Here is a 71,059-nt window from a genome sequence, read left to right on the forward strand (position 1 = left end):
GGAGATCTCTAGCTGGGGCTTAATCCTAGCAGGTTATAATGTCATCTAGCAATCGAGAAAAGATCCATTTTCTCCATGCCTCTGTTGCCTGGACATCCTATAACATACTTCAGTAAGCATGCTTCCAATGACTCACCTTAATTCCATTGTGCGGGTGCGCTCTCGCTTGCCCCTAGTGGAAAAGAGGCAAAATCTTGGGGAGGACTGAGAACCAGGTGGGGTGTGTAGCGGAAAGGCAGGTAGGACTGAGAGCCAGGTGGGGTGTGTAGAGGAAAGGCAGGTAGGGAGGCAATGGGGTTGGGGGGGGGGCGTGAGCCAGTTGGGGTGTAGAGAGGAAAGGCAGGTACAGAGGCAATGGGCTTTGGGGGAGGGCTGAGAGCCAGGTGGGGTGTGGAGTGGAAAGGCAGGGAGGGAGGCAATGGGGTTTTGGGACGGGGTCAGAGGCAGGTGGGTGTGAGGAGAGTAATGGCAGTTAGGGCGGCAATGGGGTTTTGGGGAGGGCTGAGAGCCAGGTGGGGTGTCGAGAGGAAAGACAGGTAGGGAGGCAATGGGGTTTGGGGGAGGGCTGGGAGCCAGGTGGGGTGTGGAATGGAAAGGTAGTTAGAGAGGTAATGGGGTTCGGGGGAAGGCTGAGAAGCAGGTGGGTGTGGAAAGGATAGGCAGAGAGGGAGGCAATGGGGGTTTGGGGAGGGCAGAGAGCCAGGTGCAGTGTGGAGATGAAAGGCAGATAGGAAGGCAATGGGCTTTGGAGGAGGGCTGAGAGCTAGGTGGAGTATGGAGAGGAAAGGCAGGTAGGGAGGCAATGGGGGTTTGGGGAGGGCAGAGAGCCAGGTGGGGTGTGGAATGGAAAGGCAATGATGGAGGCAATGGGGTTTTGGGGAAGGCTGAGAGCCAGGTGGGGTGTGGAATGGATAGGCAGGGAGGGAGGAAATGAGGGTTTGGGGAGAGTACAGAGCCAGGTGCAGTGTGGAGAGGAAAGGCAATTAGGGAGGCAATGGGTTTTTAGGGAGGGATGAGAGCCAGGTGGGGTGTGGAATGGAAAGGCAGGGGGGAGGCAATGGGGATTTGGGAAGGGGTCAGAGGCAGGTGAATGTGTGAGGTGAGTAATGGCAGTTAGGGAGGCAATGGGCTCACATCCAGAGAGAAACTGGCTGCTCTGGAGGGTGGACAGTACCGCAGATTAACCTGCTGATCTCTACCCCTCAAACGCCACTCCCTTCAGGCTTCACCCCAAATCCGCAGGCATTTCCTAACCTGAAACAGACCACCCTATTGCCAGCTCTCGGTTGGAACTGCCTGGAGATTTGGGGGTGGGGCTGGGGCCTGGGGAGGTCAGGGTTTAAGGAGGGGCTTCATTGCAGCAGGTTATAATGCCATCTAGTCTACCCACAAAAAGAGCCATTTTCTTAAGCGGAGGTGACTTCTGTGGCTTGGAGATCATATATATAAATTCCAGGAGATCTCTAGCTGGGGCTTAATCCTAGCAGGTTATAATGTCATCTAGCAATCGAGAAAAGAGCCATTTTCTCCATGCCTCTGTTGCCTGGACATCCTATAACATACTTCAGTAAGCATGCTTCCGATGACTCACCTTAATTTCATTGTGCGGGTGCGCTCTTGCTTGCCCCTAGTGGGAAAGAGGCAAAATCTTGGGGAGGACTGAGAACCAGGTGGGGTGTGTAGCGGAAAGGCAGGTAGGACTGAGAGCCAGGTGGGGTGTGTAGAGGAAAGGCAGTTAGGGAGGCAATGGGCTTTGGGGGAGGGCTGAGAGCTAGGTGGAGTATGGAGAGGAAAGGCAGGTAGGGAGGCAATGGGGGTTTGGGGAGGGCAGAGAGCCAGGTGGGGTGTGGAATGGAAAGGCAATGAGGGAGGCAATGGGGGTTTGGGGAAGGCTGAGAAGCAGGTGGGTTGTGGAAAGGATAGACAGGGAGGGAGGCAATTGGGGTTTGGGGAGGGCTGAGAGCCAGGTGGGGTGTCGAGAGGAAAGGCAGGTAGGGAGGCAATGGGGTTTGGGGGAGGGCTGAGAGCCAGGTGGGGTGTAGAGAGGAAAGGCAGGTAGGGAGGCAATGGGGTTTTGGGGAAGGCTGAGAGCCAGGTGGGGTGTGGAATGGATAGGCAGGGAGGGAGGAAATGAGGGTTTGGGGAGAGTACAGAGCCAGGTGCAGTGTGGAGAGGAAAGGCAATTAGGGAGGCAATGGGTTTTTAGGGAGGGATGAGAGCCAGGTGGGGTTTGGAATGGAAAGGCAGGGGGGAGGCAATGGGGATTTGGGAAGGGGTCAGAGGCAGGTGAATGTGTGAGGTGAGTAATAGCAGTTAGGGAGGCAATGGGCTCACATCCAGAGAGAAAATGGCTGCTCTGGAGGGTGGACAGTACCGCAGATTAACCTGCTGATCTCTACCCCTCAAACGCCACTCCCTTCAGGCTTCACCCCAAATCCGCAGGCATTTCCTAACCTGAAACAGACCACCCTATTGCCAGCTCTCGGTTGGAACTGCCTGGAGATTTGGGGGTGGGGCTGGGGCCTGGGGAGGTCAGGGTTTAAGGAGGGGCTTCATTGCAGCAGGTTATAATGACATCTAGTCTACCCACAAAAAGAGCCATTTTCTTCAGCGGAGGTGACTTCTGTGGCCTGGAGATCATATATATAAATTCCAGGAGATCTCTAGCTGGGGCTTAATCCTAGCAGGTTATAATGTCATCTAGCAATCGAGAAAAGAGCCATTTTCTCCATGCCTCTGTTGCCTGGACATCCTATAACATACTTCAGTAAGCATGCTTCCGATGACTCACCTTAATTCCATTGTGCGGGTGCGCTCTCGCTTGCCCCTAGTGGGAAAGAGGCAAAATCTTGGGGAGGACTGAGAACCAGGTGGGGTGTGTAGCAGAAAGGCAGGTAGGACTGAGAGCCAGGTGGGGTGTGTAGAGGAAAGGCAGGTAGGGAGGCAATTGGGTTGGGGGGGGGGCGTGAGCCAGTAGGGGTGTAGAGAGGAAAGGCAGGTACAGAGGCAATGGGCTTTGGGGGAGGGCTGAGAGCCAGGTGGGGTGTGGAGTGGAAAGGCAGGGAGGGAGGCAATGGGATTTGGGGGAGGGCTGAGAGCCAGGTGGGGTGTTGAGAGGAAAGGCAGGTAGGGAGGCAATGGGGGTTTGGGGAGGGCAGAGAGCCAGGTGGGGTGTGGAATGGAAAGGCAATGAGGGAGGCAATGGGGTTTTGGGGAAGGCTGAGAAGCAGGTGGGGTGTGGAAAGGATAGACAGGGAGGGAGGCAATTGGGGTTTGAGGAGGGCTGAGAGCCAGGTGGGGTGTCGAGAGGAAAGGCAGGTAGGGAGGCAATGGGGTTTGGGGGAGGGCTGAGAGCCAGGTGGGGTGTAGAGAGGAAAGGCAGGTAGGGAGCCAATGGGGTTTGGGGGACGGCTGAGAGCCAGGTGGGGTGTAGAGAGGCAAGGCATTTAAGGAGGGATTGGGGATTTTGGGAGGGCTGAGAGCCAGGTAGGGCGTGCATTGGAAAGGCAGGGACGGAGGCAATGGGGGTGTGGGGAGGGCAGAGAGCCAGGTGCAGTATGGAGATGAAAGGCAGGGAGGGAGGCAATGGGGCTTTGGGGGAGGGCTGAAAGCAAGGTTGAGTATGGAGAGGAAAGGCAGGTAGGGAGGCAATGGGGTTTGGGGGAACGCTGAGAGCCAGGTGGGGTGTGGAATGGATAGGCAGGGAGGGAGGAAATGAGGGTTTGGGGAGAGTACAGAGCCAGGTGCAGTGTGGAGAGGAAAGGCAATTAGGGAGGCAATGGGTTTTTAGGGAGGGATGAGAGCCAGGTGGGCTGTGGAATGGAAAGGCAGGGGGGAGGCAATGGGGATTTGGGAAGGGGTCAGAGGCAGGTGAATGTGTGAGGTGAGTAATGGCAGTAAGGGAGGCAATGGGGTCACATACAGAGAGAAAATGGCTGCTCTGGAGGGTGGACAGTACCGCAGATTAACCTGCTGATCTCTACCCCTCAAACGCCACTCCCTTCAGGCTTCACCCCAAATCCGCAGGCATTTCCTAACCTGAAACAGACCACCCTATTGCCAGCTCTCGGTTGGAACTGCCTGGAGATTTGGGGGTGGGGCTGGGGCCTGGGGAGGTCAGGGTTTAAGGAGGGGCTTCATTGCAGCAGGTTATAATGCCATCTAGTCTACCCACAAAAAGAGCCATTTTCTTCAGCGGAGGTGACTTCTGTAGCCTGGAGATCATATATATAAATTCCAGGAGATCTCTAGCTGGGGCTTAATCCTAGCAGGTTATAATGTCATCTAGCAATCAAGAAAAGATCCATTTTCTCCATGCCTCTGTTGCCTGGACATCCTATAACATACTTCAGTAAGCATGCTTCCGATGACTCACCTTAATTCCATTGTGCGGGTGCGCTCTTGCTTGCCCCTAGTGGGAAAGAGGCAAAATCTTGGGGAGGACTGAGAACCAGGTGGGGTGTGTAGCGGAAAGGCAGGTAGGACTGAGAGCCAGGTGGGGTGTGTAGAGGAAAGGCAGGTAGGGAGGCAATGGGGTTTGGGGGGGGGGGGCGTGAGCCAGTTGGGGTGTAGAGAGGAAAGGCAGGTACAGAAGCAATGGGCTTTGGGGGAGGGCTGAGAGCCAGGTGGGGTGTGGAGTGGAAAGGCAGGGAGGGAGGCAATGGGGTTTTGGGACGGGGTCAGAGGCAGGTGGGTGTGAGGAGAGTAATGGCAGTTAGGGAGGCAATGGGGTTTTGGGGAGGGCTGAGAGCCAGGTGGGGTGTCGAGAGGAAAGACAGGTAGGGAGGCAATGGGATTTGGGGGAGGGCTGAGAGCCAGGTGGGGTGTTGAGAGGAAAGGCAGTTAGGGAGGCAATGGGCTTTGGGGGAGGGCTGAGAGCTAGGTGGAGTATGGAGAGGAAAGGCAGGTAGGGAGGCAATGGGGGTTTGGGGAGGGCAGAGAGCCAGGTGGGGTGTGGAATGGAAAGGCAATGAGGGAGGCAATGGGGTTTTGGGGAAGGCTGAGAAGCAGGTGGGTTGTGGAAAGGATAGACAGGGAGGGAGGCAATTGGGGTTTGGGGAGGGCTGAGAGCCAGGTGGGGTGTCGAGAGGAAAGGCAGGTAGGGAGGCAATGGGGTTTGGGGGAGGGCTGAGAGCCAGGTGGGGTGTAGAGAGGAAAGGCAGGTAGGGAGGCAAAGCGGTTTTGGGGAAGGCTGAGAGCCAGGTGGGGTGTGGAATGGATAGGCAGGGAGGGAGGAAATGAGGGTTTGGGGAGAGTACAGAGCCAGGTGCAGTGTGGAGAGGAAAGGCAATTAGGGAGGCAATGGGTTTTTAGGGAGGGATGAGAGCCAGGTGGGGTTTGGAATGGAAAGGCAGGGGGGAGGCAATGGGGATTTGGGAAGGGGTCAGAGGCAGGTGAATGTGTGAGGTGAGTAATGGCAGTTAGGGAGGCAATGGGGTCACATCCAGAGAGAAAATGGCTGCTCTGGAGGGTGGACAGTACCGCAGATTAACCTGCTGATCTCTACCCCTCAAACGCCACTCCCTTCAGGCTTCACCCCAAATCCGCAGGCATTTCCTAACCTGAAACAGACCACCCTATTGCCAGCTCTCGGTTGGAACTGCCTGGAGATTTGGGGGTGGGGCTGGGGCCTGGGGAGGTCAGGGTTTAAGGAGGGGCTTCATTGCAGCAGGTTATAATGCCATCTAGTCTACCCACAAAAAGAGCCATTTTCTTCAGCGGAGGTGACTTCTGTAGCCTGGAGATCATATATATAAATTCCAGGAGATCTCTAGCTGGGGCTTAATCCTAGCAGGTTATAATGTCATCTAGCAATCGAGAAAAGATCCATTTTCTCCATGCCTCTGTTGCCTGGACATCCTATAACATACTTCAGTAAGCATGCTTCCGATGACTCACCTTAATTCCATTGTGCGGGTGCGCTCTTGCTTGCCCCTAGTGGGAAAGAGGCAAAATCTTGGGGAGGACTGAGAACCAGGTGGGGTGTGTAGCGGAAAGGCAGGTAGGACTGAGAGCCAGGTGGGGTGTGTAGAGGAAAGGCAGGTAGGGAGGCAATGGGGTTTGGGGGGGGCGTGAGCCAGTTGGGGTGTAGAGAGGAAAGGCAGGTACAGAAGCAATGGGCTTTGGGGGAGGGCTGAGAGCCAGGTGGGGTGTGGAGTGGAAAGGCAGGGAGGGAGGCAATGGGGTTTTGGGACGGGGTCAGAGGCAGGTGGGTGTGAGGAGAGTAATGGCAGTTAGGGAGGCAATGGGGTTTTGGGGAGGGCTGAGAGCCAGGTGGGGTGTCGAGAGGAAAGACAGGTAGGGAGGCAATGGGATTTGGGGGAGGGCTGAGAGCCAGGTGGGGTGTTGAGAGGAAAGGCAGTTAGGGAGGCAATGGGCTTTGGGGGAGGGCTGAGAGCTAGGTGGAGTATGGAGAGGAAAGGCAGGTAGGGAGGCAATGGGGGTTTGGGGAGGGCAGAGAGCCAGGTGGGGTGTGGAATGGAAAGGCAATGAGGGAGGCAATGGGGTTTTGGGGAAGGCTGAGAAGCAGGTGGGTTGTGGAAAGGATAGACAGGGAGGGAGGCAATTGGGGTTTGGGGAGGGCTGAGAGCCAGGTGGGGTGTCGAGAGGAAAGGCAGGTAGGGAGGCAATGGGGTTTGGGGGAGGGCTGAGAGCCAGGTGGGGTGTAGAGAGGAAAGGCAGGTAGGGAGGCAAAGCGGTTTTGGGGAAGGCTGAGAGCCAGGTGGGGTGTGGAATGGATAGGCAGGGAGGGAGGAAATGAGGGTTTGGGGAGAGTACAGAGCCAGGTGCAGTGTGGAGAGGAAAGGCAATTAGGGAGGCAATGGGTTTTTAGGGAGGGATGAGAGCCAGGTGGGGTTTGGAATGGAAAGGCAGGGGGGAGGCAATGGGGATTTGGGAAGGGGTCAGAGGCAGGTGAATGTGTGAGGTGAGTAATAGCAGTTAGGGAGGCAATGGGCTCACATCCAGAGAGAAACTGGCTGCTCTGGAGGGTGGACAGTACCGCAGATTAACCTGCTGATCTCTACCCCTCAAACGCCACTCCCTTCAGGCTTCACCCCAAATCCGCAGGCATTTCCTAACCTGAAACAGACCACCCTATTGCCAGCTCTCGGTTGGAACTGCCTGGAGATTTGGGGGTGGGGCTGGGGCCTGGGGAGGTCAGGGTTTAAGGAGGGGCTTCATTGCAGCAGGTTATAATGCCATCTAGTATACCCACAAAAAGAGCCATTTTCTTCAGCGGAGGTGACTTCTGTGGCCTGGAGATCATATATATAAATTCCAGGAGATCTCTAGCTGGGGCTTAATCCTAGCAGGTTATAATGTCATCTAGCAATCGAGAAAAGAGCCATTTTCTCCATGCCTCTGTTGCCTGGACATCCTATAACATACTTCAGTAAGCATGCTTCCGATGACTCACCTTAATTCCATTGTGCGGGTGCGCTCTCGCTTGCCCCTAGTGGGAAAGAGGCAAAATCTTGGGGAGGACTGAGAACCAGGTGGGGTGTGTAGCAGAAAGGCAGGTAGGACTGAGAGCCAGGTGGGGTGTGTAGAGGAAAGGCAGGTAGGGAGGCAATGGGGTTGGGGGGGGGCGTGAGCCAGTTGGGGTGTAGAGAGGAAAGGCAGGTACAGAGGCAATGGGCTTTGGGGGAGGGCTGAGAGCCAGGTGGGGTGTGGAGTGGAAAGGCAGGGAGGGAGGCAATGGGATTTGGGGGAGGGCTGAGAGCCAGGTGGGGTGTTGAGAGGAAAGGCAGTTAGGGAGGCAATGGGCTTTGGGGGAGGGCTGAGAGCTAGGTGGAGTATGGAGAGGAAAGGCAGGTAGGGAGGCAATGGGGGTTTGGGGAGGGCAGAGAGCCAGGTGGGGTGTGGAATGGAAAGGCAATGAGGGAGGCAATGGGGTTTTGGGGAAGGCTGAGAAGCAGGTGGGGTGTGGAAAGGATAGACAGGGAGGGAGGCAATTGGGGTTTGAGGAGGGCTGAGAGCCAGGTGGGGTGTCGAGAGGAAAGGCAGGTAGGGAGGCAATGGGGTTTGGGGGAGGGCTGAGAGCCAGGTGGGGTGTAGAGAGGAAAGGCAGGTAGGGAGGCAATGGGGTTTGGGGGACGGCTGAGAGCCAGGTGGGGTGTAGAGAGGCAAGGCATTTAAGGAGGGATTGGGGATTTTGGGAGGGCTGAGAGCCAGGTAGGGCGTGCATTGGAAAGGCAGGGACGGAGGCAATGGGGGTGTGGGGAGGGCAGAGAGCCAGGTGCAGTATGGAGATGAAAGGCAGGGAGGGAGGCAATGGGGCTTTGGGGGAGGGCTGAAAGCAAGGTTGAGTATGGAGAGGAAAGGCAGGTAGGGAGGCAATGGGGTTTGGGGGAACGCTGAGAGCCAGGTGGGGTGTGGAATGGATAGGCAGGGAGGGAGGAAATGAGGGTTTGGGGAGAGTACAGAGCCAGGTGCAGTGTGGAGAGGTAAGGCAATTAGGGAGGCAATGGGTTTTTAGGGAGGGATGAGAGCCAGGTGGGCTTTGGAATGGAAAGGCAGGGGGGAGGCAATGGGGATTTGGGAAGGGGTCAGAGGCAGGTGAATGTGTGAGGTGAGTAATGGCAGTTAGGGAGGCAATGGGGTCACATCCAGAGAGAAAATGGCTGCTCTGGAGGGTGGACAGTACCGCAGATTAACCTGCTGATCTCTACCCCTCAAACGCCACTCCCTTCAGGCTTCACCCCAAATCCGCAGGCATTTCCTAACCTGAAACAGACCACCCTATTGCCAGCTCTCGGTTGGAACTGCCTGGAGATTTGGGGGTGGGGCTGGGGCCTGGGGAGGTCAGGGTTTAAGGAGGGGCTTCATTGCAGCAGGTTATAATGCCATCTAGTCTACCCACAAAAAGAGCCATTTTCTTCAGCGGAGGTGACTTCTGTAGCCTGGAGATCATATATATAAATTCCAGGAGATCTCTAGCTGGGGCTTAATCCTAGCAGGTTATAATGTCATCTAGCAATCGAGAAAAGATCCATTTTCTCCATGCCTCTGTTGCCTGGACATCCTATAACATACTTCAGTAAGCATGCTTCCGATGACTCACCTTAATTCCATTGTGCGGGTGCGCTCTCGCTTGCCCCTAGTGGAAAAGAGGCAAAATCTTGGGGAGGACTGAGAACCAGGTGGGGTGTGTAGCGGAAAGGCAGGTAGGACTGAGAGCCAGGTGGGGTGTGTAGAGGAAAGGCAGGTAGGGAGGCAATGGGGTTGGGGGGGGGGGCGTGAGCCAGTTGGGGTGTAGAGAGGAAAGGCAGGTACAGAGGCAATGGGCTTTGGGGGAGGGCTGAGAGCCAGGTGGGGTGTGGAGTGGAAAGGCAGGGAGGGAGGCAATGGGGTTTTGGGACGGGGTCAGAGGCAGGTGGGTGTGAGGAGAGTAATGGCAGTTAGGGCGGCAATGGGGTTTTGGGGAGGGCTGAGAGCCAGGTGGGGTGTCGAGAGGAAAGACAGGTAGGGAGGCAATGGGGTTTGGGGGAGGGCTGGGAGCCAGGTGGGGTGTGGAATGGAAAGGTAGTTAGAGAGGTAATGGGGTTCGGGGGAAGGCTGAGAAGCAGGTGGGTGTGGAAAGGATAGGCAGAGAGGGAGGCAATGGGGGTTTGGGGAGGGCAGAGAGCCAGGTGCAGTGTGGAGATGAAAGGCAGATAGGAAGGCAATGGGCTTTGGAGGAGGGCTGAGAGCTAGGTGGAGTATGGAGAGGAAAGGCAGGTAGGGAGGCAATGGGGGTTTGGGGAGGGCAGAGAGCCAGGTGGGGTGTGGAATGGAAAGGCAATGATGGAGGCAATGGGGTTTTGGGGAAGGCTGAGAAGCAGGTGGGGTGTGGAAAGGATAGACAGGGAGGGAGGCAATTGGGGTTTGGGGAGGGCTGAGAGCCAGGTGGGGTGTTGAGAGGAATGGCAGGTAGGGAGGCAATGGGGTTTGGGGGAGGGCTGAGAGCCAGGTGGGGTGTAGAGAGGAAAGGCAGGTAGGGAGGCAATGGGGTTTGGGGGAGGGCCGAGAGCCAGGTGGGGTGTAGAGAGGAAAGGCAGGTAGGGAGGCCATGGGGTTTGGGGGAGGGCTGAGAGCCAGGTGGGGTGTGGAATGGAAAGGTAGTTAGAGAGGCAATGGGGTTTTGGGGAAGGCTGAGAAGCAGGTGGGGTTTGGAAAGCATAGGCAGGGTGGGAGGAAATGGGGATTTGGGAAGGGCAGAGAGCCAGGTGCAGTGTGGAGATGAAAGGCAGATAGGAAGGCAATGGGCTTTGGGGGAGGACTGAGAGCTAGGTGGAGTATGGAGAGGAAAGGCAGTTAGTGAGGCAATGGGGTTTGGGGGAGGGCTGAGAGCCAGGTGGGGTGTGGAGAGGATAAACAGGGAGAGAGGAAATGGGGTTTGGGGGAGGGCTGAGAGCCAGGTGGGGTGTGGAACGGAAAGGTAGTTAGAGAGGCAATGGGGTTTGGGGGAAGGCTGAGAAGCAGGTGGGTTGTGGAAAGGATAGACAGGGAGGGAGGTAACGGGATTTTGGGGAGGGCTGACAGCCAGGTGGGGTGTGGAGTGGAAAGGTAGTTAGAGAGGCAATGGGGTTTGGGGGAACGCTGAGAAGCAGGTGGGGTGTGGAAAGGATAGGCAGGGAGGGAGGCAATGGGGGTTGTGGGAGGGCAGAGAGCCAGGTGCAGTGTGGAGATGAAAGGCAGGTACGGAGGCCATGGGGTTTGGGGGAGGGCTGAGAGATAGGTGTAGTATGGAGAGGAAAGGCAGGTAGGGAGGCAATGGGATTTTGGGGAGGCCAGAGAGCCAGGTGGGGTGTGGAATGCAAAGTCAGGGAGGGAGGCAATGGGGTTTTGGGGAAGGCTGAGAAGCAGGTGGGGTGTGGAAAGGATGGACAGGGAGGGAGGCAATGGGGGTTTGGGGACGTCAGAGAGCGAGGTGCAGTGTGGAGAGGAAAGGTAGTTAGGGAGGCAAAGGGGTTTTGGGGGAGGGCTGAGAGCCAGGTGGGTGTAGAGAGGAAAGGCATTTAGGGAGGGAATGGGAATTTTAGGAGGGCTGAGAGGCAGGTGGGGTGTGGAATGGAAAGGTATTTAGAGAGGCAATGGGGTTTGGGCGAACGCTGAGAAGCAGGTGGGGTGTGGAAAAGGTAGGCAGGGAGGGAGGCAATGGGGGTTTGGCGAGGGCAGAGAGCCAGGTGCAGTGTGGAGATGAAAGGCAGATAGGGAGGTAATGGGGTTTGGGGGAGGGCTGAGAGCTAGGTGGAGTATGGAGAGGAAAGGCAGGTAGGGAGGCAACGGGGGTTTGGGGAGGGCAGAGAGCCAGGTGGGGTGTGGAATGCAAAGGCAGGGAGGGAGTCAATGGGTTTTTGGGGAGGGCTTAGAGCCAGGTGGGGTGTGGAATGGAAAGGCAGGGAGGGAGGCAATGGGGTTTTGGGGAAGGCTGAGAAGCATGTGGGGTGTGGAAAGGATAGACAGGGAGGGAGGCAATGGGGGTTTGAGGATGGCAGAGAGTGAGGTGCATTGTGGAGAGGAAAGGCAGTTAGGGAGGCAATCGGCTTTAGGGGAGGGTTGAGACCCAGGTGGGGTGTAGAGAGGAAAGGCATTTAGGGAGGGAATGGGGATTTTGGGAGGGCTGAGAGCCAGGTGGGGTGTGGAATGGAAAGGCAGGGAGGGAGGCAATGGGGCTTTAGGAAGGGGTCAGAAGCAGGTGGGTGTGAAGAGAGTAATGGCAGTTAGGGAGGCAATGGGGTCACATCCAGAGAGAAAATGGCTGCTCTGGAGGGTGGACAGTACCGCAGATTAACCTGCTGATCTCTACCCCTCAAACGCCACCCCCTTCAGGCTTCACCCCAAATCCGCAGGCATTTCCTAACCTGAAACAGACCACCCTCTTGCCAGCTCTCGGTTGGAACTGCCTGGAGATTTGGGGGTGGGGCTGGGGCCTGGGGAGGTCAGGGTTTAAGGAGGGGCTTCATTGCAGCAGGTTATAATGCCATCTAGTCTACCCACAAAAAGAGCCATTTTCTTCAGCGGAGGTGACTTCTGTGGCCTGGAGATCATATATATAATTTCCAGGAGATCTCTAGCTGGGGCTTAATCCTAGCAGGTTATAATGTCATCTAGCAATCGAGAAAAGAGCCATTTTCTAACTCTCGAAGAAGGACGAGCTAACATCTCTGCAGCACTCTCTGAGTCGTTGTTCGGCATATGCCCTCCAGGATCCAAGTTTCATAACCAGATTTGGCTGATTGGTAACGAATGAGGCAGCACGAAAGACCCAAACAGAACAAATCGAACTAAAAGATCTTTATCTGGCTTTCGGATTTTAAAAGAGCAGGAAAATTTCTACTAAAAATGAAAATTGTCCACTGAGATGATAGAATAGGACAAGAGCAAGGCATCTTGAACGAAGAATTGAAATTTGATAGACTATAAAGTGGAAAAGAAAATAACTTTTGTTTATGTATACTTTCGATTTTGAGAAAGATAGCTGGGGGGAGGAGGGGGGATGTATGTTGTTAAGATTAAAAGTTAATTGAAGAAATTAGTAAATTAAGATAAATTGAATAAGGGAAATGTAATGTTAATTAGGTAAACTGGTATTAAATAAATTTATATATAAAATGGTAGAAGGAATTAAGAGGAAGGTTAAATTGTTAAAAGTCTTTTTTAGATAAATGGAAAAATTGAGAAATGTAAGGCAAAGTAATTATGCAAATTGATATTAATTAAATTTATATACAAAATTGTAGAAGGAATTAAGAGAAAGGTTAAATTGTGAATCTTAATTTAAAGTGTTATAGTAGAGAATAAATTAAATTAAAGGATTGGGAAAATATTAAGCTAAATGTATGTTAAAAAAAATGGGAATTACAAATGAATGGCTTGAAGAAATTTATATGTGCAAAAGAAATATGTTTTCATGGCTTTTTGATAGTTTATTAATAGCTATAGAATTGTATTAAGAAAAAGTAAGTTAGGATTTTACCTCTAGTTAGTAGGGACGAATGAGAAGCAATATAGAACAAATGATAAGAAAATATGGGACCGTAGTGTTGTCGGGAGTCTACACAGAAAAGGGGGGAGGGGGAGGGGTTGGGATGCATCTATGGATATAGGGGGGAATGTACTTGTAAGATATGAATGAATTGTATGTCAACCCATCCAATAAAAATGTTTTTTTTAAAAAGGAGAAAAGAGCCATTTTCTCCATGCCTCTGTGGCCTGGACATCCTATAACATACTTCAGTAAGCATGTTTCCGATGACTCGCCTCAATTCCATTGTGCGGGTGCGCTCTCGCTTGCCCCTAGTGGGAAAGAGGCAAATTCTTGGAGAGGACTGAGAGCCAGGTGGGGTGTATAGAGGAAAGGCAGGTAGGGAGGCAATGGGGTTTTGGGGAGGGCTGAGAGCAAGTTGGGATGTAGAGAGGAAAGGCAGGTAGGGAGGCAATGGGGTTTGGGGGCGGGCTGAGAGCCAGGTGGGGTGTCGAGAGGAAAGGCAGGTAGGGAGGCAATGGGGTTTGGGGGAGGGCCGGGAGCCAGGTGAGGTGTCGAGAGGAAAAGCAGGTAGGGAGGCAATGGGGTTTGGGGGAGGGCTGAGAGCCAGGTGGGGTGTGGAATGGAAAGGTAGTTAAAGAGGCAGTGGGGTTTGGGGGAAGGCTGAGAAGCAGGTTTGGTGTGGAAAGGATAGGCAGGGAGGGAGGCAATGGGGGTTTGGAGAGGACAGAGAGCCAGGTGCAGTGTGGAGATGAAAGGCAGATAGGGAGGCAATGGGCTTTGGGGGAGGGCTGAGAGCTAGGTGGAGTATGGAGAGGAAAGGCAGTTAGGGAGGCAATGGGGTTTGGGGGAGGGCCGGGAGCCAGGTGAGGTGTCGAGAGGAAAAGCAGGTAGGGAGGCAATGGGGTTTGGGGGAGGGCTGAGAGCCAGGTGGGGTGTGGAATGGAAAGGTAGTTAAAGAGGCAGTGGGGTTTGGGGGAAGGCTGAGAAGCAGGTTTGGTGTGGAAAGGATAGGCAGGGAGGGAGGCAATGGGGGTTTGGAGAGGACAGAGAGCCAGGTGCAGTGTGGAGATGAAAGGCAGATAGGGAGGCAATGGGCTTTGGGGGAGGGCTGAGAGCTAGGTGGAGTATGGAGAGGAAAGGCAGTTAGGGAGGCAATGGGGTTTGGGGGAGGGCCGGGAGCCAGGTGGGGTGTCGAGAGGAAAGGCAGGTAGGGAGGCAATGGGGTTTGGGGGAGGGCCGAGAGCCACATGGGGTGTGGAATGCAAAGGCAGGGAGGGAGGCAATGGGCTTTGGGGGAGGGCTGAGAGCCAGGTGGGGTCTGGAATTGAAAGGCAGGGAGGGAGGCAATGGGGTTTTGGGGAGGACTGAGAGCCAGGTGGGGTGTGGAATGGGCAGTTAGAGAAGTAATGGGGTTTTGGGGAAGGCTGAGAAGCAGGTGGGGTGTGGAAAGGATACGCAGTTAGAGAGGCAATGGGGGTTTGGGGAGGGTAGAGATCCAGGTGGGGTGTGGAATGGAAAGGCAGTTAGAGAGGCAATGGGGTTTTGGGGAAGGCTGAGAAGCAGGTGGGGTGTGGAAAGGATAGGCAGTTAGGGAGGCAATAGGCTTTGGGGGAGGGCTGAGAGCTAGGTGGGGTGTGGAATGCAAAGGCAGGGAACGAGGCAATGGGGATTTGGGAAGGGATCAGAGGCAGGTGGGTGTGAAGAGAGTAGTGGCAGTTAGGGAGGCAATGGGGTCGCATCCAGAGAGAAAATGGCTGCTCTGGAGGATGGACAGTACCGCAGATTAACCTGCTGACATCAAACGCCACCCCCTTTAGGCTTCACCCCAAGTCCGCAGGCATTTCCTAACCTGAAACAGACCACCCTATTGCCAGCTCTCGGTTGGAACTTCCTGGAGATTTGGGGGTGGGGCTGGGGCCTGGGGAGGTCAGGGTTTAAGGAGGGGCTTCATTGCAGCAGGTTATAATTCTATCTAGTCAACCCACAAATAGGGCCATTTTCCTCAGGGGAGGTGACTTCTGTGGCCTGGAGATCATATATATAAATTCCAGGAGATCTGTAGCTGGGGCTTAATCCTTGCAGGTTATAATGTCATCTAGCAATCGAGAAAAGAGCCATTTTCTTCAGGGGAGCTGACTTCTGTGGCCTGGAGATCATATATATAATTTCAGGAGATCTCCAGCTGCCACCTGGAGTTTCAGAACTGAAGTGGAGCGAGATCTCTTCCACGGTTGAGATACCAGCTAATGGTGGAAGTGATTTGGAGGATTACTTAAGGTGTCAACAGATCCTAGTTCAGTGATCCAAGGGTCGCTGGGACAGGAAGTATTTCGTGGGAAAACCAGGAGGAACCAAGGGTTTCCAGCTTGACTTTTGAACATCCCCTGGTGGCTGGAGAATTCCAGGAATGAAGGGGGTCATAGAGTTCACAGAGTGTCTGCCCTAACGTATCGTAGTGGTAGCTATGAAGTCCTTACTGCAAGAGATCAATTGTCCGTTTTCAGGAAAATACTTGCTTACCTTGACCTCATTCCCTAATAAAAGAAAAGGCTTTCCTTGGTCCTCCAGGGGGAATCACTGTGGCTCTGCCAACGGCCAATTAATACAGCAGGTCATCTTTCCGATGGCACTGCCAGAGCCAGACCTCTTCCGGTTGTCATCAGGTGCCATTCTTGTCTCACGCCTACAGCCCTAGCTCCCAGTCGTCTCAGTTCTTCTTGCTTCCACCCCCCATAAAAAAGTCCAAAGATGATAAAGTCATGGGACCAACTTATCATTGACCAAATAACAGAACATTTAGCCAGCATCCACGTCCAAGTTCTATGGAAAATGGTGGCACTTTTTAGACTTTATAGATAAGACAGAAGCCCCCCCCCCAAACCATTTATATCAAAAACATTTGGATAGTTAGTTCCTCAAGCAAAATTACTTTGAAAGTATATTGTATATTACTTCTAGTTGTAAAGGTTAAAAGCTACAGTATTTTGTTGTGAAAGCATATTTGTAAGCAACCTTATTGTTATTCAGCAGCATTACCTTCTGTGTTCACGGTTTAATATTTAATGTTTACTGGTGTTTTTTAGTATTATTTTAAATAAATAAATAAAAAGTTTTTTTAAAAAGATGATAAAGTCACTGCCATGTCCTTGGGGTATAAACAATGCAGTTTACACCCCCTTGTGGCCCATAAACACTGGACATGTGGCCTTTTTCAAAAAAGAAGGGAAGAGCCCCCCTCCCATCCCACTTTCTCCCAGTGGCGCTTTCTTGGTTCACAGCAAGGATCTGACTTTACGCCCTTGATCCTTTCCTCCAAGGGAGGGCGCGCTCAATTCAATTCACCTCCCTGCCTTTTAGTAATCAAGCAACATTCATGTGAGCAAGCCCCAGGATAATGTACAACAGGTGGGCAGTTTTGCGACTAATTAGATTCCGGACAGCTTGTTTGCTTGTAGTAAAAGCATGTATATTTGCCGATTTCACACTTAGTACAGTGACAACAGATTAGTCAAAGGCCAGGAGAGAATACTACATTACTTTCTATTAAGCCTTGATGTGGAAGACTGAAGCAAACTCCTTGACTTCCTTTTTTTTTAATAAAGACCAATCACTATGCTGTAAATAAGTTACAACGTATATAGTTGATGCAAACAAGGGCTTCTAGTTAGGTGATTCTTATTGGGTGTTAACAAAGCTGGGGGCGTGGTCTGGGGGGGGTTGAAGTTGTGTATAAATATTTGCGGCTTGCCCCCTGTGTTTCAGCGATGTTCCTGCTGAATAAAGAACTTGTTGAAATCACTTTAGAGTCTGAACCCACTACTTAGCACTCAGGCATGTTGATTTCAAACATAAAACACTTACACACCAATGATGACGGGGCACACCCATTGTGGAAATGGCCTGTGACATTCTTAACACTCAGTGAAATGGAAGCCTGTCCCAGGCATGCTTGGGCCCGACCCCTCTTCTTCGGTCCGCTAGTTGTTTGCACCGAAGAGGGTGTGTGGTCCCTTTGGTCCATAAGCCTGGTGCCTCTGAGCATGTGCAGAGTCTCCCCTTTTATATACAGACACACAAACACACATACAGGAAGTTTCCTGAAAAAGTAATTTATGGTTCAAATTCCTTTATGCATTTGCAGAGGGCTCCTCCCAAACTCCCACACAAGTTAAACTTTTTTTCCCATTCTGTAAACTGCCCCAGCGCAGTTCACAATGTCTCTGAGAAAATGCAGACTGACTTTATCCTAACTTTTCTTCCCCCTGGGAAAAACTGGATTCTTATTTATACTCACAAAAATCTTCTGGGATTTGGAGGCCTAAATTCCAATTCCTTCTTATCCCAGAAGCTTCCTTGGCCAGTCATTTAACACCTACTTCAGAGGGTTGTTGTACAGACAGACTGGGAATGGGTGCAAGGACGGCCTTCTAGGATGCTTTGAGGTCTGGGAGAAAAGGGTGGGGGGAGTGGATAGATAGGTAAATGGCTGGAACCCAAATATCGACAAGAGCATTATCTCCATATCTCTTTAGAGTTCAGATTAAAATCTAACCAACCAAAAGATTAGGCGGGGGCATTTTTCTGGCCCTGTATTTATTAAGTATCAGGTTCCAGATTGTAGAATGAAAGCTGCTGCTTTTTTCACTTCTGATTGCTTTTGTCAATCTGAGCCTTGCATTCCCCTCGGAGTCTCCCTAAACAAGACATTTTACATGGGGACGCTCAAGGGTAGGGAGATGCAATGTTAGCCAGGAAGAGTAGTTTAAAAAGACAGAGCTGGCAGAGATTGCTCCTCAATGGGTTTGTTAATTTCATCTTCCCCTCTCTGAAAGGGAGGTGAAATTGATAGAGCATTCCCAGAGCTAAAGATGAAATTTACAAGCCCTCTGAGGAGCTCTCCCCGCTGGCTCTGTCTTTTTGAACTATACTTCCTGGATAACATTGCATCTCCCTAAACCTGAACATCTCCCAGGGCCAGATCAACGTGGGCGGGGCGGGGGTAGTCTGCCCCCGGCTCCGCCAAAGAGGGGGCACCGGGCACAGCTTCCAGCCCTGGGAGTGCGCCTGACTGTGGGGCAGTGAGACCCCTCTGGCTGAATTTCCATACTAGAAAATGAATTACCCAATTTTTGGTTGGGCCCTGAAGAATTGGCAACCCACCAAGGTCTAGCCTTATCAGTTTCTCCCGGGCCCCCTCCCTTCTTGTAGCGTGCCAAGTGGGGGAGGTTATGTAGTCAGAGCACCACAAGGTTCTTTATATTCAAAAAGTGTAATTTAATAACTATATACAGAGCACTTGCACACAAAGCAGGTAAAGGCAACACACATAGGGGTAGACCCCCCCCCCCCCCGCTTTTCAGAACCCCTAGGGCAGAAAATCAAACTGAGGAGAACCGCCGTCTGCTTTCCCTACCCCACTGTTCCCTACTCTACCTTAAGGGGTGGGGGTCTCAGGGAAGAAGGTTCCCCCTTCCGTTCCTTTCTGCTGCCTCCCAGGCCCCCCAAATTTAGGGCCCAGGCACCCGGGTCTCACCCAGCAGCAGGAGCCTCTCCTTCTTCAACCAAGAGGGCGACTAACTCCCTCTCAGGATGGGCTGGGTATTTCTATTCAGGCTCCACCCCTTGTTTTCCCCGCACTTCCTTGGCCCCGGGGCAGCTGGGAGTTGTAGTCAAGGAAGAAGGGCGTCCCACACCCAAACCCCTGCAGGCCCCTCCCTGGCCCTACAGCCCACAAAACCTCATGGGGAACAGTCCCTTTTTCTTAAGACAGATCAACTGCAACCAGCGCTCATCTCACCCTTGGTAACCATTTCGTTACATGCTTAATGGAGGATTTCTCCCTATGAAGGGGAGGGATTACTTCTCTCCCTGCCTTAAACTACAGGGAAGTTCAAGTCTCAGGAGTGGCCCTTCCCATTTTGGAAGGGAAATGGTAGCCAATCCTGCAAAAGAAGGCAGGAATCTGGAGAGAGACCTCTGCTAAATCTGGTAGCTGTAAGAAACGAGGCTTTGACCAATTTGAATCCAGAACAAACTGTATTGTCTTAGAACATACCAATGTAACCCTGAAGTCTGCCCCTTTCGATCCCTTCTCAACCACAGAAGCTAAAGAGGTCCACTCCAAACCAGCTTCCTTAAAGGCAACGCGCCATCATCGAGACACAATGCCCTCTTCAAAGCTCTGTGTGCCTTTCCTTGGGATTAGTTATCAGGGGGGCTGCTGCCAGTAAGGGGAAGCCCTCCAGGTGGGGTAGCACGGGACAGGCTGGCAATGCTCTGGAGAAGGACTAAGAAGGGGTGTGTAAATTTTTTCAGCGAAGAAGTTTGGTTCAGTTGCTTAAAGGAAGCTTGACTGGTTTCCATTAGCACAGCAACCTTAACCTCCGTCAACATGCTTATCACTTTTTGCCCAAGAACCTCCCATTTGGGATTCCATTCTTTTCACGAAGAGAGTTATGACCTGTTCTTTGCTACTCCATTTGCCCTATTTTGAGGGCCACCATTCATATAAAACCTTTAAAATGTTTGCTGGTGTTCTTCGTACATCTCAGACTCAGAGCCAAGCTACAAGTGACGGATGACACTTGCCTGGCAAGTGAACAGACTCACGTGTATTCCTCCCTGTTCACTTGCGCTCCACTTGCCCTCCACTTGATTTGAGAGCTCCCATGGCAGATTGGAGGACTTGAAGAGAGCATCGTTGGCAGAGTGGAGGGCCTGACCCTGGATCTCCCAAATCCTAGTTTGACACTTTAAACTGCTTTCTTTATTGTTTGGACATGGTCAAACTGAGGGAAGGAAGTGATTTTTTTTTTAAAGTTAAATTGTGTTGCTGCTTAACAGGCTGGCTGTTTGTGAGAGGCTGTGGGCATGAGAAGGAAGTTGTGTAACACCCTCAGGTCACATGCAGTCCTATCCATGTAGGGGGGGCGGGTAGAAAAGCTGACCAGATAGGGCCTGAAGGTCACTAAGGGAGAAAAAACAAAGCAGAAAAGTTCCACTCTCAACCAGGTTTATCTATTTTCAGCCTGGACGGCTACTTGGGGTCCCCTCCCCCTTTCCTTGTAGAGGGTGGGAGCAAAAACTGCTTACAATTTCTTTCTTCTCCAGCTGCTCCCTTCTAGACTTGCTCTTTGCAATATTAAGCTCATAGCACTCACACAAGGAGCATGTTCTTAATGCAAGTAGTTAAACTGTAGCATTCGCTGCCACGGGATGTAGTGAGGGCAATATGCACAGAAGGCCTAGAAGAAGATTAGACGCATTCGTGGAGGAGAAATACAAAAATGGCTTCTAGACATGGTAACTTTGTCCAGAGGTAGTCAAGCTCTGAATACCGGAGCTAGGAAGTGCCTTCAGGGCAAGTTGGGCTCGGCTTCTAGGCCTTGTTCATCGACCCTGCGAGGGAAATGGATGCTCAACAAAAGGGATCTTCTCTGGACTGAGCCAACAGGGCTTTTCTGACTCCTTAGAGGTCTACATGGCTGCATCCAAAATTCTCTTCCAGATTAAACAAGAATTGAAAAAAGGCTAATGACAAAAACTGCAAGGGGTTCAAGTAGCAGAGGATTTAAACTTTGGTTCCTGTGGAATTGGTATAATGCAACACCGGAGGATAATGAGAAGTAGCAGGAGCCGGTCAGCAGCAGAACAAATTCCAAGAACAATAGACATTTTGTTCAGTGAAATTTTGGCTGCTCATCATAAAATGCAGTTGTTTCGGGAACTGATCTGAGGAGGCAAGCCAGCTCCTCCTGGATTTGCATCTGTTCTGAGCTTCCCACCTCCTTCACCTTTGTGCACTATCAAAATCTGATACACAGGATTGTTTGTTGGGCAAAACAGGAGAAGTTGTGGGTGGGGCAGAGGGGTCCTACTCCCTCTGCCCTAAACAAGGTGGGTTATCACTTTGAGGGTGGAGACCTGGGTCGTTTCTAGACGGCTTACCTGCAGCCGCTCCATGCCGCAACGTCGCGGATCGTGCCGGGGAAAACGCGAAATATCGCGTTTTCTCGCGCGAGTTTTGCGGCATGGAGCGGCTGCAGGTAAGCCGTCTGGAAACGGCCCTGATCCCATCAAAATCTCCTGCCAGGCTCAGTTGGAAAGCTGCATGCGCTCAGTCTGTAGCCCCACACAATGGTTTTGCCTTCTGCAAGAGTGGAACCCCCTAAAATGGAGAACGCACTTGCAACGGCTGCAGCCTGCGACCTGACTGGTAACTGGCACTGCCAATTCCGCATCATCCTGTTGGGTGATGCCACCGTGGGTAAAACATCTCTGGTGAGGAGCTACACAGAAAGGTGCTTCCTGCCGGATCCCCCACCGGTGCCCCACCGTGGGTGTGGAGTTCTACAGCAAAATGATGGAGCTACCACCGGGCATCAAGGTGAAGCTACAACTGTGGGACACAGCTGGTGAAGAAAGGTTCAGGTAAGAGGGGACAAAACCACCACCCCTCCATGGCACCAGACTGCGACAACAGCAGTTCTGGGTTCCTTGACTTTGCTATGCCCTTTTCTTTTTTTAAGATATAGACTGTTGGTGTATTTTTTTTATTGTCATGTTGTTTTATCTATAAGATGCAATATACAAAGATATCGTTACAATTTCTGACTTTTTCTAACATATCCAAATTGTACTTAATACAAATAAACTATTTACATCATTTCTATTCTTATTATCCTCATTGTGTATATATATATTATTTACTATAAAACTTAGAAGAAAAAATAATACAGAATAATTAAAACTATATTTATTTAACTTTATAAGCTTAAGATTGTTCGATATGATGTTTTAAGGGGTTGAATATTGATTGTAATGAACTCAAAAAAGGGGAGCCATTTTTCCAGAAAATTTGTTGAGTTAGGAAAGTTTACTTCTTGGTATATTTTATCATTGATCTGTTCTAGTATGAAGTCGTCCCAGATTTAAAGACCCGTTTGGAGGGTTATGTGATTTCCATTTAGCTGCAATTACACTTTTAGCTGTGACTAGTAGATTGTTTATGAGGTCATGTCTGATCTGGGGAATTAATAAGTCGTTCCATTGATTGAGGAATATTGTTTCTGGTTTGAAGGGTATTTTATACCCTGTTATGTCTGTCTTGTATTTGGCTTATCACTTCTTTCCAAAAATTTTCTGTGTTTTGGCATCTCCTCCAGCAATGAACAAACATGCCAAGTTCACTGCATCTTTTACAGCAAAGTAAGGATTTTGTTGATGAAATCACTGACAGTTTTCTAGGGGTGAGATACTATCTGGTTATTATTTTGTATGTGTCATGCCTTCTTTGAGGGCTTTCCCTTTAAGGTTACCAATTACAACTGATCTCGCATCCAGACTACAGTTCTCTTCGTCAGACGCATGTTACAGAGACTGGTCAAATATAGAAGAGGAGGAAGGAGAAGGGGAGGAGAGAGAAGAGGCAATTAGGGGGGGGAGGGGGAGGGTGCAACCAAAACATTCCTTTGCTAGTATATGTAAACATCTCCTTTTGGTGTGTGGATCAGTTGGCTTCAAAGGACCTCCTCTGATTCTTGGGTGTGACAGCGAGTCAGGACAAACATTCACATAAGATATGACATTTAGTTTGAGCCAGAGTTATAGCTTTATGAGAGGGGGAGAAAAATACTTTCTCTCTCTCTCTCTCTCTCTCTCTCTCTGTGTGCGCGTGTCACTATTTTTTGTTAGGCATAATTTTATAGACACCCCCATCTCTCTCTCTCTCTCTTTTTAAACTGAAAAGCCACAAATGCTGTAGACTTAGACTTCCATGGGGAAGGGAAGTGGAATGCTTCCTTGTGAAAAATGTTCCCGCACATACAAAACTAACATAACAAAGAAAAGATACAAGTTTCCCTGACTGGTGTCTGCTATTCACTATACAAAGGAGCTTTTAACCTACAGTCCTTTTTCTATTCACATACACCGTCTGTACACACCATTAGTTGCAGTTTGTGGGGTTGCCCCTAAATGTACAATAGCAACAACTAATAAACCTGGAGATCTGTCCATTGAACCTTGGTGATTTGAGTGCTGGCCTGACTAAGGAATCTTTTTTCCTTCCTTTCCCTAAGACTGGAGTACTGCCTCCGCTGTCTCAGCAAGCTTTGATTGATTGCTCCTGGGGCTTTGGAAACCATGCTTGTGATGGCGGCGAGGAGTGGTATGCATACGAGTGGATCATGAGACACGGCGGAATTCCGAGCACAGAATCCTACGACTCTTACCTGGGCCAGGTGAGTCCACCGGTGACTTGATCGCCCTCACACATTTTTATCTCACAATTCCCCCAAGAAGCTGAGAAACATATGGTTCTTCCTTCCCTCATCTTGCAACAACCCTGTAAGGTAGGTTAGGGAGATAGAGAGTGACTGGCCCCTGAGTTACGTAACAGGGATGTCAGACCACCTGGTGTGCCTGGGAGCTTCGGGGACAGGGCAAGAGTTGGACTTGATGTTCTGCTATAGGCTGACATCACATCAGGGAAAAAACCTGGACATGATGTCAGCATGTCAGTAGACACTTTAGAAACTCTATGCTAATCCAACTTCTGGTTTGGATTCATGGCGACCTGATGTTGTTCAGTTAGCTGAGCAATCAAGGGCTTCTGTTAAGGCAGATCAGGTACACTGGATACCTGCTGCCACTCTTCTACAGGGAGAAGAGCTAGGAAGCTATGAGCCCCTGAGAGTGAGCGATCTTGGTGCAGGGGGAGTCCTGAATCAAGGATTCTCCCAGCACCTTGAGGTCCCCTCAGAGATGGGCAAGCTGTGATCGCTGCAGAGCCCTTTTTGAGCCAAAACTTGGCATAAGATCGCCAGAATCCAGACTTCTTCAACAGATTTGAGCAACATTGACTAAAAGAAGCAGCACGAAAAACCCATAAAGGACAGATCAAGGTAAAGATGATTATCTATTTTCGGGACTAAAATACAAAAGAAAAAAACATTAAAAAGTTAAAGTAACTCAAGGATACAGTAGAGTACAAGTTGAGGAAGGAATCTGGTGGGAAAATTAAGGAATTTAATGAAAATTGAAGTGATAGATGAGGAAAAACAAGATTGTTTATACATACCTGTGGTTTACAAGTGTTGATAAAGAAGCCGCAGACGGGGAGGGAGCACAAGAGAAAGTTGAGAAACATTGTGAGACAGAGGGAGTGATAGAAGAGCATGAATCTGTGCCTAGAGAGGAGCCGAAAACGACTGAGTTCATATAGTTGCTACGAACAGGAAGGAATTAAGAAGGAGGAAGCTGCGAAACATCGCGAGATGGTGGAAGCCACAGGAAAATAAGATCGTGTGCCTAGAGAGGAGAGTAAGGTCGGGAAGGAACAGGAAATAACCAGCGACCATCTTTGAAAGGGAAAAAAGAAGGGTAGAGATTACCATAGAGAAATTGCGCCTGACATCTTGGTGAGGTCAACTTTGGAATTTGTTAAAAATAAGAAACAAAAAAAAGGACTGAACAAATGAGACGAAGAAGTTGTTGTCTGAGTTAAGGGTTAAAGGCTAATTTAAACAACAGAACTCAGAAATAGGGCCACAACCTGGAGCGGCGCAAAAGTGAGTCCAAGGATGAAAAAAGCAGAAAAACAAGAATGGCAGGTAGCTATGGAAGCATTGGAGAAGAAAATGTTGGAAGGCACAGAAGAAATATGCCAAAAGATGGGAGAAAAGTTAATTGAAAAATTGACCAAAAATATGAAACAGTTGATACTGGCAGAGGTGGCAGAATTAACAAAAAACATAGAGGAAATGAAGCAGGAACTACAAGCAACAACACAGACAGTGCAAGAAGTGGAGCAAAAGACCAGCAACTTAAGTGAAGAGAACCAAAAGCTTCAAGAAAGTGTGGCAGTGATGGAATGTAAAGCAACGGAGACCCATTTGAGAATGAGAGGAGTGCCAGAGACCTTAAAGCAAAATGTTCAGGAACAGGTAGCAGGAGTACTGGCAGAGCTTTTAGGAAAACACCCAAAGGACATAGAAGAAAATTTGGATTTGGTTTACAGAGTGAACTCAACTTATGCACAAAAAAAAAACTTACCAAGAGATATAATTATACAACTGACAACAACCAAGAAAGTTAGAGAAGAAATCCTGAGAAAACACTACGTTGACCCACTGGAAATTGAGGGGAACAGAATCAGAATTATGAAAGAACTGTCCAGGAAGATATTACAAGATCGAAAGAAATACAGAGAATTGACTGAAAAGCTGAGGGAGAAGGATATCAGATACAGATGGGAAATACCCGAAGGTTTGAGTTTCTTCTTCCAGTCTACAAGAATCAGTATCAAGGCAGTAGAGCAAATGAAAATGTTTTTGAATGAAAACCAAAAGGACTTTGCGGGACCTATCAAAAAGTAAACATTATGGAATACAAATTGATTTCTTGGAATGTTAATGGACTTAATTCACCCCAGAAGCGCAAATCAGTTTTTCATTGGTTAAGGAAACAAAAATGTAATATAATCTGTTTACAAGAAACACACATTAAAGAACAGGATAGCAAATTTTTAAAAAATGGATTGTTGGGAATAGAATTTTTGGCATCTGCAAAACAAAAGAAAAGAGGAATTATGATTTATGTAAAGCAAGAATTAGACCCCAAAATGTTTTTTAGGGATAAGGATGGAAGGTATTTGGCGGTGGGAATAATGCTGAACTTCAAAAAGACATTGGTCTTAGGAATTTATGCACCTAATGGTGCTAAGGATGGTTTTTTCAAAGAAATAAATCAGAACTTAGACCAAACGACATATGATCAGATAATGTTGATGGGAGATTTTAATGGAGTGGTTGATCTGCAATTAGATAAACAGTCAAAGAAAAATGGAACCCCAAGGTAAAAGACTTTACATACTACTCTGCAAGACATCAATCTTTTTCAAGAATAGACATGATTTGGACTACAAAAGACATTAGCTTATTGACAAAAAAAAATGAAATGATGCCAAAAGTGAGCTCTGACCATAATCCAATGGCATGGAAAGCTTTGACGGGTTTTAGAAAATTTAGATGGAGACTAAACAAAGACCTACTTCAGAGACAAGAGAATGTGGACCATATTCAGAAGGAAACTAAATATTTTTTTCAATATAACATTGGTAAAGAGCTGCCAATACAAACGGTTTGGGATGCTTATAAAGCATTGATCAGGGGTAACCTGATCACAATGAATAGCCAAGAAAGAAAGAACAAAGAAAAGAAATTTCAGGAAATCCAGGAGAAAATAGCCAAGAAGGAACAAGAATTAAAGAAAAGACCAGGAAAGAAGAAAATATTACAAGAAATCAGAATTTTACAAGAGCAACTGAGGGCCTTTGCAAGTAAGGAATTAGAATGGAACTTAAAAAGATTGCAACAAAAATCTTTTGAAGGAGTAAATAAGCCAGGGAAATTTTTAGCCTGCCAACTAAAGAAAAGGAGGGGGAAAAATAATTGGCAAATTTTGGAAGATGGGAAAGAAGTAGTGGAGCCCCAAGGAATAAAAAGAGTTTTTTACAAGTACTATGCTAAATTATTTCAAAAAAAGCCAGTAAGTAAAGAAGAAAAAGATTGGTATTTGGATAAAATGAAGTTACCTAAGATCTCAGACTCCATGAGGACAACTTGGAATACTCCAGTTACCGAAGAGGAAATTTTAAAATCCATAGATTCAATGAAAGTGGGCAAAGCGCCAGGTCCAGATGGAATTTCAGCTAAATTTTATAAAATTTTGAAAAAAGACTTGGTGAAAATTTTACAGGTGTTGATGAATGAGATAATGGGAAAAAGGGACTACCAAATACATGGAATGAAGCAAATATATCATTAATTCCAAAGGAGACACAGGCTCTAACAGATGTTAAAAATTACAAGCCTATATCCTTGTTAAATAACGATTATAAGATTTTTGCTAGAGTCTTAGCGGAAAGACTGAAGATATTCCTAATGGATTTTATTGGAGAAGAGCAAGCTGGGTTTTTACCTAATAGGCAAATAAGGGACAATTTAAGAGTGGTTATTGATGCAATAGAATATTGTGACAAACATCCAGAAAAAAAGGTGGGTTTTTTATTTGCGGATGCAGAGAAGGCCTTTGACAATTTAAACTGCGATTTTATGTTTGGAACAATGAAAAAGACGAGGTTGGAGCAAGAATTTATAGAAGCTATAAAGGCAATTTACCAAGACCAGCAAGCGACACTTTGTATAAATAATGATTTGACAGCAAAATTTGACGAAAGAAAAGGTACATGTCAAGGATGTCCACTTTCACCTTTGTTGTTTGTCATGGTTTTGGAAATACTGTTAAGACAGATAAGAGAAGATCAGAGTATCAAAGGTATAAGACACAGAGGTTTCGCCTACAAATTCAGAGCATTTGCAGATGATGTGATGTTTATTATTGAAGATCCGGTTCAGACATTGCCATTACTGTTAAGTAGGATTAAAGAATTTGGGGACTTGGCAGGTTTCTATATTAACAAATCAAAATCTAAATTGCTCTGTAAAAATATGACGAAAGTGAAACAGGTTGAATTAATGAATATCACAGAGTGTGAGGTGGTTCAAAAAACAAAATATTTGGGTGTAGAACAAACAATGAAAAATATAGATCTATTTAAAAATAACTATGAAAAATTGTGGATTCAATTGGGAAAAGATATGATAAAATGGAACAAATTGAATTTGTCACCGCTGGGTCATATATTGGTTGTAAAAATGCATGTATTGCCAAGAGTGATGTTTTTGCTACAAACAATCCCAATTGTAAAAGAGAAAAAGCAATTTGATAAATGGCAAAGAAAACTACTAAGCTTTGTATGGGTTGGGAAAAAACCAAGAGTTAAGATGAAAGTACTGTGTGACGCGAAAGAAAGAGGTGGCTAACAATTACCAAGTTTGAGAGTATATCATGAAGCGATATGTTTGACATGGTTAAGAGATTGGGTAAATTTATCTAACCACAAGTTGTTAGCTTTGGAGGGTCATAATAATCTTTTTGGTTGACATGCATATTTATGGTATGATAAATATAAAATGGATGGTATGTTTCAGCATCACTATGTAAGGAAAAATCTTTTTTCATTTGGCAAAAATATAAAAAATATGTAGAGGAGAAAAGACCTTTATGGATTATCCCAGCAGGACTGATAAAGCCATATACAGACTATCAAGGGAAAGATTGGATAGCATATAAGGACCTACTGATAATAGAAGGGAACACAGTCAAAATGAAGAAAGAAGATCTACCTTTTAAATATGGATGGTTACAATACAGACAAATTAAAGACCTATTTGAATCGGACAAAAGGAAACTTGGTTTTAGAACCAGAAATGCAGAGTTAGAAGAACTTCTGTTAGGAGAGGGAACAAAGATAATTTCTAAGTTGTACAAATTGCTATTGAAATGGTATACAGAAGACGAAGTGGTTGATTCAAATGGTGAAATTGGCATTAAATTTTAACAAAGAAATTACAATGGAGGCATGGGAATATTTGTGGAAATTACAATGGAGGCATGGGAATATTTGTGGAAAAATACTATGAAAATATCTACATGTATTAATTTAAAAGAGAATGGATATAAGATGATGTATAGATGGTATCTAACACCAAAAAAATTAGCAAATATGAGTAATGCTATGTCAAACAAATGTTGGAAATGTAAACAACAGGAAGGCTCTTTTTACCATATGTGGTGGACTTGTGATAAGACAAAACAATTTTGGTGTAAGATGTATGCAGAAATGCTTAAAATTATGAAGGGCGATTTACCGAAAAATCCTGAAATGTTTCTGTTGGGACTCAATATGGAAAATGTTAATGTAACAGATAGAACATTATTATGGTATATGACTGTAGCAGCAAGATTACTATATGCGCAATATTGGAAACAAGAAGAGATACCGGAAGTTGAAGAATGGATACAAAAACTGTTGTACATGGTGGAAATGGGTAAGTTGACCAGAAAATTGAAGGAACAAAGTGCAAATGAATTTTTCAAAGACTGGGGAAAACTTAAAGAATATCTAGAAAATAACTGGGATGTAAAAGGCCACTTGTGGTCTATGGATAACTTTTAATGTCTATGTAAGAACTTTACCTTTGAAATTAAGGAGAAAGAATAGAATAGAATGTTTTTAAGAATTAAAAGGGTTTTAGTGCTGTTGGGGGTCTAGAGAGAGCGGGGAGGGAGGGTGGGGAATATATACTTCAATAGGTAATTGTAAGGTAACTGATATTTAGAGAATAAAATGAAAGTTGAATTTATATGTAATACTTATTGCAACCTAACCAATAATTTTTTTTCAAAAAAAAGAAAAAGAAACTCCATGCTAATCCCATACAGTTTCAAGAGCATCAGCTGACATTGTATCTGAGGTTTTGCCTGGACAGGATGTTAGCACAATGTCATTGCCACTCCCCACTGTTCTCCTGCAGGCATGGAAGCGAGGGATGGGAGGTCTTCAGTAGGAGAATGACCATCCAAAGTAGGCGTGCGGCATCCCTACTGCCCAGGGAGATTTGTTTCAGAAGGGATTATCTGGTGAGATTTGTCTCGCCAGGCCTAGTTCAAACTCTAACCACAATGCCACACAGCATCGGATGTTCCAAACTAAAGCCATGTGATCTGGGAACAAGTGCATACATATCTGTCCAAAACAGTGCAATTTAATCAGAGTTATTACACCCTTCCGTATCCAATGCTTAGGACTGCACTGCAATTTGTCCACTTCTTGTTTTCTCATAGGAACAACCCCACCACCACCCATGGACTGGGATTGACAACCCTAATAAAATAAAAAAATTTAAAAAATTATAAAAACTGCTACTAGCATGATATCACTTCTGGGAAAACTCAAAACTGATGTCATACCTCTGTAGGAATTGGCCAAAACTCTATGGTAAAACAGACTCCCCGCCATGGTCTCCCATCGCCCACTGGTTGCTAGGCCAGCCCAAGCAACCGTACTGTGGACACTTTGGCAATTCTGAGATCAGGTAGTAGGCACAATAACAAGATGGCTGCCACAGTGAAGGGACCAACCACAAAATGGCTGTTTCTAATCACAAAACACTGGGAGGTTTTACAAAACAGGAGCTTTTTAGCCAAACATCCTTCTGTGATGGAGACAGCTGTTTTTGAGTTGGTGCTCCCTTGAGATGCAAAGGGAGATGGCATCTTCTGAAGCAACTCTTACTCCTGTGAAGTGGAGGAAAGCACTTTGGGGAATAACCATCTGGGCACCAGGAAACATACTGGGAATATATTGGCAAGTCCCACGGTGCCCATGGGCACCACCCGGTAGGAAATCACTGTTTTAGGGATCTGGCAAACCTAATTATGATCCCCCAGGTAGCCCATTAGATTCATATCTTGCACCCAGCATTGGCAGTTTAAAAATCAGATGGAATCTCTGAACTGTAGGCTCACAGCCAGATCTACAAGAGCTTTTTCACCCCCTTCTATTGTACTTGCTTTCCAGAACGGCTATTGTCACTACAACCAATCAGAACTGATGGCAAAAGTCTCTGGCTATTTCAATGTGGAATCTGGAAATGCCACGGCCCTCAAGGCTGCTCTACACAAGCATGGCCCTGTGGCTGTGAACATCGAGGCCTCCCACAAATCCTTTGCCTTCTATGCCAATGGCATCTACTATGAACCAGACTGTGGTAAGTACAATTTGGCTCCTGAGCTTGAGGTCTCTTTGGTGGGTAGAAGTTTCGGTGGGTTTGACTCACACTATAGAAAGCTTCAATAAACTTCATCAGTAAAAGGGGGACAAGTCTATGGCTCCTTCCACGTGGCATGCCCCCCCCCGCCCGGAATACATCATCCTTCCACATTTTTTAGAATTTCTAAGCATGACTTGCAGGGCTTTTTTTGTTTACATTGGATCAAAGGAGAACCTCCTCATCCGATTCAAAGGAGGAAATAGGGGGTGGTGATAAGCAGAGAGAGTCCACGTGGACACTCTATCCATAGCCAATCCAGGCAGGGATATGGAGCTAAATTTTGTCTTCAAAATGGCGGAACTAAGCTCTGTATTCCTATCCATGCCCCCTTTAACCCTTTAGCAGCGTCTCTTGATGGAACCATTCTAAGTTTTCTTTTCCCCTAAAAGATACAAGGTTTCTTGTCTGTGACAGACTTCTCCACACTTTCCTAGAACATGTAAGCTTTGAATAAAAGATTTAGACCGGTTGCATGCACTTGTGAATAGCATGTCTTTGCTCTGGTTGGGAGTTTGCAGAACCTGTGAACTTTGTACAACAACCAAGATTGAAGAGGATTGTCTTGGTCTTTGTGAGGAACTGTAAGATCTGGAAGCTGTACGACATGATAACTACCCCATTCTTTCCACATCATCTTTTGTAACCAGAGGACTAAAATCTTTGTGGGTTTTTTTAAAAGCCTGAAATCTTGCAGAGCCCGGATTTGATCATTTGTCCCAACGTTCTTGCTTCTGCACAGTAAAGCCACTTGAATGACTCCCCTGCCAACTGGTATTTCATTTTTTATGTTTGCAATAATAGACCAGGTATGGTCTATTAAGGCTCCTACTTCTCTTTCATCTTTCACGATCATTTTGAAAGACTTTTTTCTAAAGGGAGGAAATGGGGCAGATACAGTGGGGCCGCTAACCTCCTCCTACCCTGCCATCTTCCTGCTTTATGTATTGGAGGAAAGGCAGGGGAGGTCAGAGCTCCTCTTCTCGGTCCTTCCCCTCTAAAAAGCAGCCCTGAAAGATGAGTGTCTTTTGAGCGCAAGATGATTGCAATAATAGTCCAAACTCTTCTCAAAAATAAGAGTCCTGAACTGACTTCCCCCTATTTTTTCTTCCAGGAAATCACACCGTGATGTTGGATCATGCAGTCCTAGCTGTGGGATGTGGGGTTCTTCAGGGGGAGAGCTACTGGCTTATCAAGAACTCCTGGTCCACCTACTGGGGAAATGATGGCTACATTCTCATGTCCATGAAGAAGAACAACTGTGGGGTAGCAACTGTGGCCACCTACCCGATCTTGGCCCGACAGCCCTCAAGAATACAGCTAACTAGTCGATATGCAACTGACCTGCTAACTTTGGAAGTGGCAACTGAATAGTATTTTGTAAAACCTCAACATTAGAACGGAGTTTCTTGAACAAGGGACTGCCCCTTCAGGACTATCCATGCTATCATACAGCATCGTATTGCTGTATGCTCTAGTGAGCCGGATCCTGCAAACCATCACGTTTTCCCCAGTGCGAGGGGGAAACTCCTTGCAGTGGGGAAAAGCAACCTCATGGTAGCCAGGCCAAAGCATCCTATGGAATTAACGCATTGCAATTTGGCCTAGATTGTGTATTTTCATGACTCGGCGTCTTTATCCATTTACTGTTTTGACAATTAATACAACTTTCATTGGCCATCATTGAAGGGGAATTTCATTTGAAGTACTCTGTGTTTTGTTCATTACCCCTCTTTCAGCCAAAACACAATCAAGATACGAAAAGCAATGGGTTTATTGTTTACGTTAATAAATCCATGACACATCCACCATTTTAGGCTGAAATGTGTAAGGACCAGTAGCATTGGAGGGCTTTATATACCCTTCAGCCTCGATTGTTTACAGAATAATTGCTATTTGTTTACAGAATAAAAGATCAACGTTTAGGATAAAACCCTGTCAAAATGATGCATACACTCTGTCAGAGTGATGCAAAATGATACATTTCCCAGAGAACAGGATATTTGACAAACTTGAGTGACAAATGAATTCTACAAACATTTGAGAAGCTGGAGCCATGTATCTGATATATTCCTTGGGAAAGAATTCATTCAAGGTTGAAATCTGACTTATCTAATTAGAGTAACCAAAACAAGGCAATGTTTATACTTTGTTCAGTGATCTTTCTCACCTACCCCTTTCTGCCAAGCAGGATATGTGACACTTAGAGCAAGCCTTTCTTACTTGTTTACATGTTTTGTGTCCTGGCAGCTTTGAATATATGCTCAGAACAAGATTTTATGAAAAGGGGCCTAAAAATCCTTTAACAATCATGATCATCTCTAGGTCATGGAAAGAGATCGTATGCACTTTGTTGTGAGGAAGGGAGCAAGGAACAGCTGCGGCCAGTCACCAGAAACACTCCAAAGTTGGGGATCTGAATTCCAGGGAATTCTATTTAGTGGTCTGTCCATTCCAGACCACTAAATCCTGTCTCTCTTTCTGTGTTTTTCTGCAGTTGTTGATTAATGCAATAAATTGTATGGGGAAAGCACCTGCAGTACGTTTCAAGGTTATTTTCTTAAAGAATGTGTTTCAAAGGACAGAGACAAAACATTTTACACATTCAGCACCAGAATTCTTTATTCGGTACCAGCTGGAAAACTCGGTTTCTGAGATCAGAGTAAATTAGCAAACAAAATGTACACAGATGATAGGCTAGGATTTAATTTTGTTTGTTTGTTTGCAGAGCTAGACTTGCTGTATGAAAAGCTGACAGTCTATTCCCAGCTGAGGCCAACTTGTGACTGTAGCTTTCCCCCCTGCATGTGTTTTTGGGCACAAGCCCCTATGAAATTTTATTCTGCAAGCCACATTAAAACAACATTGCTCTTGGACTGTAGATTTCCACTGCAATGACCAAAGCGCTTCTGATCAACTGCAGAGGGCTCTGAAATGGGTAGCTTATGAGTTCTACACGCGGCTGTCCTTGAGCGATGTGCAGACATTTCTAAATGTTTTATCCAGACGAATGGATCAAACGTTCTCTCTGCCATCTAATCATGAGCTATAATTCTCTCCACATAACCACCTCATAGGGAGAGCTCTGCTGGTTACCCGGAGCAAATTATGTCCTTCCTTATTGCATCTTGCTTAATAGCTGGGCACTGGCCTCACATCCCTCCTGTGCACAGCCTGCGATTCACCGTCTCCTTTTTTATTCTTGTTGATAACTACAATGATGCTAATGAAAGGACATAAAAGGAGCAAGAATTTCCCCACAGGGGCCAAGCAGATGCCCTGAAAGCCCCCAAAGCCTATCCCCCTTTTAACACCCCCTAGCAGGGGGTATTCAGAGGTACTGTTTTTGAACACAGAACTCCTCCTATTTTGCCATGGCAACAAATAGCCATTAATATATCTAATACAGTTTTAAAGCCATCCAAATTAGTGGCCATCAGGCGTAAGTGAATTCTTTGAAGAGGCACTTTTTCATATGTATCCTGAATCTACTACCAATCTACTTCATTGGGTTGTACCAAGAAATGTTTTCTCTCAGCTTTCTCTATGTGGGAAATAATTTTTAAAATCTCTATCTTATTCCTCCTTAGTCATATTTCCCCCTAACTAGGCCATAGGCCAAGAGCTCCAAAATGGCACATGGGTATCAGATACAGTGGCAAAACGTCTTTATGTTTTTCTGAAAGGTGTATGCCTATGTATTATGTTTTGATGTGATAACCCATTCTGATTGGTTGCTTAAGCTTTTTATGATGTCACTGAGATGGCCAAAGCCAATTTTTCTTACCGTTTCTAATTTGAGCTATAACGTTATTCAAGTGACCAATTTCAAATTTTACAAAAAGAAACTCCCCTCCTAATGCTAATAATGCCTCTATTCTTTGCCATTTTTGTAATATAAGCCATAAATCAAAGGAAAAGTTTGGAAAAAAAATCCCTTTTTTAAGGTTTATGGCATTTGGCATTTTCTAATCCAGATAGTCATGTAAAGTATATTAGACAATTGTAGCAAGACAATGTAGACTTAGACTTTTCAGAAAAACAAAAAACCTTTTGCCACCTTACCTGATACCAGCATCTAGTATTAGATGTTTGGTCCATGGACTAACAGTGCAATCCTAAACAGAGTTACACCAGTCTAAGCCCTTTGATTTCAGTGGGCTTAGACTGGAGAAACTGTTTAGGATTGTACTGCAAAACCCGAAATTCTTTTGCCTTTCTTTTTAGGGAAAGTGCTCCAACACCTTGATTCTTTTGGGCGCCCTTTTGTAGCTCTATCATTACCTTTTTGGAGATGTGAAGACCAGAAGCATTCCAAATACAGTTACACCTCAGAGCAGGGCATCAGGAAACATCCCACACCTTTTCCCAATAGTCCAGAGCACTTCATACCAATACTGAATCTACTCAGATTCAAGACCAGGTCTTTTTTCCAGGTATGCTATAAAAAGGTACCAACATACAACGTCCAGTAATATAAAAGTTTCTGGGTAAATCATTTTAAAGGGGGTTGTCTTACATTTGGGGCCATCTTCCTTTTATGTAAATTCAGTACATTGTTGTCTTATACTCTTATTATACCATGATCTGTGGCTCTCCAAGGTTCGGTCAGTCGATCTCTTTCTCCCACATGCAGCCTGAATAAAAACAGACTCGGAATTAGGATTAAGAAGTTTCACACCAAGAAGGATTTGGGATTTCTTTGTTGTCTATTTTAAGCAATTTGGAGGGGGGGGGGTCTCCCCACCCGTTTCAGGTGTTAAGTAGTTTTGCATAAGTCTTTGATTTTGCTTACTTTGATTTTTGCACAATCCCATTTCAATTCCTGCATTTCACGCCCATTTGCCACTACTACTTTTATTTTCATATTTTCTATGTAAAATGTCTGCGTTGTTTAAAAAACAAAACGGGCTGTAGCCCTGAAGGTTAATACTGGAACGAAATCTTAAGGGTCTAACAGACTCCTGTTTATTTCTACCTGAGTTCCTTTCAGGTAAACCACGGACACTCAGCATGCCACTGGGCGGGGGGCGGCGTTTTGCTAACGAGTTGTTAACCAACACAGAAATCGCGCGCCAAACCAACTTTTCAGGCAACTACATTTCCCAAGAGTCTTTTCACCGGGTTGGGTTTTCTTTTGGGAAAAAGAGCCAATCAGAGCCGACGTTAGTTGAAGCGGCTATAAAAGGCCAATCCCGAAGCTTGTGCGTCCTTCCCTGCGTTTTCTCTGTTCGTTCTGGAAGGAGGCTGGTAAGGGGTGAGGGGAGGCGAGGAATGTAGACCGTCGCCGTCCTCCGTGATTCCGGGGCGGGGGTCTTTGTTGAGTGTCGCTATTATCCATTGACGTGTCTCATTTTCTGCTCAATAACAGAAAACCATTGGCTGGCTGGTAGTATTCCAGATTTGGCGTGGTGTGGTGGGCTAGCCCAGTTTGGACAGATCTCGAAAGCGAAGCAGGGTCGGTTCAGGACCTGGATGGGAGACCACAGAGGAAGACGAAGATCGCAATGCAATGCTAGGCAATGGCAATCCGCTTCTGTTCGTCTCTTGCCTTGACACCCCTACGGAGTTGCTTTAAATCCGCTGCAGCTTGACGGCGCTTCCCACCCCCAAAGTTGGCAGGGCTGGGGGGTTCTCCAGTCCCTTGTATAGGGGCGAGGGTGGGGGGAGAGACCAAGTATCCTTTAAGCTGCTGGTTATGGGAAGTGAGCACGGCTGTGCTGCTGATCTGAAACGTGCCTCCTGTTTCGCTTAGTGTAGACTTGGAGGAGGGGGCCGAAACGCTTGCATTGAAGCTGCTCCTAATAGTGGTTAAGCGGTTGGGCTGTGATTCAGCACTCTGCGGGTAGAATCGCACTACTATCGTGAGCTCTGCAGGGGGGCTTGGGTAAGCCTTTCCTCTCAGCCCCCTGCTGTATTGTGGGGATAGCAATAACACAGACTTTGTTCACTGCTCTTTGTGGGGCGCTGATCTGTCTTGAAGAGCGGTAGCTAAGCACACTGTTGTTGTGGTTAATAGCAGAGGGTCTCCCCCATTTCATGCAAGTGTGTTAAAGCCTCACTGCCTGTTGTTATTTAGACCATCATTGGAAATGATGCTTTAGCAGGCTAAACCTGTGCTACTGAGGTCTAATAGCTTATGGGTGGAGGGTGAGTTTGAGGCGGTTACATCCCGTTACATGTGGGGATGCTTGCTTTGAATACTTCTTTGCATTAAAAAAGCTCCATATCCAAAAAAAGTTATACAGTGGGGAGCCAAATTTCTTCCCCCCTCATTGCTCATTGTTTCAAAACATGATCTAGTTTACAGCTGGTCGTGAACCGAAATAAATGAATGAGATCCTCAGCTGGCAGTATGGTGTGGTATAGTACATTAAAAGCCAGCTGTGGTGGCTTAGATAGCTTTAGAGAACTGCTGTAGCACAGTGGTTAAGGGGTTCAGCTGCGAATCGGCACTCTACTGGTTCGAATCCCACTACTGCATGAGCTCAGTAGGTGGCCTTGGGTAAGCCACTCCTCTCAGCCCCAGCTGGATTGTGGGATAATAACAACACTAACTTGTTCACTGCTCTGGTTGAGGCACTAATCTGTCTAGAAGAGTAGTATATAAGTGCAATGATGATGATGATGACTAGCATCTAAGTTAAAAAGAGTCCAGTAGCACCTTTAAGACTAACCAATTTTATTGTAGCATAAGCTTTCGAGAATCAAGTTCTCTTCGTCAGATGCATGATACAGAGACTGGTCAAATACAGAAGAGGAGGGAGGAGAAGAGGAGGAGAGAGAAGAGGCAATTAGGGGGGGAGGGGGAGGGAGCAACCAAAACATTCCTTTGCTAGTATATGTAAACATCTCCTTTTGGTGTGTGGATCAGTTGGCTTCAAAGGAGTTTGCCCTGTTAGTTTGTAGCAGCCAAACAGCTAGACCATCCAATTCCAATGCAGTATGAGCCTTCGATAACCACAGCTCTCCCTGCCAGATGCATCTGACAAAGAGATCGGTGGTCCCCGAAAGCCCACGCCAGGTGCCACTGAGCTCCCCCAGACCCCGCCTCTGTAAAGGAAATCTGTTACCTGTGATAATGTGATAACCATTCATAGTCCCTATTCAGTCCCAGCTTGACAGAGTCAAATTTGCATATGAATTCCAGTTCAGCAGCCTCCCGTTGGATTTGTTTTTGAAAGGTTTCTGTTGAACTACAGCGACCTTTAAGTCTTTGATGGAATGTCCTGGTCTCCCTGTGGCTATGAAGCTTGCTGGATGGCCTTAGTTGACCTTGCCTTCCTTGCAGGGTTATTGTGAGGATGGAACAGGGAAGGGAATGTCATGTATTCCACCCGGAACTCTGGGTTCTTCCCTCCCATGCTCTTGCATGTGTGAACCAGCCCTCTGACATGTTCAGCTTGATCATAGAAACCATTCTGGGTGAAACATTTTCTGCTCTGACTTGACAACTCTTAGGGTTGAAAGTAGAGCTTTATCCTCATTGAAATTTATACCCTGTCCTTGCACATGTTGTAATCTTGCCGCAGTATGAAGCTAAGGCCACTCCTTGTAGCGGTTTAATTCTCATTACTCCCCCTTCTGTTGAAGCCAGTATGGCAAAGTGGTTATCCTGGTGAGCATATGCAGCAGGATGAGGTGGGAGAGCTTGCTTGGGAAGAGAAGGGATGCACCACTGCAGACACTATCAGAATAACTTTTTTCAACTTCTGTGTTTATAAATATATGTTTAGATATACCCTGCCTTACTTCCCAATAAGGACCATAATAGTAACAGCAACATTCAATTTATATATCACCCTCCAGGACAACTTAACACCAACTCAGAGCAGTTTACAAAGTATGTCGTTATCCTCACGACAATCACCCTGTGAGGTGGGTGGGCTGAGAGAGCTCTGAGAGAGCTGTGACTGACCCTAAGGTCACCCACCTGGCTTCAAATGGAGGAGTGGGGAATCAAATCCGGTTCTCCAAATTAGATTCCTACCACTCGACCATTACACCAAACTGGTGTATTGTAAGCAGCTCACAATAGTTTTCTCTCCTTTTTGCTGTATTTTATCCTTACAACAACAGCCCTGTGAGGTAGCTTAGAGAGAGAGAGAGGCGCTGGCTCAAGTTCACCCAATGAGCTTTCATGGCAGGGAGGGATTTGAACCTAGATATACCGATTCTAGTCTGACACTCCAATTGTTGGATCACACAAGGCCTAGGTTTAATATGCTAATGTTGTATTTGCTTTTTACAGCCGCTGGGGGGACATTAAATGTGATTCCATCTCCCAGCCACTGTGTGAAATGGAGAAACCCCTTTTGCCTTTGCAATTTTCTCCCCCTTTATGTGTTGCTCAAGCTAATGTTAGGGAGATGGTGGTTCATAGCTCGGCTTGGCTGCAGAGCTTGCTGGGTGACTGTGGACAAATACCTTTTAGGCTAGTCTGCCTTACAGGATTGTGATGTGGAGTTAAAACAAGAATTCGGCATGCCATCATGAGCTCCTTGGAGGAAAGGTGGGAGAACTACGGATGTATGCCAGAGAGGATTTGGGGCCCGGGTGCTTCCCACAGCTACTTATGCTCAATAATGTCCTACTCTGGGTTTTACCGCCGTGTTGGGAATCCCCAGTGGCTTATCTGTGGGACTAGGCTTCTCCCAGAAACACAACAGGTAGACTTACCTCCTCCTCTAGGGGGACGCGGAGAGGAGTGGGTAGCACTAACCCATGCAGTAAGCTGCTCCCAGGTGAATTAGAAAAGCCAGCATTGGCTCCTTAGGCTTTTATTGTGGTGGTCTCAGGTTGCTAATTTGACACCCCGATGGGCCACTGACACTCACTACCTTTGCTTAGAAATCCTAAAGTGCTTGCATGCACAATAGCCAGGGGCGGGGGGGTGGCTGGGAGAGAGGCCCTGCTAAGAAAGCAAAAGTATTTGGTGTCCTCTACCCTTAGAGGCGCACACAGGTGTAAAGCGGTTTCTGACCTAAGCATCTTTCTTTCTGAAAAAGCTCCGGACTGAAGATGGAAATGAAGTGCAGTGGCTCCCTCGGGTCCAGCTGTTCTTCTGCAGGCCAACTCGGCTACTGGACCGCAGAGGGTAACACTGATGGCTCTCTTGCGTCATCCTGGCCAGTGACCTGAGCAGCTGTGGATTTTGCTGGCTGTAAGTTAAAACGAACGCCTCTGCCTCTGTTGGTTGGGTGCAGGTCGGGTCTTGATGCAGCTTTCCTGTTGCAGCTGTATAGTTGCTCCTGGGTTGCCAAGTGGGACAACTATGGTATTCTTTCCCTCTCAACTATGTTGCCTCTGTCCTTTGAAAGCTGACTTAACAGCTGTCCCCCTTGGCCCTGTCGAAGCCGCGTCTGTCTCTTGTGTGGCTGATGTGGTCAAAAAGGTGCCAAAAGTAACTCTCTTCCTTGACGGTCGCAGTTCAGTTGGTCTCCGCGTAACTGTCCAGCAACATTTTTTGGAAAATACATGCAAGTTCAGTGTTTAGAACCCACCCAGTGTCGGCCTTACCCAAGTTTCCAAGTGTATGCAACAGTAGAGGGGTTGTTTCTTTGGGATGGAATGGGCTGGATCGATCTTGGGGCATTTGTAGTGGAGGAGGGGGGGAAATCTTGCATGGACCGGGAACTGCTGACTCCAATGAGCCCCAGTGCCGTGGTGCCTGCTGATCTGCTTCCTGGTGCTTGATTCCCTTGTTTCCCAAAGCAAGGAGCCAAGCTGGGCTTTCCTCCATGTCCTTGAAGCACACAGTGCTTCACAAGCACCCAGGAGGCATCACCTTAGAGTCTGTAGAAAGTGCTGATTCTCTCCATTGTAGGAGGAGGCTTAGCTTAGAACCTCCAAAAGTGCTCATGTGTGCTCAAAAAGTTTGATCTAATACAAGACATGTGAGTTGCTGTCATGCATTGCCTTCCCTCTCTCCTACCAGGTGAAAGAATAACATGTCCGTGGGTTTCAAGAAGTTGCCTTCTTCACAGCCTGTTCAGAGCACAGGTAAGGAAGATGCTTCAGCACGAGGTCTAATGTTCTTGCCTGCCCTCTTACCGGGCAAGTGGAATGCATGTTAACCAAGAGCTGTGGCTTTGCAAGTAGCCACCGGATCTCCAACAACATGCGAGAACAAGGCGGAGAGACTTTGACTCTTCAGACTTGGTAGTTGGGGATGTCACTCGACTCTCCTGTATTGCTGCAATCTGGCAGGAATATATTCCTTTGTAGGCTTTAAAAAAAAACCCTCCTTTTATTGAGCCATTTGCCTGTGGGATTTTCAGAGGTTACCTTTGGAGGAGGCTGCAGAATGGAGCTGCCTTATAGATGGCACCCACACCTCTTGGTGTTTTTTCCCTTTGGGAATCTTGAACTCTTGAAACTTGACTTTGTAGAACTGATTGCAACTAATGTACAAGATGCAAGCAGCCGTGCTTGGATGTCTCTACAGAGCCTGAGTAGCTTTGATGCAGAGAGCTGCATTTCTTTTGGCAAATGTTTGAAGTGTGTGTATATATACGGTTTTGTTTTTTTAAAAGTAGCTATCATCTAGAGCCATTCAAGAGCTAGAATATTGATAGAAAATAAATAGAATATTGATAGAAAATAATTAATTATAAGGATTAACCATAAGGATTGTTTAATCAATACTATTTTTGGAAAAATTGTATAATGTACCAAACTGAATAAGTTTATTTGAAGATATATAAGAGTCAAATTGATTGGTATCATATGATGATAGATATATAGATCTAAGGGGAATTAAAACAATAATGTAATCAAATATAACTAAAGTAGAAAGAAGAAGATATGTAGAATGAGTAATATATAGAGTATAAGTTAAATTGGTTGACTTATATGAATGTATGATCTATATGGTTTATGATCTATAGAAATATCTGAAATTATGAACTATGAGAACTATGAACTATGAAAAATGGGATAAATTGTTTATCCAATATGGAAAAAAGGGACTCAAAGTTAGGGTACAGAGTAATAAAAATAGTTAAAGAATTATTGCTTAGAATAAAGGGAGAATGTATATTTGTTAGATAGAGGAATATAAAAGGAGTAAGGGAAAAGGGACAAAGGGTTGGAAAACTGTTGGAAGTCAACAAAAGGGGGGGAAAGGGAGGGGGTTAGAAATTGGGAAATGGGAGAACTGATTGTAAAATGAAAATAATTGATCCTAACCCAATAAAAAAATTAAAAAAAAAAAAGAGCTGGAACAGACGGAATAGTTTTTCTGCTGCTACAGAGAAGGTTCCTAGCGGCCCGTTTTAAAATGAGATAACCATGAATGGTTATCTCATTATCAGAAGTAACTGATTTCCTTAACAGAAGCAAACTGATCTCCATATCAGAAGCAGCTGTTTGCATCTACTCCTCCCTCCCCTCTCCACCTATATATCTGACCCGTTTCTTCTTGCCCTCCATGCATCTGACGAAGAGAACTGCGATTCTCGAAAGCTTCTGCTACAATAAAGTTGGTTAGTCTTAAAGGTGCTACTGGACTCTTTTTGATTTCCCTGTGTGAAAGAACTGGTCTTTCTGAGGTACCTCTCAGTTTTATTTGAAAGCAGCCATGGAGTCGGGAGTTATATTTGGGAAAGAAGGCAACTTCTGCTAGGCAAGGCCCAAACAGGGCGTTTGTTCTGTGTACATGTCTGCCTGTAAATTGGTGTGGGGGGTGAAATGGAGCAAGACCAGAATGGGTACGCGAGAGGGGATGAAGTCTGTTCTCTCCCATACCACATTTGTAAATTGTTTTTTCCGCTCTGCTTTGTTGAGCTAGTAGAAAATTCAAGTGTCTGAGCCTAGGAAGATAAGATGTGAGAGAGGACAGTGGTTAGTTCCCCACATCCACTGGGCCCATTGCTCTTTAGAAACAAATCTATGAGGATTCCATGAAAGAAGGGGGCGAAATATGCAAAACTGCACCTCACTGAAGTGAGAAGTTGAATTGCCTGTGAAATAGGATTACCTCCTTGAAAGTCATTTACTAAAAGCAAATACAAAACGCTAAAGAATGGAACAAACTGAAAATTTCCCAAGAAAAATATCTGCACATCTGTAGACAGCAAATTATTCTCATGTTGGAATATGTCTATCCAGACAGTCTGAGCACTGATATTTGTTCCCTGAGGAATTCATGCTGCAAGTCCCTCAGGGAAAATTCCTTGAAGTTATTACCCCGATGCTATATCACCCCGGTACGTCTTGCTAGAATAAATAACACAAACTGTTAGAGGAGTCAGCCAGGCTATTATATACATGTGTGGTGGTTGTGCCCTGCAGTATCCTCCAGGCATCTGACGAAGAGAGCTGTGGCACTCGAAAGCTTATGCTACAATAAAGTTGGTTAGTCTTAAAGGTGCTACTGGACTCTTTGCTATTATGTTTTATACTGTGCAAGATAAATTTGAAAAGTCCTCCATAAACAGTTTAATTCAACATTGCCCGTTTTCTTTTTCATCTTTTCTCTCTCATTTTTGTTCCTTATTTAATCTTTTTGGTTGTTGTTGTTATATTATATGCTCACTCCTTATTCTTATATATAATATTGTATGTTATGTATGTGGTTTAGATGGTTTTGTTGTTGTTGTGTTTGAAAAATTAATAAAATAATAGTTGTTGTTATTTTTAAAAAGAGTGTTGTAGAACACAGCCTCTGTTCCCATGAACATCCTATCATGCTTTTGATGTCATGTTCGGGAGACACCTGCTGGGCTGTTATTCCGTCGCTAGATGGCAGCTGGGCTCCATGAGCTTTAATCTTTCCCCTCCCCTCCTCTTCTGTATTTGACCAGTTCGGATCAGGCATCTGATGAAGAGAACTTGATTCTCGAAAGCTTATGCTACAATAAAATAAAATTGGTTAGTCTTAAAGGTGCTACTGGACTCTTTTTGATTTTGCTACTACAGACTAACACGGCTAACTCCTCTGGATCAATCTCCAAACAGGATCGGTTGAGCAGAGGTGGCAATTTTGAGAAGGGGATTTCCCTTAGCCCTGGATAGTGCAGTAAAGATCTGGGGGAAACCTAGATGAACATTTTGATTTTTCAGATGGAAAAAATGAGATACTGGTTAGCACGCTTATCAAAATATTTTCTCTATGAGTGAAATGATTTTAAAGATAAGGTTTCACTCATATTTTATAGTAGGGAAATTGCCCTTCATAAAAATCTATAGCATTAGATAATAATTGCTATGCAGGGCTTTTTTTCAGGGAAAAGAAGTGGTGGAACTCAGTGGGTTGCCAGCAGAGGGGGCAACTCTTGGCGGAAGGCGGTGCCCTTGGTACCACATGCATGTGCACAAAGTGTGCACATGCTTTCAGGGCTGCACAATGACGTCACTTTGGGTCAGCTGGAACAACGGGGAAGTTTTTTAAAGTTTAAATCAGCCTTGGTGAAAATGGTCACATGGCTGGTGGCCCCGTCCCCTGATCTCCAGACAGAGGGGAGTTTAGATTGCCCTCCATGCTGCTCCAGCAGCACGGAGGGCAATCTAATCTCCCCTCTGACTGGAGATCAGGGGGCAGGGCGGTGCCGGAACTCCATTCTGCTGCAGTCCAGCTGAAAAAAGCTCTGTTGCTATGTATACTGTAGATGTATAAAACGTATATATGTATGTATAACTATCTGGAGCTTTCAGATGGTACAGAATGTTGTGGACAGATTCACTCCGACTGACGAGTGAATCGTAACTGACCCTATCACTGCAGTCTTGTTCCATCTGCTCTGGCTCCCAAATTGCTTCCTGGCCCAATTCACAGTGCTGGTATTGACCTTTAAAGCCCTCTATGACTTGGGACCAGCGTACCTTAAGGACCACCTTCTCCCATATGACCCTACCCATTTGCTCTGGTCATCTTCAGAGGCCCTGTTTCAGGTGTCCCCGCCATCTGAGGCTAGAGGCTAACCTGGGAAAGGGCCTTCTCAGTCATGGCACCAGCATTTTGAAACTCCACGGAGAGATTCCTCTGTCCCCCTCTATTGCTGTCTTCTGCCTGCGAGTTTCTTTGTTTCATCTGGCATACTTCTGATAACTGTTATTAGCCCTTCTCCCTGTTCTTTGTGTTGTGTGTTCATGTGTACGTGTTTATTTATTTGTTTTTATATTTTAAATTAAAATTGTTTTAAAATGTCGTAAATTGTTGCCCTGACCTGGATAGCCCAGGTGAGTCTGATCTCTAATCAAGGGTCAGCCTTGATTAGTAATTGGATGGGAGACCTCCAACAAAGAGGCAGGTAATGGCAAACCACCTCCGCTAGACTGTTGCCTTGAAAACCCCACCAGGGTTACCATAAGTCAGCTATGACTTGAGGGCACTTTCCACCACCAACTTGTTTGTTAATGTTTTAATGTTCACCATCTTGGAGACCTTATTTTGGATGATAAGTCAGCATGCAAATGTTTAAAATAAATGTTTAAAATATTTAAAATAAATATTTTCAATAATTTTTCAATTTGGGCAATATTCTCTGATGTCAATATTAAAACATTATTAAACAGTTTAGTGTTCAATGTAATAAAATTTAACTTGATATCCTGGCAAAACTACCTATTGTAATTGTATGAGAGAGCTATTGAGATTGTATGAGATAATACACTTTCTTTTGTTTACTACAGAATTTGTTCCTTCAACTTTTATTTTTTCCTACCTCTCAAATGGCAAAAAAATGTCATTTGGCAAATATATATGCTAAGTTAGTTTAGGTGCAGCAATTTGTATAAATATGCCCGATAGTACAATTGTATATACTAAGTTATAGATTAATGCATTTTACATTAAATCAGGAAAATAATTTCAGGTTTGATAGGACAATAAAAATTTTGTTTATTGCATTTTTTTTTCAATTTCCATCCCCCCAGCAAGCCAAGAAAGACTTTTATCCCCTGTGGCTTCAGAATTTTTGGAAATTTTTACCTCTGAGGGCAACCCAACGCCACAATATTTGAGTCTTTCTTTGTGCCAGAAATATCCAATTGCACAGTATTCCAATGTGCCCTGCAATAGTCTTCTGTTACAACCCATTTGCACTTCATTTTGGTCTTCTCAGTTACAGTTAAATGTGCATTCTGTTGCTTAACCAACTAGTTTCAGTCACTGCCCAGCCATGTTGTACGTGCCTCATGAATCTTGTCTAATTGCTTACATCCTGATTAAATAATCCCCATAAAATTTGAGATTCCTTCTTGGCTCTTGGTAGTAACATATTGTCTGCTGTTCCAATAAATACCCAGCAGGGTCACATGTCCTTTCGGATGTCGTTCCACTGGTCTCTTTAGTAATTCCTCAGGATTACAGATTCTAATTACAGCTTCTGCTTGTGTGGGTGGATGGAAATATTTCTAATAATGCCATTTTTAACAATGTTATTAGGTTTATAATCTGCTTATCAGCAAGCCATTGCCTTCCCTTCAGGCTAATGGAACCTGCCCCCAAGCTGGCAGGTTGTAAGTGCGATCCTTTTCATACTCGTTGGACGTTGTGCCCTCTTTGAGGTAAAAGGAGAAAGTCCTGTGTTTCTGTATGCTTGAGCGTGTGTGCCACATATGTTACGATCTTCCTCTTGTGGGTGGCCCCGTTTTGAAGCCACCATGATTAGCAGTCAACCGCCTACTTTTTGTTAAAAGGAATGGGTATCATTCCCCTCTAACCAGTGTTTTATTCTCTCCATTGTTATCTGTGCATACATCTTGAGTGTCCTCAAACTGCTTTTTCTGTAAACAACAGTAGTGCTTGTCTATTCTGCAGTGCCGCACCACTTTTGATGGGGCCTGGAATTAAGTATCCTACAGGATAGGGTTCCAACTACAGCTTTAATTCCCTCCATCTTTCTTCCTGTGTGTCTTTGATATTCCCTTCAGCTAAGCACAGACTTAAGTGGGTACTATTGCAAATCAAACCTGAATTCTCCCTAGAAGCTAAAATGACACAACTGAGGATATCATACTTTGGTCACATCATGAGAAGACAAGATTCTCTGGGAAAGTCAATGATGCTAGGAAAAGTGGAAGGCAGTAGGAAAAGAGGAAGACCTAAAAGGAGATGGTTTCACTCAATAAATGAAGCCACATCCTCCAGTTTGCAAGATCTGAGCTAGTCTGTTAATGATAGGACATTTTGGAGGTCTTTCATTCATAGGGTCGCCATAGGTTGGAGGCGACTTGATGGCACCACACACACACACACACAAGCACAGGTTTGCTCAATATGTGATCCATGGAGCAACTGTTCTCATGTAGCCTTTCCAGTTCTTAACAACCTTCCCTTGTTTGCAGACCCAGAAAAGTTGATCAGACCTTTTAGGTTTGCAGTATGTGTGACTGCAATGACTGAGAACTTACTTGGGAGGCTTCTAGAAGGGTTTGGGGGAAGGTGGTGCCTGGGGTTAAAAAATAGGAAGATGGAAGAGATGTAATTTATATACATGGATATAGTGGTTGTCACCCTAATTTAAAAGGCAGGAAATAAATAATGAATTTTCCAGCCGGAGGTAAATTGGGAACAATTGCAAGTTGCCCATCACACAGGACATCTTCACAAAAGGACTGCAGAAGGTTTGACCCTCAGGAGAGGGCAGGAAACTTTGGCCTGATTTCTCCTCTCGCATCTCCACCTTTGTAGGTCAGCATCAGACAGACGAGAAACATGCGTGTTTGAATGGGAGGGGGGCACAAAATGGTTTGTCTCATGTCCTTTAAACAGCTCCTTAGTTAGAGAGGCTCTTTAAAAAGTTCTGATTTCTGAGAGCCAAGCTGCAAGTGACGCCTGACACAGGTTGGACACTTGTCAGCTTCCCTCAAGTTTTGATGGGAAATGTAGGCGTCCTGGCTCTTCATTTAATTGAAGTTTACAGAGTGGCAATCTATGGGAGGGAGAACATGCGGTCAGGAGGGGAGTGCAGGCGTTGGGCTCTCGCTGGGCCCCCGCTTCCCCTCTAATGGGTGTGTGGGGGGGGTTCTGTAAACGTCAATTAAAGGGAGAGCCAAGCTGTAAGACCAGGATGCCTACATTTACCATTAAAACTTGAGGTAAGCTGACAAGTGTCCAACCTGTGTCAGGTGTCACTTGTAGCTTGGCTCTGAATGGCTTTGTTGCTGCTTGAAAGGCTGTGGGAACCAGGTAGTCTGAAGCAGGAGGAGCCCTGGTGCCCAGGATAAAGTGTGAGCTCTCAACAGTACTGACGGTATTTTCCAAACAGCCATGGTAGATACTCTGTTCCCCCAATAATGCTACCAATGGCAGTGGCCTTGATCCAGCATGGAAAGTTAGAAAATGGTACTAACACAGAGAAGTCATTGTTATGAGGAGGAAATGGTTAATTCCAGTCTTAATTCCTGATCGGAACTGCTTTCTCCGTATCGGTCAGTGGATTGTATCAGTCAATGGACTGATAAATAGATAAATAAATTGGCCTAGCCAATTTTACTCCCAAGAGAAACCTTTAGAAAGGAGGAGGAAGGGAAGAAAGTGTTCTTGAGTAAGGTATCGTTGAACCAGAAAGGTTAGCCTTCCATTCTTCTTTCAAATTATTATAAATTATTCTTGTCATGGATATTGCACAGTAGCAGCCCATAATGATTGCAGTGCAGATTGAAGCAATACAGGAAGCAACAAAACTGGCTCCCATCAGAGACCATGGGGGGCCACTCGCATTTGATGGTGTGTATTGTGAGCAACAGAAGTTGTACACTAGAGATCTGAAGTCAGATGGTAACAGACTCAAGCCAAATACAGCCCACTTGTTAGTATATCAAGTATAAGTTTAAAAAAAGGCGACTTTCAAAATAATCCTTAAGAGTTATTAATCCTTAGTGTTGTCACTTTGCTGACACTATGGCCGTTTTCACACTGCTTACCGGCCACGGAACATCGCACCAAGCTCCTGGAACAACAGCGTCTTGCTGGTGCGATTTCACGCGAGAACTGCAGTTCTCGTGCAAAATCGCACCAGGATGACGCTATCTTTCCGGGAGCTTGACGCAATGTTCTGTGGCCAGTAAGCAGTGTGAAAATGGCCTATTTTATTATGGTGAAAGTAATGGGAGGGGGAGAACAGAAGGACGTGATTTCGACTCTAGCGGCGCCTTAGAGACCAAGGAGATTTTCAGGGTATGGGCTTTTGAGAATCAAAGGCCCCTCCTTCAGAACAGAAGAAGAGAGCGTTGCCTCTCAAAAGCTTATACCCTGAAAATCTTGTTGGCCTCTAAGGTGCCACTGGACTCAAATCCTGGGCCGATTCTAGACGGGCACAAATAAAGCGAGTGCTTTCGCTTTTCCAGCGACCTCACTCGTAAAAACCCGTAATGTCCCGTCCCTGCTTACTTCCGGTTCATGGCGCTGTGTTGCGCTCCAGAAGCAGACGGTGTGAATGCGGTATTGCGGGTTTGCACACTTCTGGACGCTTTGTCACCATGGAGAGGCCCTCCCCTTTCCCTCCTTCCTTTGCTGGCTGGCCGGCAACAATATTCCCTTAATTTTTTTTTTTAAACCGGGCGCCATTTGCGCAGTTGCACGTTTGCGCACATCGAACTGCGCAAATGTGCACAAATGCACAAATGCACAAAAGTTGATGCTGCATATTCGCATACCTGCGCATTTGCGCAAAACACGTAAAAAAATTTTTAAAAAAACCTGAAATGCGAACCAATGAAGGCCGCCGACGTCAACTGTGACGGGGAGGAAACAACCAATCCCGGGTACCTCAGTTGGCCGTGCGAACATCCGGAAGCGGGATGGCACGGCACGCTGCAAGACAAAGTGGATGGAGACGAAATTGAACGTGTGGCTGGTAAGTGATTATTTCCGCAGAAAAACTGCAATTTCTGGCCATCTGGAATCGGCCCTGATCTATTTTAGACAAGCAGGGCTGCTTACCTGAAACTATATTCAGGAATGAGGAGACAGCCTGTTTGGTGTAGTGGTTAGGAGTGGCGGGACTCTAATCTGGAGAGCCGGGTTTGATTCCCCACTCCTCCGCTTGAAGCCAGCTGGGTGACTTTGGGTCAGTCACAGCTCTCTCAGAGCTCTCTCAGCCCCACCCACCTCACAGGGTGATTGTTGGTATGGGGATAATAATAACTCAATTTGTAAACTGCTCTAAGTGGGTGTTAAGTTGTCCTGAAGGGTAGTATATAAATCGAATGTTGTTGTTGTTGTTGTTATGAGCCTGTAGATAATGTAAGTAACAGGCATGTTGACAAAATAACACCGTGTATCAGTGTTGCCACCGAAGTCAATTGTCAGGATGGGCTTTTCTGATACAGTATAAGCAGGGGTCATTTCATGGAAAAAGAGCTGGAGGAACTCATTAACATAACTCATTAGCATATGTCATGCCCCTTGACATCACCAGAAATGTGTCATTAGCATAACTGATTTGGGTATGTCACACCCCCTGATATCGCCTATCCTGGCTGTTTTGGACCCAATCCTGGCCATTTAGGGCTGAAATTGAGCCTAAAATGACAAAAAGGGGCTGAAAATGGCCAAAAAGGGGCCCAAAATGGTCAGGATTGGGCCGCTGCTGAGCAGGAGAGTGACCCACCACCCGTAAGAGGCCCGATCCGGGCTCTTTTGGCACCAGTAAAGGCCGAAACGGGCCCAAAATGGCCGAGAGTCAAGTGGGCAGGGCCATCTGACATGTGACCTCATTGGGGAACTGCTGGAACTGCGTTCCTGTGCGTTCACCCTCGAAATGAGCCCTGAGTATAAGTATGATCTATGCCATTTTCCTGCCCACGTCAAGTCCTCTTTTTGGAGCAGTTATATATACAAGTTCTTTGTCACTTGCTTTGCATTTACACTTTGAGAACCCCTCCGCACATTCCCACATGCCTCACCATTCAGTGCTCTAAAATGTTCAAAGGGCACTTGCAAGTGTTTGAAGGGAATGTGTGAAGAAAGCTCACATGTGCATACTCACAGGACAGTTACTTCCACTTTCCAAGCTGCAGACTTTTTGATGGGTAGAGGCACTAGCTGGCCATGAGGGATAGCTCTTTAAAGAGAAGTGAGCCTCCGACTAAAGCCAACAAATTATCCAAACAGAATAATTTCCTGCTTCACTTGACGGCAACTGTAGAGTCCTTAGCCTCATGCAATAAATTAGATGACCAAGGAAACTGCAGTTTCCATCAATCCCAGCAAGAAGTCACACTGGTGAAATTTGGAAAGATTAATCTGCAGCAAAGATTGCCTGTCCTATATTTAAAAAGCCATCCTCTGCAGTATCCCCCTTCGGCGGGGCTTTTTTTTCTGGGAAAAGAGGTGGTGGAACTCAGACTGCACAATGACATCACTTTGGGTCAGCTGGAACAAGGGAGGAGTTTTTTTAAAGTTTAAATCGCCCGTGGCAAAAATGGTCACATGGCCAGTGGCCCCGCCCTCTGATCTCCAGACAGAGGGGAGTTTCGATTGCCCTCCATGCTGCATGGCACAGAGGGCAATCGAAACTCCCCTCTGTCTGGAGATCAAGGGGCAAAAATGGTCACCGGCCATGTGACCATTTTCAAGAGGTGCCGGAACGCTGTTCCACCACGTTCCCGCTGAAAAAAAGCCCTGCCCTTCAGAATGGTTAGATTAGTGGCTTAGGAAAGAAGCTGGGTGTCCCAAATGGGGTATCAAGTGGGGCCCAGCTCTGCGATTGGCTAGAAAATGGTGCAAACTGTCAAGCAGGGCAAGTTTGTTCTTCGAGCTCTCCTGCTCCAACTTCATTAGCCAAACACTTTGTATTGCTGTTGCTGTCAGGTCTGTTGCCCACAGTCCCTCCATCTTCACTTGATTTACAATCATCCTTTGTGCGTGTGTGTGTGTGTGTGTAGTTTTTCACACAGGCCGTCCAGCTCCTGGGAAGACAGCACGCTTATCTCTGATGGCTCGCCACGGAGGCCTTGAGACGGTTCCTGCCTACTCTCCCACTGACTATGCCCAGCTGGTTGGGCACTGAGGGTGGGGGGCTCACAGGGAGGGACTGGATCTTCGAAGCAAGCACTCCATACGTCATTCTCAGCAAGAGTTCTGTGTACAGCCAGGCGCTTTATTTTGCTTCTGTGTAATCTATGGACATATATATGCTTTAGTTACGGTTTCCCAATAAAAAACCTTGATTCAAGAGAGCTTGGATTTCTTGCTGCAAGGGGGGCATCGGCTTCAACGTATCCTGTTTTCCATAGCCTGACAATTGCTTTGCAATTGCTGTGGTATGTAGCGTGTGATTTATTGGCTGCTTTCTCTGTTGGGTTGCCAGATCCCCTTACCCTCCTAGTGGGAGGGGGGATCCATCGCTTAGCTGTTGGATGTCCATGTGTGCATACGAAGTGCACACGCAATCCCTGCGCAGCAAAACAATGCCACTTCCAGGAGAGGCATCATCACGCAGGCCCTGAGAGTGCTCTCGGCCTTTGTGCTAGGCTGAGCTGGGCCTCCAGATTGGTCAAATCAGCCCAGCATGGAGCCTGGGAGCACTCCCAGGGCCTGCAGGGAAATGTAACTCCCGGACATGACATTGTCATGCCACACTGGGAGCATGCCCTGGTAGGGTTGCCAGCCTCCAGGTAGTGGCTGGAGATCTCCCAGAATTACAACTGGTCTCCAGGCCACAGAGATCAGTTCCCCTGGAGAAAATGGCTACTTTTGGGGTGGACTGTATGGAATTATGCCATGCCAAGGTCCTTTCCCTCCCTAAATCCCACTTTCTCCTGGTTTCTCCAGGTTTCACTCCCCAGACTCCAGGAATTTCCCAACTAGAAGCTGGCAACCCTATGCCCTGGGAGGCCCATTCCTGTGCCTTTCCCCCTCCAACCAGGTGAGTGGTGGCAGGGGAAGGAGGCGGGGAGGGACCAGCACCCCTATTTCTCTGATAGCCAAATGCTCCCAATGCAATATACACCATAATTAAATCCCACTGATTTCAGCTTTAGCTGAATCAGGACCAAGATATTAAGGAAAGGGTCATCAGAGGGCAGGAAGTGAGAGTGGGCAGATGGTGTAGAAATGCATATTCCAGCAGACAGATCAAGATGGATAGCCGTGTTAGTCTGTAGCAGTAGAAAAGAGCAAGAGTCCAGTAGCACCTATAAGACTAACAAAACTTGTGGTAGGGTAGGAGCTTTTGTGAGTGACAGCTCACTTCTTCAGGTATCTTCGGGTATCTGAAGAAGTGAACTATGACTCATGAAAGCTCCTACCCTACCACAAATTTTGTTAGTCTTATAGGTGCTACTGGACTCTCACATAGTCCAGCAGTTGCACTTGCCTTTTATACCAGTGTTAGTTTAACTATCTGGTTACCGTAGGGCCAAGCTACAAGTGATGAATGACACTTGAATGTCATTCGTCTCTTGTAGCTTGGCCCGTAGTTCAACAGAAACCTTTCAAAAACAGAATCCAATGGGAAACTGCTGAATTGGAATTCATATGTAAATTTGACTCCATCAGGCTTGGATTGAATAGAGACTATGAATGGTTATCTCATTATCAGAAGTAACTGATCCCATTATCAGAAGCTACTGATTGTATCTACTCCCTCTTCCCTTCTCCACCTATATATCTGACCAGTTTCTTCTTACCCTCCATGCAGCTGACGAAGAGAACTGTGATTCTCGAAAGCTTATGCTACAGTAAAGTTGGTTAGTCTTAAAGGTGCTACTGGACTCTTTTCTATCTGGTGACAAACATCATCTAATTAACATGGAGATGCTTATGTCAGAAAAACTCAGCCCGTGTCAACTTTTATTTGGGCCATGTGAACACACAGAGAATGTTTTTGTCAGTGAGTTATAAAAGCGGTGACTGTCACTCAAGAATGTGCCTCAACGCACCACAATTTTTATAGTGGAGCCTGAACTGTCCTAGGCTGGCCCTGGGAAAAAAAACATAATCCAGGAATTTGTCATCTTTAAAAGAAAGTGAGATGAAAATGGTTTTGTTTTGTAGTTAAAACAGTGTATCAAGGTCTCACGATAAAGTTTGCTTGTTTGAAAATTAAAATGGTCACAAAATCTTTTTTTAAAACATTTACTGGGATGCTGTGGTGTTATGATTTTTACCAGGGGACTAGCCCAGGATGGCCTGGCTATAAAATGTGATGCGACTCGGTACATTGTTGAATGATATTGACCTTTTTCATAATTCACTTACAAAAGAAACATTGTGCATGTGTTATATTGGAATACCAATGTCTTTGCCAAATCCCATGCAAACACTTTGCTTAGTGTACAAGAAATGAACAACGATCCCTCCCATCTTTTAAAACGATCGGTATCAGATTAGAGATTATGATCTTCACTTTAATGCGGAAACGGAGTGGATACAAAGCAAAGGCTACCGGAACGTGATAGTAAGAGTCCCCTGCTACATGTTCTTCAGATTAGTGTTTTACAGTTAACTAACAGCAAAGGTCCATCAGATGGACAGAGATGGCCTCAAAAGTATTTGCAGGAATTACACAGCCGTGGAGTGGACCCTCTCAGCTTTTTCAGAAGTGCAAGAGGAAGAAACCATGATCTCATACAACGCAGTCCCATCCCGTGTGGCTATTTATCTGCAAGATTCTCACAGTCCTGATAATTTTCTGCAAACCTGCATCTGCCATTAAGTTCGTTGAGAAACTTCTCCTGTCTGTCCCTGGCTCCAGTTTGTAGATATTTTGATCCATACCCTGTGGCCTGAATCAGAATTAGATACATGATTATTACTACTGATGTTCAAATATTATCTTGAAACATTACACAATGGCTGATTCCGCACTTGTTGGATAATGCACTTCCAATCCTCTTTAGAGATCATTTGGAACTGAATTTTTCGTGTGTGAAACAAAAAATCCAATTCTAAACGATAGCTAAAGTGCATTGAAAGTGCATCATCCAACATGTGCAGAATCAGCCAACATTACAGTGAAGACAGTGTCAAAAGGGTGTGTCCAAAGAGTGATTTGAGTCCATATTGGCTGGATTCTAAAAGCCAAACTAGACAGTAATGTTCTTTTAAGAGTAGAGTCTTGGTTCCCTGAACTTTGTTGTCAAAATGAAATGCATAGAAATAACAAAAAATATGGTCAAGAGACTACAGAGACCAAAGATATAATTAGGCAAATAAAAATGCGTGTCAGGAAGTTGGACATTACTAGTACATCTGTTAGGGCATGGAGGGTAGGTTCGACTCTTTGCTTAGGTATTACCCTCCCGATGCAACTGCCAAAGTATTTTTATCATCTGACAGTACCAAAGCTCAGAAGAGCTTTTACTCTGGCAAGAATGAATGCCCTTCCCTTGGCAGTTTTGGAGGGTAGATACAAGAAAGTACCATATGCCAACAGAACACGCAGAGGCCCATATGATAAAACTGAAACCATTAAACATACGATTACTGAGTGTCCCATATTTAATGAGCTGAGGACCAGCTTAATCATCCCTCTACTTAAAAATATGAAACTACCTAACATGAGAGCCCAGGTGACGTGGTTACCATCGGATACAGATGACTCCGATATATTGTCGAAGGCTTTCACGTCCGGAGAACATTAGTTGTAGATTTTCCAGGCTGTATGGCCATGGTCTTGGCATTGTAGTTCCTATTTCGGTGCTACACCTCTGAAGATGCCAGTCACAGCTGCTGGCGAAACGTCAGGAACTACAATGCCAAGACCACGGCTATACAGCCCGGAAAATCTACAACAACTAACAGATGATTCCGTTACTCTTTCTGTGGCAAAATATATAGGGGCAATAATTAAACATGATATCAAGTAAGGTTCTTCCCATTTTAATTTCTGCTTAAGGCAATAGCTGTAGGAGCAGTACTAGACAGACAGACGGACAGACAGACTTTACTGTCTCTCCCCACAGCCATACAGCAGCTGTGGGAACTGTCTGTTCAAAAATAGAGCCTGATACAACTGGAAACTATGTCATGGGGGAGAGGGGCTCTTGCCTTCTCCTCTGCACCATTTTCCAACCAGAAATGGCTCTCAACAAAGGAGTCTGGAACCTAGTCTGTGGCCACTGGGAGTTGTGTTACAACACACCAGCGTGCCATAAGATAGCTGTTAGTATGTTTAGTGTACTCCTGCGCAGAGTTAACCCAGTCTAAAACAATTAATTTCAATGAGGACTAGAATGACTGCATAGGACTGCAGTCGGGGGAATCATATGATTGCCCTCCTCCATCCAAAGGACCACGCTTGCACAGGAAGCTGACCTCTGCATCACTAGACAATTAACTGCTTTGACTTGGTCTCCTTCCCGCCAGCATCTTCTGAGAGCAAGAGATTCTGCTGCAGCACTGCATTGTGTGCAGCTGAATCACTCGGTATCAATTATACAAAGCATATGAGAATTACCTGCCCTCAAGAGGATGGTACCTATTTTCTGCATGTGTCAATGCTATTCTAATCAGGGTCACATCTAGGGCTTTTTTTCATCTGGAACTCGGTGGAACGGAGTTCTGGCACCTCTTCAAAATGGTCACATGGCCAGTGGCCCCAAAAGCAAAGCCCCGTCAAAAGCCACATAAGAGAATGGAGGCACAGGTCAGAGTGGTTGTCAGGTCCTCTTTTTTTCCATCTGCGGCAGACCAGGCAACTTGTCCCTTACCTGTCAACCCGTGACTTAACTACAGTGATCCAAGCAACTGTCATCTCTAGGCTAGATTACTGTAACTCGCTCTACGCGGGGCTGCCCTTGAGCCTGACCTGGAGATTACAGCTGGTACAAAATGCAGCGGTGCGTGTTATTACAAGAGTGCCTAATAAGGCGCATATAACACTGTTCTTACGTGAGCTGCATTGGTTGCCAGTGGAGTACCAGATCAGATTCAAGGTTCTGGTATTGACCTATAAGGCCACGTGTGGACTGGGACCAGCGTATTTACGGGACCGTCTCTCTCCATATATTCCCCAGAGGACACTCCTATCAGGGGACAAACAGCTGTTGGTGGTCCCTGGCCCCAAGGAGGCCTGCCTAGCCTTGACTAGAGTCAGGGCCTTTTCAGTCCTGGCTCCCACCTGGTGGAACGCTCTGTCTGCTGACATCAGAGCCCGGCAGGACCTACTCTCCTTTCGCCGGGCCTGCAAGACAGAGTTGTTCCGCCAGGCATATGGCTGAGGCTGGGCCTCCGCCAGCCTGGAAAAAAGGGGTGTATAAATCTTAACCCTCCCTGTGAAGGCTGTCCACCATCCTGTTTTAAATGTATTGTTTTTAATGAACATTAATTTTTAATTGTATGTTTAATATGTTGTTATCTGCCCTGAGCCTGCTCATGGGGAGGGCGGAATACAAATTTGAAATAAATAAAATAAATAAATAAAATAAATAACGGTGCCTACAAACCGGCATTGACTCAATGGATCTCTTGTGCCGGTTAAATCACCTAATAATATCTTGTCTCTTTATAAGTAATTCTAATCTGATGTTGGCCATATGACAGCAGTGTTATGGATGAACACAACGTGCCAGCTAATAATTAATTTCAATTAACACAGGAATGTATTGTATGATTGGAATTTTTACATTCAGATTCATAGACAGACGACTTGGTTTAAATAAATGGGGAAAGTTTCCCAATCCATAAACACAGTCACAAAATTATATATCAAAATTAGCTCCAGACTTTATAGTGGATATTAGAATGCTGAATTCTTGATATGAACACAGCAGGGAGTCTTGCGTGACTGTGGGAAATCATCTTGGTAGGACAGGACTCTAAAAATTAAAACACTTGACTATAACAGTTTTGCTCCTAAGAGCACTTTCATGATGCCACCTTACCCTGATTTTTCTCTGGTGCTGCCTCATCTTTCTCTGAAGACAGGTGGCAACGGAGATTTCAGACCATGGCTGATTCTGCACACGTTGGATAATGCACTTTCAATGCACATTATCAATAGTTTAAGGTGGATTTTTTGTTCTGCACACAAAAAAATCAGTTCCAAATGATCTATAAAGAGGATTGGAAGTGCATTATCCAATGTGTGCAGAATCACTCAGTGTTTAAAAGAAGGGGAAGGGAAAGGGGGAGTCAGCCCTTAAAAGTAATGCACTGCAAAATGTCGTTTCCATCTGGGGACAGGCTTATGTGGTTACCCTGTTGCTGGAGCAGCTACTGATAAATCACCCAGCAATAGGGCTTCCACATGGCAAATGTCCCTGCCCCAGTCCCTCAGCAACAGCCACCTTCCTTCCCTGGGCCTTTCCCCTTATATCTCTACAAGGGAAGAGGCTAGAGACTTACTTTAAAAAAAAAATGAAAGCTAGTAATTCAGAGAAACTTTTACATATATTCTTGGTATATTGATATGATTATGGCTTTTTTAAAAAAAAGACCCCCATGGTGGGGGGAGGAAATGGCTGCTGCATGAATGGTGTCAAGGAAAGGAGCTGCCATGTGGGCAGGAATATCCAAATTTTCCCACTTACACAACAGCCACCCAGGCTTTACTATAACTTCAGAGCAAAATAGGTTTGAGTAAAGTCAGAGAAAAGCCAGGGAAACCCTGGGAGATACAAGAATGCACTACCATGCTGTGGGGAAGGGGTGGAGGGTGGAGAGTGCTTCCCAACAGCACTGAAACTGGGGTAGAGAACCCCAGGGCTTTTTTTCTGGGAAAAGAGGTGGTGGAACTCAGTGGGTTGCCCTCGGAGAAAATGGTCACATGGCTGGTGGCCCCACCCCTGATCCCCAGACAGAGGGGAGTCTAGATTGCCTTCTGCGCCGGTGGCGCAGAAGGCAATCTAGACTCCCCTCTGCCTGGGGATCAGGGGGCGGGGCCACCAGCCATGTGACCATTTTCAAGAGGTTCCGGAACTCTGTTCCACCGCGTTCCCCCTGAAAAAAAGCCCTGGATAACCCAACAGTTATTGTCCTGGCTTAGCCTGCAGAAGCAGACAATCCCTGTCACACAGCTAATTGGTTGCTAGGAGACAAGGTCTGCAAAGACAGTTTAGATGGTTTGCAGAAACGGCAGGGGCAGAGGCTGGGAGTGGGGGATCTCTGTATCTGGGAAACCCAGGCTCAGTTCCCCCCTCTCCCATGAAGCTCACTGGATGACCTTGGGTGAGTCAGATGTTCTCAGCCTGACCTGCTTCACCTGAGCCTGACCTACTTTATCATGAGGATGAAACGAGGAAGAATTCTATACACTAGCCTGTTCTTCCTGGAGAAAGGGTGGCATAAAATGTACTAGATGCTAGATGCTGAAGCCTCCAATTTCATACCACATGCAATGGAAGGAGGGAGAGGCAAGTGCGCACCTGAATAAGGCAACAACCTGTGCTCACACCCAGCACAAGCAAAAACAAACTTGCTCTGTGCTGGGAGGACTATATGTGGCTCCAGTTTCCCTGTGTCATCTAACTTCTCTTGGAAGATATCCCTGGAGAATGTTACAATGTATTTTACTAGTCTTTCTAGTTCCCCCGGAAATGGACGAGGAGCCAGGTTTCTAACTTGCAACACAGTCCTTAACATACATATCTGGTTTCATTCCAGTATTGTACCTCTTCAAGGTGGTGATAGAATTGTATTACATTTTACATCTTTCTCTCCTTCCTGCCCCCAAATGTACGTGGACAGCCAGCAGAGGTTCAAAATTGAAAGCCAGTTTGGTGTAGTGGTTAAAAGCGTGGGACTTTAATCTGGAGAACTGGGTTTGATTCCCCACTCCTCCGCTTGAAGCCAGCTGGGTGACCTTGGGATAGTCACGGCTCTCTGGAGCTCTCTCAGCCCCACCCACCTCACAGGGTGTTTTGTTGTGGGGATAATAATAGTATACTTTGTAAACTGCTCTGAGTGGGCATTAAGTTGTCCTGAAGGGCGGTATATAAATATAATGTTGTTGTTATTATTATTAAAATGAAAACATTTCAGAACAGTGTTCTAAATGTGCCCCTGACTTCCATTAGAATATGTCAGCCTTCAAGTGCAGACTGGTTTTATATCTTCCGGGACCCCCTTGATATTGGATGTGGGAGCCAACCTGGAACTTGAACTTGAAATATTCGACAGTGTCCTGAACACGTTTTCAAACCTCATTTCCAATACTTCACTGTTTAAGGACTCTTCCATATTACAAACACACAGAATGCTAAGTAGATGAATCAAAGAACCAACTTTCCTTTGCCTAACAGTAACATTTTCTGGGAAACTGAGTGGTAAACTCTTCAATACATATGGAGATTGATATAGAATAAGGGCCGTCTCACAAAAGAGTTTGCAAGTGTTTCTCAAAAGATCTTTCAAACAACTTTGAATCACGTAACATAACTTCTAAGAGTCTCTCTACACAAGACATCTTATATGGGGATACTCAAGTGTGGTCTTATATTCAAGTGTACTCCCATCTCTCTAGTGGTGCATGCGTGTCCACAACAGGAAAACAAGTGAAGGATCTTTCACTTGAGCATCTCCGTGTAAGATGTCTTGTGTAGAGAGACCCTCAGACTGGAGGGAGCTTCTATGCCCCCCCTCTCCGTTTGCTTCCATATACTATAATTATAGTTGACAAAGCAGACAGAGGTCCACTGTAAAAGAAAATTGTTTGAAGAAACTATCCAACTGATGCATGTGCCAAAGACCACCTGTGATTAAATGCAGAATGCAAAATAGTTGGACAAAAAAGTTTGATGAAGAATCTTCAGACCCTGGATTGATTCTGGTTTAAGGAATAACAGAAAGACAAAGCCAACTGGTTTGTACAGGAGAAAGAATCCACGCTGAGTGTGTACATTCTATATGATGACTTAAGCAATTTATAATCACCATAAATGGTATCTTCGCCATTCTGTTATGCAATAAGGGTGTTTCTGTTTGTAGTTCACATGAAGACACGGCACAGCCTTATGTTGTTTGTGCTGACCAGGAGTGGCTCTCCAGGGTCTCTTTCCCATCACCTCCTGCCTGGTCATTTTGACTAGAGATGCTGGGATTGAACCCAGGACTTGTTGCATGCAAAGAAAGTATTCTGTAACTGAGCTATGACCCTTCCCAATTGTACCTAATAAATTTTATTTATAGCCTCTTGATCAGTTATCTCAATATTTGGCAATATTGAATTTTTTTTAAAAAAATGGCTGAATATTGCATTTTGACAGATAAGCTTGGTGCAGCAAGCTTTGATAACAACAGCAACAAAAACCTTTTACATACTTCTCGCTGAAGGGAGTGGCTTGTTTCCATACTAAGGAGCTCAGTTGAGAATGCGTAACTGCTGAAGAGACAGAGGAGTTAGCCGAGTTAGTCTGTAGTTGCAAAACAGTAAAGAGTCCACTAGCACTTTTAAGACTAACCAACTTTATTGTAGCATAAGCTTTCGAGAACCACAGCACTCTTCATCAGATGCATCTGACAAAGAGAGCTGTGGTTCTTGAAAGCTTATGCTACAATAAAGTTGGTTATAGTCTTTTTTAAAAAAAAATTATTATTAATTTTGAATTAGTTTACAACATATAACTCACAAAACATAACATTAACAAACTTCGACAGAGGTTTAAAACAGTTCGTTGTAACCATATTATGAGTTATTAACTTACATTAAATTAACAAGTAAAATGTTGTTATAGCAAAAGCAGTATTAAATAGAACTTTATCTGGGTAAGACTACCACAAACCCCACGTTTCCATATCTAGGATATCTTGATAGGGCAACTTTGTTAACAAAAGCTCATTTTTAGAAAGGAATTCTAAAAAAGGTTCCCATTTAGTATAGAAGTCTGAGGGCCAAGCTACACATGACGAATGACACTTGAATGGCAAGTGTATTTCTCCCTGTTCACTTGCCCTCCACTCAATCCACTTGCCGTTCAAGTGTCATTCGTCATGTGTAGCTTGGCCCTGAGATACCCGTGGGGTTAATTTGGAGATACAATTTTTCTGTGATTTTTTCCATTAAAAGTAGATCCCAAATTTTGTTAAACCAGGTGTTGATCGTAGGGATTTCTTTTGATTTCCAGTATAGGGCTAATGAGGTTACAGACTTAAAGGTGCTACTGGACTTTTTACTATTTTGCTGAACAGACTTCTGCCTTGGCTGGGAAACTTCCTCAGGTCCTGCAGAACCCAACCTTGTCACAGGGCCTCGAATCTTTTCCTACCACTAGCGTTGGTTTCCTGCGGCTGGATAGTTCTTACCTGAGATTGGCTCTGTAGGCCCTTGACCCAGCTGGGAGAGAGAACCGATAGCTTCATGTATCAATGGAAGGCGTCAGCCCTGACAGTGAAAACAGGCCTTGGAGCTGAACTCTGGCAAGCTTTGGTTCCGGCCAGCCCTAGGATTTTTGGTGCCCTAGGCCAATGACTTTGCCGCCCCCCCACCCCCACATCATGGGGAAGCTTCTACCCACTCCTTCCTCCCCACCACACAGGGAAGTTGCCCCTGTTCACGCCACCCTCACAGGGCAAACCACAGCACCATGCCTCTGAAGAAAGGCAGGTTGAAAGGCAGAAATAGTCCTGAAAAAGGGCCCTACTTTCAGTCTCCCCACAGCCCTGACCCCTAACAGGGAAGGAGGGCGAGAGCCCACCCTTGTGCCCCCAAGGGAGGGAAAGAATCAGTTTGGTATAGTGGTTAAGAGTGTCAGGTCTCTAATCTGGAGAACCGGGTTTAATTCCCCACTCCTCCGCTTGAATCCAGCTGGGTGACCTTGGGTCAGTCACAGCTCTCTCAGAGTTCTCTCAGAGTTCTCTCAGCCCCACCCACCTCACAGGGTGTTTGTTGTGAGAATAATAATAACATACTTTGTAAACCGCTCTGAGTGTGAAATTGCCCTGAAGGGTGGTATATAAATCAAATGTTGTCGTTATCATTATTGTTGTTTTTGTTGTTATTATTGTCATGAGCCTCCCTCTGTGGCCAGGGCCAGCTATTGCTGCCGCTTGCTGCAGCAGACCCTGATGCCATGGGTGGGGCAGCAACAGGACTGGTTGGGATGCTCTGCCTTTGGTACCCTAGGTGTGTGTAATAGACAGGCCAGCCCTGGCTCCAGCTGAGAGCTGCCTTATACTTCCATTAGTCAGTTTCTGCTAGCCCTCCTTTCGCGTTTTCCAGGGTAAAAAGAAGTGTAACAGGAACATTCAAAGATACATGATAGGGAGGCACAATTGCTCCCCTTGGGAATCCTTTAAGCACCTGTACATTGGTGGTATCGGGGATGCCTTGTAGGATCTGAAGCTGCTTTGGGGGCCTGATTACCATTTTGAGAAACCTTTGATAGAAGCAGGGCTTTTCGTCAGCTGGAACGTGGTGGAACGGAGTTCCGGAACCTCTTGAAAATGGTCACATGGCTGGTGGCCCCACCCCCTGATCTCCAGACAGAGGGGAGTTGAGATTGCTCTCTGTGCCGCCGAGCGAGCGGCATGGAGGGCAATCTAAACTCCCCTCCGTATGGAGATCAGGGGGCGGGGCCACCAGCCATGTGACCATTTTCTCCAAGGGCAACCCACTGAGTTCCACCACCTCTTTTCCCAGAAAAAAAGCCCTGGATAGAAGCATCCAAATCTTTGGCTCCAAGTTCAACAAGTTTCAGTTTCATCAAATGTTTCATCGTTCCAAGCATATTTAGGAAAGCAATTGGTACAGGAATGTTCAAAATTGCATTTACAGCGCTCCTGTGGTGATTTTGTTTCAGCAACTTCCTTGCTGTCATTGACCAAACTCTTGTAAATCCCCTTCACTTCCACATTTTGTTACAGAAACTTTATAGTACCATTCTGTGCCTGGCTTATCAGTCCTGTTGACTGTTTGCAAAGAGATTATTCGACAGATTACATCTATTTTTGTGGTGATTATAGTTTATGCTCTGCAATAAAATAAACTGCAGGTTAGTGTTATCCATAAAGCCCGTATCTGAACACACAGTTTTCTATGGACAAAAAGCAAGTACGCCTGAAAAACTAGAGAACGAATGAACTACGGGTAGCAACTAATGACCTGTGAACTCACTGTTGCACTGGCTCTTCTTCCACCTTTGCATTTTTACACACATACCCTAATACTATCTCCATTCAACACTCTTTCTATGCAACTAGAGTATATGTCTGAAAAATATGCATTATCAGTTAGTAGTACAGCTGTGGAATATTTGGAACTGTGTGGCTTGGACACATAAGTAAGTTGTTTACATGATACTTCAGTTCTATGAAAAGATCCTAAAACCAGGGCTCATTTCGAGGGGGAACACGCAGGAATGCGGTTCCAGCAGTTCCCCAAAGAGGTCACATGTCATGTGGCCCCGCCCACCTGACTCTTGGCCATTTGGAGCCTGTTTCAGCCTGGATTGGGGCTGAAACAACCCAGATCAGGCCTCTGACAGGTGGTGGATCACTCTCTCACTCAGCAGCAGCCCAGTCCTGATCATTTTGGGCCCCTTTTTGGCCATTTTCAGCCCCTTTTTGCCATTTGGGCCCAATTTGGGCCCTGAATGGCCAGGATTGGGTCCAAAGCAGCCAGGATAGGTGATGTCAGGGGGTGTGGCATATGCAAATCAGTTATGCTAATGACACTTCTGGTAATGGCAAGGGGTGTGGCATATGCTAATGAGTTATGCTAATGAGTTTCTCCAGCTCTTTTTCTACAAAATGACCCCTGCCTAAAACCAAAAGGCAAGAATCATTAATACATCCATAAAGCACATGTTAGGCATTTTTAGGGGTAAACCATGTGCTTTTGCCTCCAGAAGGCTCCCAGCAAGAATCCCTGGCTTTTCAGTGAAATAATAACAGAGATTTCTCTCTCAGGGCCAAGCTACACATGACGAATGACACTTGAACGGCAAGTGTATTTCTCCCTGTTCACTTGCCCTCCACTCAATCCACTTGCCGTTCAAGTGTCATTCGTCATGTGTAGCTTGACCCTCAGTTCTTGGAGTGCAGCTGCCAACCAGAGTGCAACCAAAACAAAAATTGCACTCGATGCTTAAATCCTGAAATGCAGCTTCTAGTTATTTAATTTGTCTGCACTAATCAATTATTGACACCAACATTTTAAGTAGTAACTTTGAGAAACAAATGTTTGCATTTGCTCACTAAATTGCGTATTAGATTTTTAAAACAGAATATTAAAGGGCTTAAGTACACATTTGTTTGTTTGTTTGTTTGTTTGTTTGTTTGTTTGTTTGTTTGTTTGTTTGTTTGTTTGTTTGTTTGTTTGTTTGTTTGTTTGTTTATAGTCCGCCTTTCTCACTGATACTCAAGGCGGGATTACAGAGTGTGAGATTAGTACAATCCGTATCAAGGACATTTCTATAAACAATGCCATAGGGTAAAATAAATACAAGTTTACAAAGACAAAGCATTAGCTAGAACCCAATACAGAGTTGAAGAAATGCTGAAACAGAAGATAATCCATTTTAGGACTGACATTAGACAACGTGAAGCACAGGTAGCTCACAGGAACACATATTTAAAGCAACAGATAATATGTAAGGCAACATAGTGGTGAAGTCTATAGTCCCTAACTCCAAGTGATCAGATATGCACCTGGAGTTCTGTGCTGAGAACTGAGAGCCAAGCTAGAAGTGACGCCTTACACGGGTTGGACACTTGTCAGCTTACCTCAAGTTTTGATGGGAAATGTAGGCATCCTGGTTTTACAGCTTGGCTCTCCATTACAGCTGCAAGACCAGGATGCCAACATTTCCCATCAAAACTTGAGGGAAGCTGACAAGTGTCCAAACTGTGTCAGGCGTCACTTGTAGCTTGGCTCTCAATCCCCAAGTGTGCATGGGCTCAGTTCAGATTGGGAGCATTTTCCTGACCTGAAACAATCCCAGGGAAAACACTGTTTGACCCTTTGGGGAAACTTAAAGCCCATCCATGCAATAAGTATTCCCTTGGGACTGTCTTGGGTGGGGAAAACAGCACAGGACATGGGAGGCAGAAGCCCCCACATTCTGTAGTCCTTATGTGAATCAGGACCTCTCACACCTTGTTGTTGAGTTTCCAGTACAAGCTTACAGCCCATACACAATCCCCTGGGGGAAAAGGTAACATTAAGACCCTTATGGAAAATTGGGCTGTGAGCACAGATCTGGAAGGAAAGTTTACCAACTTGATTAAAGTTACGGTGAGACCAAGTATTGTCTTTTGGCAGTAAACATTGTCGAGGCTTTTTAAATTAATTGAGAAGTGGTTTGTGTGAGAATTAGACAGGATAGCTCTCCAAGTCCCTCCTAAATGCTGTAAATGCTTTTCCAAGGGAGATTAAGACCTCTTGCTGTATCTTCTTTTTTTTTCCAGAAAGTCCTCAGAGGAGAGCATGTCTCAGCAGAGCAGAGACTCCTCCATTATCTGTAGCTTTGGAAAAAGTGACGATTGAAAAAGTTATATGATTTGCTCTCTTCTGTCTTAGGGCCAAGCTACACATGACGAAAGACACTTGCCTGGCAAGTGGATTGAGTGGAGGGCAAGTGAACAGGGAGAAATACACTTGCCATTCAAGTGTCATTTGTCACTTGTAGCTTGGCCCTGTGTTTACAAATAACAGTGCATTTGGGGCAATTAGTCTCAAGTCACTAACCAGTTATTTATTTCAGCTGAAGTACTCGGGCCTAAAACCAAGGTAATCTCACTGGTTTCCACAAGACACAAGGACCATAGCTTTGCTAAATTAAGAAGCGGACTATTAGTCACCTTGCTAGCCACTAATACCTGAGCCCTTATGAGCTCTGGGCATTTCTAGCACCCCAGTAATAGAAGTTATTTCATGGTGTCCTTTCCATCTCCATGTCAGTGACAGCAATTAGTAGCAGATTCCTCAAATATAAGTATCCAACCAATCTTAGGGCCAAGCTACTTGAACGGCAAGTGGATTGAGTGGAGCGCAAGTGAACAGGGAGAAATACACTTGCCGTTCAAGTGTCATTCGTCACTTGTAGCTTCGCCCTCAGTAAAGCAATCTTTGTTAAGCATCACCGTTAGTAAGAGACGTTCATTCCAGTCAGTGGAAAGAATTAGATACAAAAAGCACCCTGATTCATAAGCTTTATAAGTGGCTCAAATTAAATAGCAACTGATTTATACTGGCTTAATATTTGGCCAGTTAAACCACAGGCAGGATGTACAAGGACAAGCAATTTTTTAAAAAAAAAACCACCGGTCCAGTGCCTGATGTAACAACGAAAATAAAAAGAAGAGGCTATGCTCTTCAAAAGTACTAGTACAAAAGAGCGGGAAACTACAGGAGGAAAGACATGCACATATAGCCAGTGAAAAGCATTTATTATCATGGCATCAGTCTCTTAAAGGGCAATACGCCTGAGCAATTGTTCAATCAATAAACATAAGAATCATACAATTATATTCACAAATGGCAACTGCCAAAATAAACCAATATAATTATACAATAGGTGCTCTATAGCAAATGTCCAAGGATCAAAACAAAAGTCTCCTGTGTGGCGTGAGCTGCCAGTTCATTCAACAGGTACAGTGTAGATCCAAGATGGACGTCAAAAGTTAGTATCCTTCAGGTAAGTGTCCAATGTACATAGAAATGTATATAGAAACTTGTATAGAAGAATTCTTGATTTAAATATACTTAGAGTGTGCTGCTTTTTTGCAAGTGGTGTGGAATATACACGGGTAGCCCAAGATACCGCCCATCCACCCGACATACAACACTGGCAGGTGACCTGATGTTTAGTCCAGAGGGAACTCCTTAGGGGCGGCTTCAACACCAAATATATAACATCAAATAATTCAAAAGCACCACAGTTTAGACCTGAGAGCCAAACTACAAGTGACGCCTGACACAGGTTGGACATGTGTCAGCTTCCCCCAAGTTTTGATGGGAAATGTAGGCATCCTGGTCTTGCAGCTGTAATGGAGAGCCAAGCTGTAAAACCAGGATGCCTACATTTCCCATCAAAACTTGAGGTAAGCTGACAAGTGTCCAACCTGTGTAAGGCGTCACTGCTAGCTTGGCCCTGAGTCAGCCACGGTCTACTGAACCCTATCAAAGGTCAGAAGCACAATGTCCTTCAAGACCTCTACTTTTCCAACCAGCATTACTTCTGTCTTGTCTGGGTTCAATTTCAGTTTGTTTGCTTTCAACAAGTTGACAATAGCTGTCAAACAGTGACTCAGTACCTCTACTGCATCACCAGGGGATTTGGATAATGAAATATAGAGCTGGGTGTTATCAGCATATAAAGGGCATCCAATTCTATAGCTACGAATGAATTCTCCTAAAGGTTTTACATAGAGGTTGAATAATGGGGGATAAGATTGCTCCTTGTGGAACCCCCACAAGATAATTCCCACAGATGGCAGAAAGGCCATCTTTCAGTTACCACAGAACTGTATAATCTCTGTAGATTTCATGGGTCAGAAAGAACAGATTCCTCATGAAAGAACAGATTCATTTGCTGGGCTGAGACTGTGCTATGAAAGGTTGACAAAATTGTTGGAGGAGTTTTTCCTGTGGCTGCAGTATACATGAGGCTAGACAGTTCCTTGTCTTTCTGTTTCTTCAGGGAGATGAGTTGCGAGTTGTAGAAAGCTTGTTTTCTTCTGCAAAAATCCAGGTAACCTGGTTGATGCCTAATGTAAATTTCTAGTTCAGAGAGGTTGTAATTGATGTGTTTCTGCTTCTGATCAGATGTTTCAGCAGATTCTTGGAGAAAGGATGGCACAGATTTTCCCCATAGTTTGTAGGGTAAGTGGTTTGTAGTGGATTTTTTTATTTTCAATCCCTTAGATATAATATCCAGCCTTCTGCATTTGGTGAGAAAGATAACATCAGTTTGTACCTGTACAAGTTTCTTCTTGAGATTGATAGATTTCCACTTCATGTGGCTGAATGTGGAGCCCTCCATGAGGATAATTTAAATGGATAGCCATATTGGTCTGCAGTAAAGAGCCCCGTGGCACAGAGTGGTAAGCTGCAGTACTGCAGCCCAAGCTCTGCTCACGACCTGAGTTCAATCCTGGCGGAAGCCGGGTTCAAGTAGCCAACTCAAGGTTGACTCAGCCTTCCATCCTTCCGAGGTCAGTAAAATGAGTACCCAGTTTCATGGGGGTAAAGCGTAGATGACTGGGGAAGGCAATGGCAAACCACCCCATAAAAAGTCTGCCACGAAAATGTTGTGATGTGATGTCTCCCCATGGATCAGTAATGACTCGGTGCTTGCACAGGGGACTACCTTTACCTTTTTATTGCAGTATAACAGCAGCATTTTAGTCCAATGGCACCTGGTTGACTGTGTGTGACTTTATTTTGGTTATGAGAAAGGATCATTGGCTTGAGATACTCGCTTCACTTGCTTTCAATATTGGCAAAACTCTCTTCCCCACAATGGTGAATTTTCTTATGGAGCCTGTAAGTATCAGAAAGAGGGTCACAGTGACTGGTTACAAAATGTAACCCATAGTATGTCATGTACATCCCAACCCTACAATTATAGAACTGTGTTGTGTACATACAATATACCTTATATATACTTTACACAGAAGTTTATGATGCAGTATTCTCAACTGGGGAGAAGTCAGTACCTCATAAGCAATAAACATCATTTTAAAAAGAAGTACGTCCTTCTAAACTATTTTGAGAACAAAATAAATGGATTCAAGTTTTTAAAAACATTGTCAGTTGGCAGAATCCATCCCAGCAACTGGTTGACCTTAAAGAACCATCCTGCCTTGGCTCTTTGGAATGTTCTGCATTTCTTCAGAAAGCACACAGGCCCAGTATCCCTAATCAAACATTAACGGGTTTTAAGAAAGCAGAATCTGTTAAGAGTGAAACTTTCTTTTAATGGCTTGTCTTTACTAGTTTAACTAGTAGTAAAAATAGCCATCATAGGCACACTGAATGTCCCTGTCTTTTGAAGTTCTTCTAAAACATGAAGAGCAAGATTCAAGTCCAGTTGCATCTTAAGAGACCAACTAGATTTGTATCTGCTGAAGGGAGCTGTGGCTCTCGAAAGCTCATAACCTGGAAATCTAGTTGGTCTCTAAAGTGCAACTGGACTCAAATCTTATTCTACTGCAGACAGCTACCCACCTGAAACTATAACATGAAGCCTTTCTCCCACCCAAAAGCTGTAGTCCTTGAGTGGTTCATATTAACTTGGGTTGCAAATCATCACTCTGTTGGTTTGAATCCCACTTCTGCTATGAGTTCAGGAAGTGCCCACTCCTGTCAGCCTCAGCTCCCCAGCTGTATTATGGGGATAATAATAACACTGATTTTGTTCACAACTCTGAGTGTAGCACTAATCTGTCTAGAAGGAGGTTCGCCTTGCCTCAACCAGGGCCAGGGCTTTCTTGGTCCTGGCACCTACTTGGTGGAACTCTCTGTCTGTGGAGGCCCGGTCTCAACAAGATCTGCTATAGTTTCGCCGGGCCTGGAAAACGGAGATGTTCTGCCAGGCTTATGGGGGTTGAGGCGGACAAGCCACCCAACCAGCCCCTTCCAGTGAGGTGGGGGGGGGGGAATATGTCCCAATTCCATACTGGCTGAGTTTTAACTGCCCTGCCCTGTAGGGCCAAGGTGCTATGTAGGGGCAAAATGAGCTGGCTTCCCTTGTTTATGTTTAAATGTGGATCTTATGGTTGCTACCAATGTTTTAAATTGTTTTTAAATTTTTGATGTAAATCTGATCTGAGCCCACTTGTGGGGAGAACAGACTATAAATTAAATCAATCAATCAATCAATAATAATAAGAGTGATATATAAATGCAGTTATAGTTATTATTAGTATCAGTATTATTATTACTTATTTATTTATTTATTAGACCTTCAGCTTGAAGGCTTGCAGTGGCAGAAAGGAAGGGCTCGTATTCCCTACCCCAATTCTTCCAGATCTTGTGCAAAGATGGGAGGAGGAAGGAGGTGCGCAGATTCTGTGTGAGGAGAGACACATTGTGTCCTTCACTGGGAGATTGTGCATCTTCTCCCACACGCACATTCAGTCTTCAAGCATGGGCAAAAGAAGCAGGGCTGACTCACACTTCCTCTCTCACTGCTTCTGTGGAATGGGCAAAGTGGCCCTTCGGATGACAGTACAATTATTTATGTATCTGACACAGGATATGCGTAGTTACCCCTCAGCACCTCGCCAACGGTTAAGAGTTTTCATAAAGCCATAAGAGACAAGGATCTTGCGTGAACTATTCAAGATATAACTGTATTTATCACCTGCAGGCACAATGCAACACCTTAAGATGAAGTCTTAGCCAATAGGTAACCAGGGCAGCTGCCCCAGGCCCTGATCTAGGGTGGGGGCTCAACCACCCATGGCTCTGCCCTTCTGGTGAAGGGGAGAAAGGCGAGGAGCAGGCTGTCGTTGACATCAGGGCCTGCCTTGTCTAGGACTCAGGCCACAGGCTTGCTGCGGCTTCTGCCTTCC

The 71,059-nt window shown here is 45.7% G+C and overlaps 1 protein-coding gene, 1 long non-coding RNA gene and 2 other non-coding genes across 7 annotated transcripts; all 4 read left to right on the forward strand.

Annotated features, from left to right (window-relative positions):
* Positions 1 to 21,145: 21,145 nt before the first annotated feature.
* LOC129342901 (procathepsin L-like) lies at positions 21,146 to 32,082 on the forward strand. The gene is made up of 4 exons (XM_054998860.1): positions 21,146 to 21,253; positions 23,053 to 23,214; positions 30,459 to 30,648; positions 31,823 to 32,082. The coding sequence occupies exons 1-4, from the start codon at positions 21,146 to 21,148 to the stop codon at positions 32,080 to 32,082; spliced, it is 720 nt and encodes a 239-aa protein (XP_054854835.1).
* A 3,810-nt stretch (positions 32,083 to 35,892) lies between these two features.
* Positions 35,893 to 43,285, forward strand: LOC129342791 (uncharacterized). Of its 4 annotated transcripts, none has more exons than XR_008598259.1 (5): positions 35,913 to 35,958; positions 36,080 to 36,246; positions 39,717 to 39,871; positions 40,646 to 40,710; positions 41,244 to 43,285. It is a non-coding gene; the product is annotated as an uncharacterized LOC129342791 (long non-coding RNA). The 4 variants fall into 4 exon arrangements; XR_008598260.1 differs by having other exon boundaries at positions 41,247 to 43,285; XR_008598257.1 differs by lacking the exon at positions 41,244 to 43,285 and having other exon boundaries at positions 40,646 to 41,237.
* Positions 40,048 to 40,189, forward strand: LOC129343760 (small nucleolar RNA SNORA16B/SNORA16A family). Its single transcript, XR_008598335.1, has one exon. It is a non-coding gene; the product is annotated as a small nucleolar RNA SNORA16B/SNORA16A family (small nucleolar RNA).
* LOC129343762 (small nucleolar RNA SNORA44) lies at positions 40,774 to 40,903 on the forward strand. Its single transcript, XR_008598337.1, has one exon. It is a non-coding gene; the product is annotated as a small nucleolar RNA SNORA44 (small nucleolar RNA).
* Positions 43,286 to 71,059: the final 27,774 nt, after the last annotated feature.

This window comes from Eublepharis macularius, chromosome 15 (assembly GCF_028583425.1).
Source record: "Eublepharis macularius isolate TG4126 chromosome 15, MPM_Emac_v1.0, whole genome shotgun sequence".
Taxonomy (NCBI): Eukaryota; Metazoa; Chordata; class Lepidosauria; order Squamata; family Eublepharidae; genus Eublepharis; species Eublepharis macularius.

Coding starts and splice junctions, on each gene's coding strand:
- LOC129342901 (XM_054998860.1), top strand. CDS start 21,146: ATGGAGAACGCACTTGCAACGGCTGCAGCCTGCGACCTGACTGGTAAC. Junction 21,254..23,052: donor CCGTGGGTAAAACATCTCTG/GTGAGGAGCTAC, acceptor CCTTTCCCTAAG/ACTGGAGTACTGCCTCCGCT. Junction 30,649..31,822: donor CTACTATGAACCAGACTGTG/GTAAGTACAATT, acceptor TTTTTCTTCCAG/GAAATCACACCGTGATGTTG.